Here is a 72,089-nt window from a genome sequence, read left to right as displayed (position 1 = left end):
GTTAAAAGGACAAGCGTAATAAATCCTCTCAATGGCACACCCGCACACTCACACACACACTCTCCTGATAACTTTTTAGTGACTGATATTTAGCGTTAGTGTCTGCCAGCGGGCGAACGCCGCCTAAGAAATCCTTTTTGCAAGTCGGAAAAATTAAAATTTATATCAAAAGTTGCAGCTGACTGATGGGCGATGTCAGTGGTAGCTTCCTGCTCGGAAATCTTCATTTTGAGTGATATGAACGGGAAGTTATTGCTAAGAATACTTGGTTGATGTTTTGGGTAGGAAACCGTTGAAATTTGTTATGGTTCGCAGGACTTTATGACATGTGTGTGTGTATTTTTGTGTGTACTTTCAAAACTGTTAAAGTTGCAAATCTGTTTGTTGCCGTATTCATATATATGTATAAATTTGATGTACAAAAAAGTATTTTTTTGCCGTAGAAAATTTAATACAACTTTCATGCCCTCTAAAAAATATTGTTTATTTACCCTAAGTTTCGTTTTACATTTTTTTGTGAGAGAGAGTAAAGTTTGCAGGTCCTCGGGCCATTTGTTTTTCATGCATCACATGTGGCCATAGTTATTGGCTTTTAAACAATGCCAGAGGTCCAAATGCCGGGTTTATTATTAGGTTTGCTCACTGCATTGATTTACTGAACTGCAAACTGAAAGGTTTCTTAATTATTTATGTACCTTTTTTAGCTGAACTCGTGTGTTTATCAAGAAACACCATGTTAGCTCAGGCCTTGTGCTTATTTTGGGGCATATGTCGCAATATGTTTATCTTAGGTTTGCATCTACTCTACCATAAATTCCCCAGTAAAATATTTACACAATTTCTGCCGAAGTAACTCACAACAACTAGTCCTCACACGTTCGATGCATTTTACAGGCTGTCAGATACTAATGCAACTATCTGGGAGCTGCCAATTCTGCTCAATGTTCAACCTGAGCTTGGGCGCTTTGCAGCTGCCTGTCTGTCATCGTCATCGGGATACCAAACCAGAGCACATCCCGGCCAGGTGAGTCCGAGGTTAGCCGCGTCCCTGGACAAGGCAGGTTTTTACCTCCATTCACTGAAAAGAAAATCTGGTATTTAGATCTTCAAAAGAAGAATAAAAAAAACAAATATTTCAGCTGTAGAATATTTATTTAAAAACCTTTTGTTATTTATAAAATATTTCATTTTTAAAATTATTATTTCAACCTACTGAGATCATTTTTTTAGTGTACTTATATCGGGGGGAAATATTACTATTTTCTATGAAAATTTCCAAAAATGTTGAACGTAGCGGACAGTGGCTTGCGGCAGAAGGGGCAACTTACTAACTAACTAACTAACGGTCTAATGCATAATTTGTCTGAACTTTCGGGGCCCGACACCACGGTAAGGCGTTAAAGCCTGAGCGAAAACTGTTAGATTTGCTGTGGCTTTGTCCTGGTGCGGTAAGCCCAAAAACTTTTCCATTGAATTCCATTCCACTCTGCGGCTTCACCCGTAGATGTGTTCATTTGATTTGAATGCGAATGAGCCTCTGTGGAGGGGAAGCGATGGCAAAAAGGCATAAAAGTTCGCACATGAACTTCTAACAGAGGCAGAGGAGACGGCATTAAAAACTCGGCTGGTCATAAAATCCAGGTGAACACGGCTCTAATAGTTCTCAGTTCTCCGTTCTCGGTTCTCGGTTCTCAAGTGTCTGTGCAGTATCTTCGCCTCACATCCTTCCATCCAATATGCCATATCTTCCACTCTCGCCCTTAATTTATGCGTATTTAATAGAGTTTTTATTGTTGTTTGCAGTTTGTGTGGAAAGTTGTGCTGCGTCTTTGATTGAATATTTATGCGTGCCTCTCGCTCTGATTGTATGCGTAAGTTTGGCTATGAAAATTTCTGGTTTACCCCAAAAACTTGTTTTACAATTTTCCTAATGGCTTAGCCATCTGCCTGCCGACTACTCACTCGGAGATTTCGATTCGTGACCGAATTTTGAGTATGAGAGCACTAATCCCGGATTAGGTTTATTCAAGTTTTTTTGTGATTCAGACCATGATGGGTCACGTCCCTATCTCCTGAATCTAAATGTTACCAAAATCTTTAGGGGTAATTGAAAACTTCCAAACGTCAGAACGAAGCAGAGCCACATTCTTCCACTCATTACCTTGGCTTACTTAGCCCACTTCCTGCCCACGCCCACATTTTAAGGGCCGGAATGTCAGGTTACATTTGCGCATAAAATTGAAATTACCAAAAGTGCGTTGGGAAAAATTAAATTTCCTCTGTGCAAATATTTGAAACTAATTATACCCAATAGACACGGGTGCGAGTGGGGTGCGAGTGCTGAAATAACACGAGATGCCGTCGTTTCTGAAGACGCTGTCACTGTACATCCGTTCGTGATTTAGGGACCAGCTAGGCGAATACACATTCTGCTGCTCAGGTGACAGCACTGAAAGAAATACTTATACTCTGAAATTTAATTTTACTATCTCAACACTTATGATCGAAGTGAATATAAATTTTTCAGTGATATAGAAATCCTAATACTTGGTAAATATATAAAGAAAAGTTTATGGAAGGGATAATATATTATTTAACATTTTATAGGTTTTTCCCATGTGCAGAGCAGCCAGGACAACGGCATTAGACATTAGACCAGGTTTTTGGGTTATAAACAAAATACGCGTGACTTCCTTTGGCAGCCATTAAAGCGACATATCCTTCGTGAGAGCGTGTCCTGCTCCTTCTGAATGATGAGCAGTCAGGAGAGGAGCTCAGAGCGAAAAAGGCCAAGTAAAATGGATTTAAATTGTTGATTAGTGCTGGAATCGCAGGAAAACAACTGACAGCACCTGTGACTCCCGTGCGCCTGTGTGATTTTGAAAAATAATCATAATAATGACGGCCATTGTTGTGAAAATTCCGAATGCAAAACAGAAACTAAGGCACAAACAGGCTGAAAAGCAATTTGTACCCAAGTTGAGTTTTCCTCTCCTACCCAAAAATATATATATGTATGTTCATATATATGAAACCCTGGCACGCACGCTTATGCCCTGCATTATACTTAAGCTTTATGTTCTTACTCGGCATTGTTTTCGTTTCGGTTTTTTAAAAATTTCATGAACTCATTGAGACGTGTGAAAAGGTATCTTGAGAACGGTGCCCAAAGATGGTAATCCTGTTTTTCGGCCAAGTCAGTGGCAGAGAAAGCAGATCAAAGAGTCTGCTAAGGGGTCTGCTAAGCAAATTGCGCCAAAAATGAATTATTAGCGCTCGAAAAGTACGGAAAAATGTTGGCAGTCGGCCGTTTGTCGAAATTGCAGGCAAACCCCGGAACCCCAGTCATTTTCCAAACCAACCTTTTACTGCTCTGTTACTTTGCCTCCACTTTTTGTTTTTTTTTTTTTTGTTCTCAATTTAGTTAAGAATTATGGCTCTAAGAAATGAAAATGTGTCTGCTCGTCGAGTTTTGGGGTTTTGCGAAAAGCCAGACCTCGGGCATTCCCAGCACATCGGAAACGGGGAAAACTTTTGTCGTAGATGCCCTAAATTAAATGAATATGTTAAGTTTCGAGAACTCCAATAAAATTGTATTTGTTTTGCGAAATTTGAAAATACATTTTAGCGATTTTAGTCCTAACACAAGTTTCTACTTTATTTTTCTACCCTAAGTATAAACTAAAGTGATACGTTTAATTCGATGAGCAAGTCCCTTAAGTTTCTGTTCAATTTTTTATAATTTAATAAATCATGAAATCAATTTTGACTTTTAGTTCTGGCATACCCTTGTTTATTGTTTTTCTCTGCTGTTTTAAAGAATGGTGAAACATTTTTGACAGAAACAAATGAAAATGCTGATGCTGTCATTTGCTAAATTGAATTTTTCTTTCTCGTAAAAAACTCACATGCGAAGACGAATTGCCCGTGTTAATGGAGACAAAAAGTCTTGACATTATTTCTAATTTCATTTGAATTGCAACTGCAATTTGAAATATGTACTTATGCTAACGTAATGGGGTTTACACATAGTCAACAAACGAAATTGTCAGTTTTCGCTGCGGGTGGGAGTGGTCGGGAAATGGGAAATGTGAAATGGATTCACACCCAAGGCAAAGTCAGTGCTATGGAGTCTTGAAATTGCATTTGCCGTTGTTGATGAAGTTTTCCCATACTAATTATGCCAAAAAATATTTCGAAAGCAGAGGGAGAAAATACGGGGAACTCTCCCAAAAAGAGACCAAGAGAGAGTTCTGTCTGGGAAATTCTCTCTTTTTGCTGGGAGTTTTCCGCTGGCGGTTTTCCGTTCGTGTGTCGGCTCCTTTTGCTTTTCTGTGTCAGTCGGTTAGCAGTCAATGTGCGCGGCTGTTGCCAATGCCGATGCCTGCAAATTAAAATGCCACATCTGCAGAGGATTGGGAAATGGAGAAAATGTGTGGGCTGGGGCTGTGGGTAGTGGGTAGAGGGGGAAAACTGTCGCATATTAATGACACGCTAGGCAAATGTGTCATTTTGACATTTTAACAGTCTGTCATGCAGTCACCGAACCACGCCATTTGTATAAACACAAACATGGGAGGCTGCAGCTGTACGAGTATTTCGCACAATATGTGAGCAAACCCGAAGGAAAAAGGGCCAAACTTAAATGTGTGCCATTTGCCTATCAAAACGAGACAAAAAGCCAAATGGACGGCAGTCTGACAGTTTTGCGGCGCACAGATTTGTCATGCATGGATTTATGTTTATGCATAGTTTTCGGCCATTTTCCACTGTTTTTCCCGCCGTTCAGTAGTGAAGTTCGTTCATTCTTTTTTCCATTCGCATTGCCTGCTTATATAACTGACAGCTACACGTAATTGTTGTGAAAATGGATTAAAAAGGCATTTGTCAAGCGGTTTGCTCCGTGCTGTGCGTCCTCCGATGTCTGTGGCTGCCATTGACCGCCGACCGACGATGAAGAGGATGTGGATTCGTATGTGGATGAGGGCGACGAGAGTGTGGATATGAATGTGGACGCAGCCCAGCGCTCTCATTGCGCTGCATATTTAATTAAAAACAATTTAAACATAGAGTTAAGCATTTCCGAAAACGAATTTCGGATGCACTTCTACTGAAGCGTGAATGAGTAGCTTGTCTTTTCAATCTTGCATCAGCTCTTTAATTCACTGCACATGCACTACATTCGGCAAGAAATTCAAGTTTTTCATAATTTAAAAATCAAAATTGATTATATATCAATATGTTAAATATACAACCCTTGACATATACATTTAGATGATAAATTTTAGTCTATCTGATAAAATAATAGCTAAGCAGATAAATTATTTGTAATATACTTAATCACAGCTACTCGATAATCATTCATCATTTATCTAAGGATATTTATTTAAACTGTAATCTCACTATCTGTTAATCTTCGATTTAATTTATTTGATTTAAATATCTTTCTATTTCTCTAAGATGTGGTAATATTTGTTAGGCAATCGAAATGTTAATTAGGTTGTTTTTATCTTGAAACACGAACACATGGCCTTCATGTGCCCAACTTTCACCTTTCACCCCCCAGCAGCCACCGCATTTAAGTGACTTCCAAATTATTTTCCCTAACCCATAACCCACATCTAGGGACGAGAGTTCCTTTTTTGCAGCTCTTATCTATTCGAGGCAAGCTTACACTCAATTTTCCTTGAGTGAGGGCGAACCTTATCGGGTAATCAGGACACCGTCTGCGACAGTGGAATTATCCATAATTTGAGCAGCTGTTTCCCTCAAGGGGCGGTATTTCTGTTCTGTTCTGGCCATGGCTTATCGCTAATTGTGGCCGAGGCGAAGGCAACGCCAAAGTCCAAGGACCTTTCATGTTAATTGCTCTCTCCATCTCACCATCTCTAGTTGGAACGCATTTCATGTTTATGCGAAGTGAAATTTGTAAAGTTATTTCGGAAAAATGTTACCAAAATGTGCCTTAAAATAACTGGTAATGAAAATATTAATATCATTTTATCAGGAAGTTTGCATATTATTCGATATTTTAACTTGATATTATAACCCGGAAAATTCATAAAATTGCTTGCATAAACGAGGTATCTGTTTAATTTTCGATGTTGGTGCTTTTCTTTCACAGTTTTTGGGTTTTTGGTTTTGGGTTTCGCCGTCTGCCTAATTTGAAATTAATTTCCGCCTTTGTCTGCACAGCATCAGCCAAATGCTTTCTTTATCGGGCTAATTAATTTATGTACGGGTCCCGCTGCTCTCAGCGATTCGCTCTGTTTTTCATGCCACTTAATCCATATTAGTTATAAATTCATAACTCTTTCATTAGCAATGTTTTTTTGCGTCATTTCCTTTGAAATTTCGCTGCTCATTCGGGGGCTTGTTTAATAACCACGTGTCACTTGGTCGGCGACCTTTATTTTTGTTGTTTTGCTAGGTGCAACGCAATAATAAAGGCGCCAAAAGGTAAATAACAACAAAGGCAGTCGTGAAAAACCAAAACAAAGTATACAAGGCAAAAGCAAACAGCACAAACAGAAACAGAAACAGAAAACGGCAACAACAGAAACTGAAACTGAAGGACACTGAAACTAACTAACTGTAGGGTTGGAAAACTGGTGGGGAAAATCATGGGGGAGGAAAACTAGGGGGAGGGTAAACTGGACGATAACTCAGCGTCCACTGGAGGACGTCCAGCATAAACTAGCACCTGAGTGGGGGTCACCGGGTGGCCTGGGGTCACTAGCAGCGAGTGGGTTGCTCGCTTTGTTTGCCGAAAGTGCCAAAACACTAATTTACTTTTTTGCCCCCTCTCGGACTTTCTCTTTTCAGCTTTCTACCGATCTCCCTCCTTTTAAAATGCACAGAGAAAAATATTGGAATTTCAATGCATCATGTATTTTGATTCTTTAATTTATATCGTTAAATTGAGAGATGTAAAAAATTAAAAGAAATTAACTATTTAAAGCTATTTTTATAGCACTCTTTCAGGCTGAAATTATTTTGAAGGGTAAATAAAATATTTTTTTTTATTTGTAATATAGTAGACCTAATAGACTTGTTAATTAAAATGAAAAATATCTGAATGGTTAAAATTTTCTCTTAAAATTTTGTAGTGCATTTTCAAGCTCAGCTCGGGGTCCGACCTTCTTCTGTTTTGGCCAAAATTCAACGATTTTTTCGTCCACTTTTGGCGTCTGCCTAGGCTTAGGCTCGATTATAAAACACAGATGTGCCATCGCAGGGTAAACACACTTGGGTCTTCGTCATCCGCCTCAAAAAGAGAGAAAGCAAAAAAAAAAGAGAAGACACCTAAAATGCCAAAAATTTTTAACAAACAGTTAACAGACTTCGTGGACAGGGAAACAAAGATACAGAGAGAGAAATGCGTCGTGGAATGGGTGTAGCCATTGACAAAAGGACAATTTCCCCACCCAGTCTTTGTTGTTATTTTGGATTTTCATCTTCACCCTATATTTATTCGCTTTTGTTGTTGTACTTTAAAGCTTTGGCTTGTAGTAGACGCTGGGAATGTGTTTACAGCATAAACAAAAATTCCATGTCCGCGTCCTTGGGGGCGGTGGCTGGTGGGATGGTGTTCGTTGGCCGGGGGAGTGGTTGTTGGCAACTACTTGAAATTGTTGAAATGCCATAAATGGTCGCCTACTTGGACCCAAGTTTGGTGCGAGTTGGGGCTTTGGGGCCCATGAGGCATGAGGTTATTTGAGGTTGTTAGCGCGTGACGCGAAAAGGGAATTGGGTATTAAAAGTGGGGGTAATGGGCAAATTAAGTGCATCAAATTGTTCAACTGCGCTTATTCAATTGGAAAGGCTACCAGAAAGCAATTTCTACGCGGAATCAAATAGAAATTTTGCAAATAACTGAGTCTCTTAACTTAATAATAAGTACATAGAATATTTTGCTGAAAGTCTTTCTAACCGAAAGTCTTAAAAATACCTTTTTAATTGGGAAATGTTGGAAAAAATTCTCCAAAGGCCAGAAAAATAATTTATGCATCGCCATCCTCAAAAAGGTCTTAAAATAATATTTTCAATTTCTTAAAATACCAAGCTTTGCTTTCATGTTTATTTATAAAATCTCATCTCGTTCCACCCTGGGGCAAAAATCTCATCCTGAGATTCATTTAATTGCTGGAATTATCAGTCCTCTCTGCCCCTGAAACGATTCCAAGAACCTCTTTGCCTGCTGAAAGCTGCATTTGTGATTATTTTGATATATTTATATACGTACGTAGCTTCCCCACCTTAATTAAATAATGGAGTGCGCTTGCCGTATATTTTTAAAGACAGCCCTTTTCTTTTTTCCTTCCTCAGCTTATCCCCAGGAAATGGCCATTTTCCTTGGAGTGGCGCATTAAATTCATTAAATTTTCATCAACATTGCCAGCCGAGAGAACATATTTAAAATTCTAACAAATGGCAAAGGAAAATGTTTTCGCTGCATGCTGGTAAAAATTGTTCCAAAAGATGAAAACCGGGACATTACATAGATAACAATTAGGGTCGGTTTTTCCGAGGGGAGGAGGGATAAAAATATAAACACAGACAGGCGAGCAAATGCCGCACAAAGTTGCCACACAGAGATGGCAAGCACTTTCGCTGAACGCACAATGGCATTAATTCTCGTTGGATGGAAAAATTTAAATTTTCGCTGGCCAAAATTTATGCAGGCCTCGCGGAAATATTTCACGAAATTATAAACCAATTTTTAGTATATTATAAAAGACACGAACCATAGCTGCTGCAGCCTGTTGAAGGACTCGCGGGCCTTTTGTCGGTTTAATTAGGTTAAAGAGCCGGCCTGTGAGAGTGTGTATAAACTAAATTCAAAGGGAATTTAGCCGCGCCCCCATGGCAATCGCAGTTTGTTGACCAAAAGCGACCCTTCAACCGCCGAGGCCCCAAGCAAACAAATTACGCGGCTTTAAACTCCCCTTCCTCCATCCCTTTCTAGAATCCTTTTTGAAATGTTTTGTATTTGGAACAATGACATATTTATTTTTGGCACATTCAAACAGCAAACCTTTCCTTATCCGCCATCTGAAACCCACAAAACCAAATTTGGAAATCTTTATCTACCACTGCTTTGAGGCACGTACTAAGAGGCACTTTTCAATTGTTGTCTATTATATAAAGTATATCCCTTTTGGAAACCGCACTTACCCGACCTTTGTCTGATAATACAACTCCAATTAAATTAATTTGTACTTATCGACACTAGAGCAGAGCAGAGATGATATCGATACCATCTATACCTTCATTTCACTGCAAATCTTAAATTTAAACAAAGTTTTTAAGACCCAGACGATGAAATCGATATTTTGTCATCTCAATGAGATACCCAGAATGTTGCCATGCAACCAAAAAGCAAAGAAAAGCTCATTGATGAAATGGCTCTTTGAAAAGAGAAATTAATTTACCCCACCAAGTGAAATTCAAGAGAAACCGAGTCTTTATAAAACGAATTTCACTTAACTGCTTTTGCAAGCCAAATGTCAAATGATGCACCTTATAACCCAGATACAGCTCATCATCGGATGGGAGAAGGCCACATCTGAAAGCCAATCAAAATGTTTTAAGAGCCCTTTCCATTCAGATGCAGCCCCACCTACACTTTAAGTAACACATATACGAGTGGTGTGCGACTACTGATTCAACATGCAGATGTTGGGAAAATGCTGTATTAGCCCGGACAACTGTCAAAGGCAACAGGCGGAACCGGCAGCAGGCAGCCAGCAGCCAACATCCAGCAGCTAACAGTCAGGATGTAGGATGCAGGATCCCTGGCCCACATAAAACAACATATAGTACATTTAAGGAGACGTCTGCGTTGGCCAACTGACCGCTCGACCAGCGGGCAAACGACAAACGGTACGGCAAACAAGTCAAGTGCTCCGAAAAAGGGTTGCCTGGCTGACCAAGTGGTGGCCAAGCGGAGAATTGCCATTAAGCTGCAAGTTTAAAGCAACTAAAAATGGCAACAAATAAACAGGCAACCGAGTATGGACTAGCTGGACGTCCTGCAAGGAGGAGCGGCAAAATAACGAGGAAATGAACATTTTCTGCATTACACATACGACCCGTAATCCAGATTCAGCACTGAAAGCTGTCGATGCTCTCTGCTCCACTGACAGTGCACAGAAATAAATTTTGATACGGTACATATTCTTCAATTAAAATAGTAGGAAAAGGCCTTAAGGGAATGGCTTTTAAAAATGAAGCAAAACTAAACCTTATAAATAAAAAACTATCAATTAAGAAATATTATTAATAAACGGATTTCTTGTTAGACAATTTCCTTGTCTATTTGTAATAAAAATATTAATTTTATTCTTGTTTTTATAAAATTAAATGAAACTAACTCAATTAGTTTGCGAAACCTAACAAAAAACGTTTTTTAAGAATTTAACGAACAATGCTACGATTTGTGATTGACTTTTAATCAGATTAATCCAACTCAGAAGGATAATTTTGCCAGTGTGTCAATATGGGTGGCTGTCTGTAAGGGTGTCTGTTTGTGTTTGCATGAGTCATAAGCAAATGTGTGCGATGGGATATATGAGGATTATGCTTGTTCCATGTGCTGGCTTATGAGCAATGCCAAGTTTACAACAAAACGTGTCAATAGTATCCCAAGTCCGACTCATGGTCCAGCTGAAATTTAAGTCATTTTATCCAAAGCCAACCAAACGCCCACTCTTTGGCCCCGCCCAATTCCACAGCACGTACAGAAAAGCGTCGACATGCCAGTTACGTGGCTGGTTGGCTGGTCAGATCAAGGGGTCATTGGGTCAGGAGTTTGGGGTCCAGGGTTCGGGGTTTGGGACTCCAAGGGGTGACACATATTAATGCCGGACGGCGGCGGAGAGCACATTAAACTGATGAGCTTAATTGGAGGTTACCTTCGCAGCGGTCTCCAACTGGTCAGCATCGGGAGATAGTAGATCCAGTCATTACAGCACGTACACCAAAGAATGCTGCCAATTCGACATGGCTTCTGGTTCCAGGCCAGCATTTTCTCGAGGCTTGTACTTGGGCAAAGAAAACGTTGTGATACTCTGCAATTTAATTTGGCTTATTAAGTGAGAAATATGGGTTAATTGGAAGATGGATGATACTGAAAAAAACTGAAATTGTATACTGAAGTTGAAAGTGAAAGCACGTGGCCTGCTGTCCAGGAAATGCAAAAAAATAATTAACTATAAAATATTCGGTTTCATCAGAAAATAATGCAAATGAAAAAACTGTATTCAATAAAAGCAGAACTTCTGAATAAGTTATAACTCTTAACACACTTCCTTGAATAAAACTTATTTAGTGTGTTGGTAATAAAAAAATATGAACCCATTCTGACTTCTTGTAGTTATAATTTATTCCCAGAAAAGGGTTTTCCATATTCTTAGGAATGACATAATATGCTAGGTAATTAATGAGGAAGCCAGGTGACAAAGTAACACGCATCTGTCAAGAAATCCTTTTGACGAATTTCGCCAACTGTTTTGGCCAGTCCAAAGGACTCTCGGCCAAAGGCGTTTTGTGCCCTTAAGCCACTGGGCTGCAGTTTTTATTTTCGTTTCGTGTGGGCTTTGTGCGGTTGTCATGCGTCTGCCACGTAGCTTCCTTTATCCTTTAGCCTTTGGTCCTTGGATCCACAGCCTTTCCCCCCTCTTCAGGACCCCACTCCCTTACTGTGTCCTTGCTTTGGCCATTTCGAGTGCTGTGCATTTGTTTGTATAGCCCCCGGGCACAGGAGTCACTTAATTAAGAACATAATTTGTAACAAATATTTAGTTGGCCGAAACACAAAGGTGCAAGGGGTTGTAACCCCAAACTCCGCTCTTTTCCGGTAAGAGTATTATATTTTTATACGACTTGCTGACTTCATTAAACGAAAGCGAGAATAAAATATGAAATCAGGAAAAAAATGCTAGCATAGCTAGTCACAAAAAAATATGCAAATTTGTTTGGGTGGGAGGTAGAACTATAAAAAAGTAGCGTCAAAATGCAAATGTAAAATATTTACTCCCTGCTCGTGTGATTTCAACATTTTTAATGGCATAACGCGCACACCCTCCAGAAAGTACAACCATCACACACTCTCACATACACTCGCTGCCCAGCAGGTGTTCAAGCATTTTTCAGTCCAATTACAAAACTGCCAAAAACGAGGGAACAAACAAACAAACACTAGCGAAAAACTGAAACGGACTGGTTCCGAAAAATACACGTAACTCAAACAAAATGCGAGGACCATTCGTGTTTTGTAGGCCAACTTCATTAAGTCTTACCTTGGCATCGGTGGCACCTTAATGAATTGTAGCATTTAGCTGCTAATTTCGGCACGGCAGCACACGGCAGTTGTACAAATTTGTTCGAAGGATATATTTCGTCCCAGCATGACTGACACTCGACAGTGAAGGATGTGGCCTCCTGCGAGAGTTGGATGGGTGCGAGTTCCGGGAACAAATATGCATAGGTCTTCCAACATCCTCGCACTTAATTGAGCATTCCTGGCGTTGAGTTTCCAAGTGTATTTAATATGAGTAGGTATACAATGTACTGACTGCAAAGTTAATTACTTTAAATAGGAGTATCGGATATTAGATTTCTTGACATTTTAATATTTTAAATTATTCACATTACAAACATTTTTGAAAAATCAGATAAAATCAGAATTTACTTACTTTTTGGCTGATAAGATATTGCGCCCATTTATACTGTTTAAAAAGTTTATCATTTGACAGGCAGCTAGTCTGGCGACCGCAAACAAAATGAAAGCCAAATAAATAAATATTAAACAGAATCACAATAAATGGAGTCACAGAGACCGCGAAACGATAACGTTAGTTCGTTTGTTTATTGTGGCCCAAACACAAAAAATAGCAATAAAAGCAATTGTTGGGCTTTGCGAATCGCGGCCAGTGCATAAATATGCAAATTATGCGTATTTGTTCAACCAATCTTGTCGCTATATGCCAGAGAGCTTTGCCTCACATTGTTTGCCATTTCATATGGCTCGACTAATTGCGCACATAAATAAATTGTTATTAATTTGTGCCAAATCAATGCCAAACAATCAGCAGCGACAACAATGCGAGTTTCACACTCAGCTTGAGTTTCGGATGGAAAGGCTGCTAGTAATGGCCATTAATGTTTATTGGTATGAATCCTTTATTAAAGTTGAGCTCTTTAAGAATTTGAAAAGTTCGGATCACATTGAATTTTGGGAAAATATAAACTGTTGCTGGAGTCCTAAAAAGGAATACATAGTTGGTTTCTCTAGAACTTTTATACGGTTTTTATTTCAGGAAAAGCTGTTTTATTTTAATTGATTTCTATGAATTTTCTTGTCAACGAAAGGAAAATGTATAAAAGTGCCATTGCAAAACATAAACTTCCTTTCTTTAGATACTTTTCTCATTTCTTCTTTCATTGCAATATTTTTTGACTTACTTTCAAGTCATTCAAGCCAAGTGATTCATTTCCCTTCTTTGTTAAGTATACGCCATGACTGTCGCCAAAGAGTTTGGAACAAGCCACGGACTTTAGTCTTTGCCTTTTATAAATAATTGAAAACCTTTCAAAATATTTTATGCCCCAGCTTGATGGCTCGCCACCCACATCTCGCCGGATCTGTCCAAAAAGTAGTTCGTTTCATTGAGTGGAAATATCGAATAATTAAAAATTCAGTTAGTTTTTACAGCCTCAGTTCGCAGAATGGAGCTCGTTGATATTGTTTATTGTTCGTTTGTTGATGCCGCAGTCGCCGACTGCCGCCAGCTTATGAAAACTTTACCAAGCTCATGAAAATTTTACAACGAAAAAATTTGGGGAAATTGTTGTATGGAAGCCCCAAACAAAAGGCATCGACTGACTGACTGACTGACTGACTAACTGAACTGAACTGTGGATCTGGCTGCGTTTAGTTGCTTGAAAGTTGAGCTTACTTTTATTGTTTGGCTTTTGTGGGAAAGTCCGCTTGTACCTACTGCTTAAAATATTTGCACGGGATTCAGACGCAGACAGAAGGCTCATACTTTTTAGGCGGGCTTAAGTCGGGGTTTCCACATCTGGGAATATTTATGAGGACATGATATAAAACTTATTAAATAAACTGTCTTTTATTTTCAAATCAGCCCCAAAAGCATATTTTAAGTTTAATTTTCGTAATAATTTACATTCCAATCTTTTGTAAAATGAAGTCCGGCCAACCACATAAATAGGTTTTAAATTAACTTAAATAACTTTGATATTGAAAGAAACTTTTTTCGGATAATCATGTTTACATATAATATGAAAAACTTTCTATTAAGTGGATATGTGAAAGGGTATACCATCTTCATGGCCATCTTCGTGCTTAAGGCCCCTACGGCTTCTTATGCTTTCATTATTTCTTTTGCTGCTCCTTTTCAGGCGAACGCGATATGCGCGCTAATCTGGCCAACTTCAAAGCTACTTAACTTTTATCCATTTAAGCCATCAACGCAGGCAGGCAGGCAGCTGAAAACAAATGGAAAGAAAAGAAGAGGATTGGTAAGACGCTTGCTGGTAAGCGAGTGGAAAGTGTAGGAAAGAGTAGGAGAGAGTAGGCAAGAGCAGAAAGAGAGGGCCAGATAAAAGGCGAAAGAGACAGTGAATGAAGTCTGTGTGGCCTGGCGACATTTTCGCCTGACTGCACTGAGAGCTTAAAATGTCGCTCGGTTTGCTTTTCTGCTGCTGTGATTGCGATGGCGGCAGCTGTTTATGACATTACTCATACGCCTCGTTGACCCTTGGCATTGTCGGTGGCCGGCCAAGTAGTTGTCATCCGTCTCGTCTCCCTTCTGCTGTTACTGTCTGTTCGGAATAGAGGACCAGCACTTAAAGTGCACCAACATATGCAGGCGGCCCATTCTCAAAGTTTTTGCCCAACTATAAAGCTTTACTGTACTTCCGTTTCTGTAGAACAAAAGCAAACGCAACGGGTGGCGGGACTAGGAGGGTGGTAGAATGGGTGTGGTAAAACTGCACTCTTTCGCCTTTTTCCCCATCAACAATGTTGCCTGCGCTCAGCCTGCTTAGAAATGCAAAGCAGCGCGCGAGGCAAACACAACACACAAAGTGATTTTTATATTAAGACCACAAGTGCCTGCAACCCGACCACGACCATGCCCACATCTACCAGTCCGCCCTTCAGACACGCCCCCATCCTCGCCTCCTCCGCCCACTTCACTGAACTGTGTGCTACCGCTTTGCTGCCATTATGATGACTACCAGGGCACGCTGATTGCTCAAGAGCGTTTTCCAAGTCGGAGGCTGCACAGAGAAAAGTAATAATAAGTTTTGACAAAGGGGAAAAATTTACAGATTTATATTTCTAAAATTTCTTAAATTATATTTGGGTCTTTAAAAAGTTAGAAAAGTTGCCCATTTCTGTCATCTGCTTATTAGATTATTTATCCCAAATAAATATTTTTTCTTTCAATTCAAAGTACATTTTTCTCAGTATGCTAACTGGGATGCGTTGGTGGTTGTGTGTGTTTGGAATGCGCGTTGCATGAGATAATCTGTGGCTATGTGCGTGCCACACGCCAGGCGTTCTTGCCTAGGATCCCGAGATCCTGGGGATGCCCACAGAAGACTTCTCCCGGCCACAGTGAGCGCGGATTTTTGATGGTTAATAAAAATTCCAACATTGTCTCGCGCAGTTCATCATGGCCACCACATAAGCACAATATGAAGCTGCAGTTGGAGCTCTGGGAACAGTTTCAGGGAGCGATGACAACATTAAGACGACGCTTGCCACAATTCCTTGCGACATTTATGTTCTTTTATGAGCCAGTTTCAAAAGTTCTCCTTGAGCACAACCCGCTTGCCATATCTTTTAAAATTATATTTAAATTGGTAATAAATCGTATCCGAGTAGTTTTATGAATGCTCGAAATTTCGTCGCTCTTCGCGGGCACCCACTGCCCCCGAGGCGACAGCTCTTGAGTGACGCGAATTTTGAATTATGTGTCAGGGAAATTTACATTCGAGCTGGCTGCCGAGGAACCATAACAAAAGCTTTCAAGTTGCATGCAGAAATCTAATGAGCTGTATTCTGATTCTGGATGAAAATGTACTGAAATTTATATACCAAATATATTATTAAAATGTAAATTTAACATTTAAGATTACGTACTTAAAGTAGGGTATTAATATCTGCAAGTCCTTTAAGAGAAATCTCTGATATCCTTAATCAACTGCTCTTCTTCGTTAAGCTTATTCCAATTAAAATAGATTAATCATAGAATTATTAGTAGAGCTTTTTCAAGCCACTCTGTGTCATCATACAAATAGGGGGAAAATACAAAACTGCTGCGTTATGCTTTCGATTCATTTTGCTTTGCTCATAAATGAAAATGGCAAGCAATCACCTGCAGCTATTTTCCAATCAGCCGGCGACGCTTTTCCATCCACCCGACAAATCCCCGCGCATTTAACGCTGAGCTCAGCTCAGCTTTATGACCAAAACAAACAAAAACTGCCAGCGTGGGTGGTCGAGGGAAACTGGGACTTACGTGGCACCCAGGATCATGAACAGCTGCATCGTCCTGGTTGTGTGCCCCATTCGTCCTCTTCGTGTACGTCATCATCATCGACATCGGCATCATCAGCGCGTGGAATTTAGATTTTCAATAATCAGGCATCATTGAAAAAACAAATACGCGCTGGATTTTTGGCTCCAATTGAATTGTTCTAGCTACTGAACTCGGTTCGTGGACTTTTGGATGTGTAACACACAGAACGTGATTGGCTTTGCTGAGTGCGTAACTGAAAACGTCAGGTGGGGCTTGCGGAATTTGTGTATGCCAGTTGCCAGTTGCAAGTTGCAAGTTGTAGTTGCAGCTGCAACAATGGCAGCCGCAGGGGAGAAAACAAGAGAATTATTGCGTGGATCCAGTGTTGACAGTGGGGGCAGCATTCAAAGCCAATCAAAGATTTATGCTCTCTGGAAAATCCAACTAGAAAATTCCGTTTGGACAATGGATGTCGAGGGTAAAAAAGTGGAAAACCATTCAGGTTCAAATTATTCTATTAATGACTTTAGGTTTTGAAAAACAACTTAAGTTACCTTAAACTAAAATCTCTTTAAATAAACATGACCAAGCTCAATACATTGCTGTAGGCTTAAGTCTGCGAAAGTTTGTTCACTGACCCAAAACTTACTCACGTAAGTCCTGAAAATTTTTGTGCTGAATACAAGCAATCAATTTACTTTCACTTTGGATAATTTGCTCACACTCGACTCGAAATGAACGATGCCTCGGCATCTGCATTGACAATTTGCTGTAAGGTCATGCAACATTTGCATAATTCAATGAGCATACAATCAATGGCAGCCCACATAATCATGCACGTGGTCAGGAAAAATAAATAAAAATAAAAGCAGCGGCAGAAATAAAAGCAAAAAAAGTGGAGAGTGCAGGGAATTCTATTCGAGCAATTTGGTGCGATTAACTGCTCAATTATTTAAGCATCCCGTGGCGCTTGGGAAAAAAGAAATCAGAAGGAAAATCAGCGTCCAACCGGCATGCTCCACTGGCTCTCAAATAGCCGGGTGGAAAATGGCAATGGGATCGGTCAGCATACAAAACACTTAGTGGTGCAGGACGCTCTTGTCCTGGAAAGGGTTGCAATCAATTGACATTGATGTTCGCCAGACCAAAAACTATTTCAGTGCCCCGTGCTGGGACCTGTCGCTTTAGATCTCACTGAGAAAAATATTGTGTTATTAATTTAACAATACAATTATAAAAGTTTTCTATTGTAAAATATTTAATCATTTTGCATCTTTCCAAGAATAATATTTATATCCAAGCTATTGAAAAATAAATGCATTCACTTTTCCTATTTGGGCAATTTTTTACTCTATCACATTTTTCCAAATTTTTGATATATTTTGACATAATTAAGCAATAACAACTATGGTTTTAATCCCACAAGAAAAATCAATTTTTTCGAATATTTCTTGTAGTGCCTACTCTGTGTGTCGGGATGCCTCCCGGTCACAAGTCTCAGTGGCTCGTAAAATCTAACATTTATAGCTGATGACTTTCTGGCTGTGACTGTGCCTAGTTCACGGCTAGTTTGGCATACTTTTAATGGCCCTGGCAGCGCCCCGTTCAGTTCTCCGGACTACAGACTCCGGCCAACCTTTGTATCATTATAATCCGTGGCCATTTAGTGGGGCTATTTGTCGCTGATATGACTCCCTTTACGGGCTTGGCCGGGCATCTCTCAGTGGCTGGGCTTGCATGCAAAGTGTGCCACTCGAATGGGAGGACTCGTAAAAATACGTTTTATTGCCCAGCAGGACGCGCCTCAAGACATGTCCTGGCCAAAGCCACTTTAATGTCATGCGTGTGTGTTTTCCAGTGGGCGGATGGGCAACTAATTTATATTGGGTATGGAAGGCTGGAAGGCAGGGCAACCTGCTCGTTAATTCGCAGCATGAAAACTAAAGTGCAAAGTATGTGGAAAGATGCCTGGCGGGAAGAAAAAACAACACAGCCATAGCTACAACCGCCAGCAACTATAAAAGGACAATAAAATTTAATGATTATGTCAACACTTACAGTACACGGCCATGACGCTTTACAAGAAGACCGTCGACTGTCACCCTTTAAAATTGTCGTCGGGCTGTCAGCTTGACATCCGATGCTGCTTCATTGATTTTTATATCAATTTTCACACTAATATCTTTTAATATGTAAATTTTATGCATGACACACGTTCACGAGTGCCTTTCTTCATTGTCATGCTCGTGGCACACGTTGCGTATGCATTATTTTTGATTTTTATTATCAGTTTGCCCTGCTTTTTGTTCATCCTGCTTTCCTGCACCCTCCCCACGTCGCTGCTGTTGTTCTTATTGTTGAGCGATTCAATAAAAAATGGTTGTTCGCATTTCTGCACCGTTAATTAAGTTAATTTTTGATTACATTTTAATAATCAAAAGTTTTGTAAGTGGCTGGCGCACGTCCCTTGCATTCATCGTACGATGAAGTTTTCATTTTATTTACGCTCCTTGTTGTTGGCCCTGTTTTTTATTAATAAAATTGTGTTGATAATTTAAAAGTGCTTTGCACGCGCATCATGTGCATCGATAAGCCCCATCACCATCATCATCCCTTCGACCGAGTCCTGGCAATTAAATTGCATTTAAAAATGGCATTAAAAACGTTATTAATGCATGTGAAGCGGCGGCAGTTTGATAAGCTGTTCGCATGGTAAGGGTATAAATCGAGTATGTGCAATTTTAGCAGATGGCTTAAGTGATTTTATAGAACGTTTTAGACCAGCCAATTTATAAGTAATTTAATCCTGATTTATAGCTCCAAGTATTATCTGCCTTTCGGTCTGCCAAATTTGAGTACCTAAGGCGCTGAATGTGATATCTCTGTTATCGCATAAATTATTACATGCCGCTGCATCGATCGAATGTGGAATGTCCAATGCACATTTGATTATACCAATATGTTGAATACGCACTTAAAAACGGCCACAATGCGTTTTTATTTAATTTTTATTCGCTTTTATCGTTGCGTGTCCGTAAATACGTCTGTGTTTGAGTGTCGGCTAATAAATGAGCAGATCCTGGGGCCAGGCATCATGTCGCAACGCAACGTGCCACATGGTGGATGCGTGATTCGGTCCAGGCACGTGTCATTTATTGATTTTTAGACGCCGCCACCAACGTTTCTATGGTTTTTGCATATTTTTTGTATGATTTTTTTTGGAAACGATGATTACAATAGACGGCAGATAGAGACTAAGATGCTTTAAGCAATATTAATGAAGGCATATTTTCGGTTAATGTGTCTCAAAACGCTGACGACAAGGAATGGCAGGGCAAATATCAATAATAATTGTGAAGGCACATAATTTGGATATGCAATATTTCATTTTAGAATTTTCAATGCTCTGAAGAGGTGAAAATTAATGAATGTTTTAAGGGTTGTTCGTTTTTTTCTTTTAACTTTAATAAATTTATTACCTTGGTTATGGATTATGAAAAACTACAAACAACACAAATTTGCATATCAGTAATCCATACATAATACATCCATATGTCTCTTTATTATATATTTCATTTTATTTTAATTTATGCAAATAAAAAATCCTGTCCTTAAACAGTTAACGATAAATTGTAGGTTGTTTACGAGAAATTAACTGAAATTTAATTTATTATGCATAAGGTGTGCTAAAAAGACAATTTGTATGTCGCTTACCACCAGAAAGTGCAATCCAATTTACATTGCATACTTTTAGGCTTTTTTATCTTTTTAATCTGTAATAAATCGTTTTCCATGCCGAAGTCCAGCAACTTTCATCTCATCGAGAGTGTATAAATACTCCGAGATCCTGAACGGCTCTCTGGCATTTCGAAAATCATAAATATTTAAAAGGAAATAACTGAAAATGAGCGACCAGTCGACGGATGGAACAACTGCCGCTGGCATTTCATTGAGCCAAGTTGTGGGAATGCTCACAAAAGAGCCATTAGCAGGGAATTGGCAGACACATACAGTGCCAGTCGGTACATATATGTTCTAGGATGCTGCTTAGCAAGGGAATCCCTTCTGTATGGTACCAACATAGGAGTATATGTATGTGTCAGAATGCTCAGCATTTTTCAATGGTCCCCGCCAGCATCTGGCGGCTGTTATTAGTAGTCCAAGAGAAAAGGGCGTGGCAGGACAAGAAATATACTCATATTTATAGGGAAGTGAGAAGGGAAAAGCGGGCCTGTCGATTCCTCATGACTGACTTTTGGCTCGGTGTCATTCGCTCCTTGGCCATTATCACGTACTATCCCAGAAGCCAAAAGAAATGTGTATTTATGTACACAACAGCCCGCGGCCTGTTGACGGAATTGGCTTCATTGTGGTAATGTTTTTGCCTCAAGCCGACGACGATGGCGACGCCAAAGAAAATGGAAAAAACTAAGTAGTTCATTTTAAGATGGATCCTCTTTTGTTATAAATTTTAAGTATGGCTAAGTAAAAAAGCAAGCTTCAAATTGTGGCGAAACAAAAGACTAAATATGCTGTTGCCAAAGGAAAATGCCTAAAATGAAAAGCAGGAGGGCGATGGAGGAAATGCAGGGAAATGAGGACGAAGACGGAGGTGGATAAGCAGAGCAGAACGCTGGCTGCGTCTTGACACAAATAGGTTTCCGCCCTAAATCCCAAATATCCCCGGAAGCCGATTAAGTGTTGCCCGTAAGCGCGCGCAACAGCATGAAAGCGGCAGAGACTGCAAATTGTCCTCATATTAGGATCAAGGGGGATGATAGGGGGAGGGAATGGGAAAGGATGTGGAACGGCGGGCACCAAGACAACGGAGGACTAGGAATAGCATCGGCGAAGACATCAGACCCTGCTTGGAAAATAATGGCAATACACGCTATTTTGGCAGTTGATATGGCTCAGCGAGGGTTTCTAGCCAAGTTTCTTTCCTTTCATCTAAAAGATTGCTTGTTCTTATATTATATAAGCCTGATTTAGTATTTATAAATATATATTATATTGTATTATTCATTAATTCATTAATAAATGAAATTCCAGAATGGTTTCTAATTCCAACAAAAATCTGGTCTTTAAGTTTTAGCCAACTGAACATAATAGGAATTTAATAAGTTATATTAAAAACAAAATAATATTTCAAATATTCATTTAAAACATTCTCAAAATATATGTTTAAGACAAGGTTCTTATAACTAATCTCTTCAAACTCCCCTCGCCTGCTGCCATAAGGCGCAGCCGGCATGTAAACACTGCAAGACACATTACAATAAAAAATTTATCGTTATTATCCTTTTCCAAAGTGCTTTTCAATTGAGGTATGGACAGAGGCGGCTGGCTGACTAACTGACTCAATGACAGACTGACGGTCATATCCTGCCATTCGAGTCCTTTCCGCTCCTTCTTGGTGCTGCACATACTCGAATATGTGTGGGAAAATCGAGGGATGATTGATGGAGGTTTCTGGCGCGCTGACAGCGAACGACTTCATCAAAAACGCCAAAAATATCCCGAAATATCGCCAAGGTTTAATACGCGGCATCTGTGTAATGTAATGCCCAAACAATTACCTAGGATGCCGAGCTCAAAGTGTTGATTTCCCCGATCATATTTACTTAGATTTCGCCATGCAATTTGCATATGAATGTGCTGCTCCCCAGGAGAACCAGAGCAAGACGCCTTACATGCTTAAGCTCGAAGCGACAACTCCATTTATATTATTTCGTTTCCCCTTTGGAAATTAATATGTCATTTTTGCCACCTACACAGACTATACACACTCAGCACACGAAGGAGATGAAGGACATGGCAGAAAGGAGAGCCAAGGAGTTTTCCCACTCACCCATCTCATATACGTACAACAAGTTGAGGCTGGGGTAAAATTGAAAAGAAGAAAAAAAACCCAGAAATGGGCCAGAGTGGTTTTGCCAGCGGGTGAAGAGTGAAATAAAAATGCAAATAAAATAAAATAAAAATGTGTCTGTCATGTCAATATTTGCCGCCAGCAGATGAACTCAATTTGCAATTGGCATTGAGTGTGCGAGTGTGCCAAGGTGTAGATGTGTCCGGAAAACTCCCACCCACTTTAATGGCAAATCATGGGAAAATTGATTGACATTTTCATTACACAATTTGCCAGACAAAGCAAACCGAACGATAATGTAGCGGGTCGCCTCGACGGCTTCTCAATACTGATGCTGTTTGCCGGTGGCAAACAAATTGCACATTATGCACCGCAAATAATTAATGCCAATCATTAAAATAATAAAGTGCATATGAGCGACATATGCAATGTGCCTTAAGTAAGCCCGTTTTAATTGCGATTGAATAATTGAAGATATCTTGGCTGACGACGGTTGGCCAATGGTTAATTATTGAGCATCAATAATGCAAAAATGAGCTGGCCAAACAGAGGGCAATAATTCAACTGGACGATTGGATGGTCCTTCAGTGGCTCAAGTGAGTGTGTGTGATGGAATCTCTTCGGTTTACCTGCCCAGAAGGGCTATTAATTTACATGATTATGTTGACCCTGGATAAACAGTAAAGCAGCCGACCAAAAAGGGATAAAGGTCTTTGTTCGTAAGTTGACATTTCTTGTAAAATTCCAAAACACTGTAGACAACGGACAATTGACTTCTGCAGAAGCTCAGAGAGCTCTGAACATTAAATTAATTGAGCAATTAATTAACACACCATTGAAGAGGCGAAGGGCATTCATTTGATGGTGGCGGGAAAAGACTGCGCCGATTGCTTCAGCCACAAACAAAGAAAGCCATCGAAGCCAGCTGCCGGCTGAAGATGGCGATGAAAATGGCAAAAGGCAAATGGAGAGCGTAGAATGGAAAATGGGCCGAGGGGTTATTAAAGCTTCGCGAAGCACGTGAAATTATGAAGTTGAAAAATTAATTCAGCGGCAAGTCGAAAACTTTGAACTTTCAATTAAGTGGAAAGCGGAGAGCGCCAAGCAGGAGGAGATGAGTAAATGAGAATGAAAATGAGATTTCTTCCCCGCCTTGGCTGCTGTATTTTCCAATTTGTGTGCTCGAGTGCCGCCGTCAGCTACACTCGAGTAATCAATGATGGGCGAAGAATCCCAGGCATCCCAAACACCATCCGCCGCCATTCGAAAGCGGAATGCCAGAAAAATAATGCCAAATGTGGCTCCTTCGGATGTCCTGGTGGGTGATGCCTTCAAATGTTATCGATTGCTGACGGTTATCTAATTGTAAGTACACACGTATCGGGCGACATTCTGGACGTTTCTAGGAGTTTCAGTTGTAATGGTAGCCCAATGTCTGACTGATTTGCGAGGATAGTGGACTCCGGGCCACTGGACATAGAACGGATAAATCGACTCTGAACTTTGGCATCGATGCAATTCGATGGAGAGCGACAGTCACGGAACCGGACGACATGTGGATCCAGTTAGTGTTGTTCCAACCACGCCCCATGCTGGCTGACCTACATATGCATATGTAACACCTAATAGCATAAGTCGCCCTGTGTGTGTGTGTGTGGCGTCTGTGCTTTTTTTATTGCCAATCGGTTACACTCAGAGAAGTAATATTTGCAATTTTTGAAAAAAGTGTACCCAAAATATTTGTTAAATAACGAAAGTCACCATAACCATAGGACTTTAACTGATATAAACAAGCATTTTTAAAAGGTGTTCTTAGCAATGATACAGTTTCCATATATATTTTCTTAGTGCACCTGGGGAGCAACACTTTCCGTTCGCTTCCTTGGCACTTTGTTCGCTTGTTAAGTTGAATTTTCGTGTTAAGCGGATGCTGGATACCGCCCACCCGCCGATGCACGTGTGGCAAGGAACCATCCAACCAACCACTCACCCAACCACCCACTCACTCAGTCATGGTCTACATGCATTTCCGGTTTAATTGATTTTGCCACAAAATGTGAAATGTGTCGAGGACGAGCCACCATGACACAACGCCCCTGACATTCCATCTCCCATCGGGAGGCCATCGAATAATGTCCAGGGTGAAAAGGGCTCTGAGCGTTGGCCCAGGCTGAGGTCCTTTCTTTTTGAGGTCTTTGATTGCAGATACTTGGTAAATAAATATTGGCAAAACCAATGACTGATTGAAAGGACCACAGGACCACTTGGCACCAACTTCGACAATGCAGCAACTTTGCCTGTCGTCGGTCCGGAAATTTCGCCCAGTTTGCTCACCAAGACTCACCAAGTGCAATCAGAGCAATCACAGACAGCCCTCCTATGTGAATAAATCACAATTACCGAAAGCAAAGCTTTCTGCAATAATTTCTGAGGTAAATCTCGGCAAAGTTTTTCTATCAATTTATTCAAACTTTTCGAATTTTCGTTCACAAGCTTACAACATAAATAGAATGTTTTGATGTTGTTTTGTGGGTGAATGTGGGGGGCATGAAGGGTATTATGAAATGGGGAAGGCTTATTCTACAAGGCACAACAATTTCCATACTTAGTGGTAATGGTGATCCGGAACCTATTGCCAGTGAAGGAAGGCTAAGACTAAGTACTAATTACTGGCTAAGAGAGCGTAAGTCTACCCTTAAGACCTAGTAAAATCATAAGAAATGGGCACAGGAAAAATTGTGATATCGGAGTGTATATCTACAATGTTTGTTGTTTTCACTAAACCTTTCATTGACTGGAATCTAACAAGTTTTTATTTTTAAGAAAATTTAAACAATGTGAATTGTTCTTAATATAAGGAAACTACAATTATTCAAATGTAAAACATAATAATTTTGGATCAATAATTTGTTTTAATGTTGATTTTTAGTTCAATATTTAACCTTCCAATATATCATCACAATTTTTCCTATGCCTGATAAACCCAGAAGAACTTGAACTTATCCCTTCTTGAACTTGAGGAGTAAGATGGTGAGTATGAGGAATACCAGGACCCAAGAGGAAATCGAGATAAAGCCATTGTAGACAACGGGATTGTCGATCCCCCAGCCACGTTGCAGGATGGATCTCATCGATTCCGTTGGTTTGGTGAGCGGCAGGAAGGCTGTGAAGAACTGCAGGAGCGGGAACATACCCTCTATTGGCCAGATGATGCCGCACAACATAACGATGGGAAGGAAGGAACCCATCGCCACATACGTGGCGGTTCTCTCCGTATCTACAGCACAGGAAATAACGAATCCAAAGCTCATGCCGCACAATCCATTCAGGATGCAAAGGGCCACCACTAGCCAAATGTTACCCACCAAGGTGAGTTCGAAGAAATAGAAGCTGACAATTAGGACGAAGATAGTCTGACTCAGCATCACCGTGAACTGGGTGACCACCTGGGAGAGAAGGATCTCCGGACCCGTAATTCCCGCCACCAAACAACGCTCCAACATTCCCTCATTACGGTCAATCAACATAGCTCCAGAGGTAACAGCCACGGCCAAGAAAAAAATAATGGTTAGGATAACTCCGGGGGCAGCAAAGTCCGTGAAGTTGGGATTGCGATACCCATAGACGGGCTGCTGGAAGTCCACAGGCACACGTCCCAGTTTTGGATTAACATCACAGTCGCTCAGCATGTCGCCCACAAAGTTGAAGAATGTGTACTGGAGATCGCGGTACAGCAATTGTGAGATTTGTTGATCTATGAAAAAGATTTGAATATTTTAATTTCACTAATTTGTATATAATTTGTATACTTACTAGACCAGTCCATTCGTACTGCCAGATCGGATGACTCAAGTGTACCGTCTTCAGCATAACGACCATCTTCTACTCGTTCCATTAGTGAGGCGGTGTAGTTAGGTTGGATCACTAAGGCGGCCCAGGCTCTACCTTTTCTCACCTCTTCATAGGCCATTTCATCATCAGTTACATATTTCTACAAAAAAATAAATAGAAATATATTGATAAAATGCCAAAATAAAAAGTAAAATAATTTTATTTTAGAATCGACCATCCAGAAATCTTAGCTTTTTGGGAGAAGGGACCAAGTCGGTAAATGCCAGCAGTCAATCAAATGCTCATTCAATTAGCTTAAAAAGTCATTGCACCTGCCAGACAGATGCCAAACGGCTGGGTATTGTTTTCGCCGTTGCTGTGCAATTAAAATCGGAGCCGTTGAATTATTGAGTAACGCATGTCGCGATTCCAGGGCTCCCCATCGCAGTCAGGATTTGGGGGTATTCGGGGGGTGCCTTTGCCTGCCCACGGCACTTCCTTTCTTGGCAGCTTTGTGAGCTGTCTCTTTGTGCGTCCCGCTTCATTTCCTGTCGCATTGTTTGCTGCATGTGGGGCGTTCTGTTCAGCTCAGTGTTCAGCTGTGTACTGTTGTGTTCTGTTCTGGAGCAACAATAAAAGTAACTCCCTGTAATTAATGTGCGTACTTTGCGCCAGGCGATAAATTCAGCGAGGCAAACAAATCAACAACAAAGGAGAGGCGTTTTCGTTACGTTGCGCTGCGTTTCGTTGCCTACTTTTTGGCGGACCCTTGTTGTCAACAATATGTTTGTGTTATCTGCAACAATTTCATTCCACTGTGAAATAAATAATGAACTGAAAGTAGAGCAGAACCCAGAATCTTGAGCTAGTTCCGGCAAGTGCTCACACATTTATTAGGTTTTGCCATTGAACTGGAGGGCGTAAAACTTTTGCCTAAACTTTTCGCCAGTCACTTATGTCCTACAACAACCACTGGAATCACAGCCAAGGGTCTGGCCACAAAAACCGAGCTGCGTGTATTGGCATTTGTGTTTGGGCTTAGTTCAGGCAATTTTGCGGCTTCGATCTGCAGTTATTTAAACGAAAATGGCATAAGGACAGACGCCTCGCAAACAGGCGTGAAATTTACGCAATTGCCGACTTAATGCCACACATCCACACACACACACACACGCTCTCCGATTTCGGGGCCAAAACAAGAGTGTGCGGTTTAATTGGCCTCATTAGATTTGATGGCCCCGAAAGGGATGTGTGTACATTTGAGTGTTTTGGCCAAAACTATGTTGCCCGAAATGGATTTGAATTCTCAGCAGAACACCTGAAGCAAAGATTTTGGGTCGAGCCTTGCACTAGAGACCTGGAATAAATTATAATGTGAAAAGCCATGGCTACAGACAATCAAATTGCTGCTTCTGAACAACTTTTATGCTACTATTTAACCCCCAACTTCAACATTGTTTATGACAAACTTGAGCCACAAACTATGCGCAAATGAAGTCAACTTGGTCAGAAGCTCGACGCAAATGAGCTCGAAAGGAGCTTGGAGAAAAACTTTCCCCAGCTACCTTGGCAATTTTTGTTTCGACTTTCCCTTAACTTGCCTCATAAAATCTTTCTGGCTGTTGGATAAAAAAGAGAACCAATGAAGCACTTTCGAGCACTTTCTTCAAGTAAAAGCTTGTCGCTAATCAAGTGCCATCAGAAGCGTAGTAAAAAAGGGATTGCAGTAAAATTACATAAAAACCTTTTTTATCTAGAATTAAAAAATTAACTTTAGCACCCATTCTACTGGTTTTTAATAAAATCATTATATATAATAGTCTATATACTCGTATGTATAACTTCCCCCATTAGAGGTTCTTAGATTTTCTGCTGCACCGAATAGCATGAAATTGGCCAGATTCTCCTTAGCACTAATGAGCAACATTGTCATGCTTAATGAACTTTTAATTAGAAGCAACGAAAACAGCCAACGACATCGGCTGACCACAATATGTTTTTCAATTTTCCCATAAATTAAGGGGTATTCAGCCCTGGGGTAAGTTTGTAAAATTATTTCTGCCACCATTCAGGGAGCTGCCTCCTGAAAATGTCGAGGTTGTCCCGTAAAACAAAGGACAATTCTTGTGCCTTTAAGACAAGGGTGAACAAAATGCCTTTGATCTGCTAAACACATAACCACAAGGCAAAAAGTCGAAAACAATGTTTGGGACATCGAGAATTTCGTTTTTTTTTCATTTTTACTCCGCTTTTTGCTTGGCAAAAAAAAACAAAAAACAAAGCACTGAAAGTCTCCAGCAGAAGTTTTAATAGACGAGTTGACTGATTGATACTTTAAAAAACATACAAATTTTAATGAATTTTCTATTTTAGTTCGCCACTCATCAGTTATTTATAAGATTATTTACAAAAGGTAATTTCTTTAAATTTTTAAAAGCGAAATTTCAAAAAAGTAATTCAGTTTTAATTAGGCTCAACAGCTGTGCAAGGAACCTGTCGCTCTACTAATTTCCAAGTCTTTTAGATAAAAATATCATACCCCAACTCAGCCCGGTCTAGGTGGTAGGGAAAAGTGGTATTGAAAAACAGAAAACGCTTTTGCCGTCGATATTCAAATTTTTTTGACCCTCCCTCGAGGTGTGCCTGAAGCTTTACCATCCTCGCCAGGACTGTGAGAAGGTGAGCTGGGGCAGGGTTTTTGGCCAAGTGCTGATGGCACGTTGATATGCTGTTCATTGACCAAAATTAACTTGGCCTCGTCTCCTTCTTTTCCTTTCGTTTCGGGTCTTTTGATGCGGCCTAGAGATACACGGTCGCGTATTATTTTCCCTTCAGTTTTCTCTTATTTTTGTCCGAAGTTATACAAATTTAGTCAGATAGCCGGCGGTTGGGGATGCTTTTCAATTTCCAAAGGTAAAAAGTTTTCCTCGCAAATTGCCAGTTGAGGCATGCGGTTGGTCGCTGGCCTTATTATTTCGGTCTTTATTATATTGTTATTTGAAAATTTTAAAAAGTTTAGGAGGTCACGGTCTGTTGGCGGGATAATTTGATAGGACATTGAGATCTCGATGCTGATTTTGTTTTATTGTCTTTCAGCGGAACGCAATTGATTGTCCGAATGGATTCGTGGAAATGGTTGAGCAGAAGAATAACCTTCTAACAAGAACTTTACAACCGACCTGCTAATAAGTTTCAATTTTGCATGAATGCTCTGCAAACTAATCGTAAAAATACCCACACTCTCGGCGCTACTTTACTGTTATTACGCTTATTATAGTGTCTAATGTAAAATGCATGAAATCGTAAGCCAGGACTTCGAGTCCTCGAACCGAAACGAAACTCAAATTAGGCAACAAAAGCGACTTTGTTTTTGAAGCGTAATTTGCAATAAATTGCCACAAGCGGCTTTCCTTGGCCTCAGTAATTCTGCTCTGGCCTGTTCTGTTCTGTTCGGGCCCACTATTTCTGGCCATCGCCGCCCATGGCAGGGCAGTAAATTTATTGATGATCTCGACCGACTGGCCGACAGTCGACTCGGCCTGTTGTTGCTGTGCCAAAGATAAGCAGCTGTAATTTGTGTTCGCCAACACCAAGGGCAACGGCCAAATCGGAGGCAGGGCCAATGGCAGCATCCTCTTCATTTTGCATCGAAGAAGGAGGAGGTCTTAGGGCAGTGCTGACGAATTATGCTAAGGAATAATCCAAGCCAAATCGTATTTTGATTAGAAATTTTTTATTAAAAAGAAAAAATATATAGTCCGGAATGGCGTTACTTGTTTCCACAAATTCTCTCTCATTTCTTGATCTTATATTCATTCTTCCAAACTAGCTAGTTAACTGTTTGTTAACTATAAAATAGCCAAGTAAACAGCACTGCTTAGGCGAAGACAAAGCCAAGTATATGGAGGAGGTGATTTAGGAGTGCGGCAGGGCGAAATGATGTGTGCAGTAGATTGAAGACCCGGCAGCATCAGCCTCTACTTGGACCCAACAGGGGGACCCACTTGGCTGTCCACACAAATTGAAATAAATTACAGGAGCGGCCAGCAGGGCGTACGTATTGGGAACTGGGGCCCTGAATATAAGCCACATGAGTGGTTATTGTAAAGTTCGCACTGCACAATTTAACCAAAAAGCCAATGACAGCTGATATTGTACCCCCGGGCTGGGAGTTGCATCTGCATCTGCACATGCCACTGCCTCACCTCCGAAACAGCCTGATTTTCAACCCCATCTGCCAATGTCCTTCTACTCTCGAGGGGATTGTGAAAAGGGAGGGCGAAATGGTGAAGTCGAGTAGGTAATTTGCATTGCACTCACCACAACCATGCTCTTGTTCTTGACCAGCATATCGAGATAACGGCAGCTCAGCATCGTCTGATTGCATCCGGTGTGCACTGGACAGAATTGTTCCATAATCATTTCCCCCGACATCTCGTGATTCGCTACGGCCAATTTGAGGCCAGTTGGATCATGGCCGATGGCATAGCAGAAGAGCAGTATCTGGACCACGGGCAGGCCCACGATGAACAGCATCACCCTGCGGAAAAGTCAGCCAAAGTCGGTTAACAATTGATGTGCACTAGTAATCATAGCTTATGACTGTGTAACGTGAGTGGTACGAGCTTCGTTTAGATGAAAACCAACCACCACTCAAAAGATAATTGCCCTTGATGTCTAGCAATAAGTATCCAAAATTTCCTAAATCTATGAATAAGTATTAACTTACCCCACGTTACGCATCATCCACAAGAAGTTTTTCCATATAAGGGCGTGTAGGTGATGAGACTGCATCACATGGAGATTGTACCAAAAGGATGTGGGAGTTTCCTGGGGTGGTGGCAATGGCGGAGCTGCTGGGGCGGTAGTACTGATCGGATCCCTGGCCGCCGAGGACATAGAAATATTATCGCCGAACTCGCCGGAAATTTCAGCGGCATGCTGTTCGTCAGACATGTCCAAAGCCGGATTGGAAATAGCCGGCACCGTGACTTGTTCCACAATTTCCTGAGCTATCGACGATCGTCGGCGTTTACCCATGTTTTGCAAAACAGAGAGCTTTAGGAAAACATCCTCTAGAGAATCGGCATTATATTGCTGTCGCAGATAATCAGGGGATTCCTCGGCAAGCATTTTTCCACCACGCAGTAGACCAATCTGCAAGGAAAATGGTATATTGAATGAGTTTACCTAATATCTTTGCTTTAAATTATATATACATATATAAAGATAAAGAATATTTAATTAAATATCTTGCCAAAATCGACTTGAATATCTATATGTCCTCGAAATTAAGTTGAAATTGATTTGTGTGACATCCCTGTTTTGTCAGTCAATTGATTTGGAGCGTGCTCTAGCAAAGTGTCGTCAAGCCAATTAAACTTTTCGACTTTGATGCGACTTGCCAGTCGTCCTTGTCCTTATCCTTGTCCATGTCCGCGTCCAAGAATCTTTGTCAAAGTTTGCGCCCTCTATGCACATCATGTTCTTGTTGTTGTTGTTGTGGATTGGAAGTCGATGTCGTTGTAGATGTGTCGACGAAGGTTTATCGACTCCCATGTTCGGCGTAATCCCTTGTTCACGCAACGTGCGGAAATTAACTTAATTGATTTCTGTGTCCGTACATGACCAGCCGTCATCCCTTTAGTCCTTCAGCAGACAGAAAAGTTGGTTGCCTGTTCCAGAATTTTGCCATAGAGAAGACGTTGCTGCTTGTTCATCAATTCCACACGAAATGGATGGCTTCATTAGGCATGCACATGAGTGGGCTCCTGCAGGTCCTTGAGCCCATTTTCTCCCCCGTATTTTTCCGACTGCACAGGCAAATTCTATGCTAAATAAACCACAGAAACACACCAACACACACACACACACACCCACACATTCAGCTAGTTAGCAAAGTTTTGCCACTTGATTTGGCTTCGTTCGGCTCCTGATTTTGGCCAGAAAGGAAATCGCCCATTTCCCCCGGAGCTTGTTGTGTTTGGGCCAATTCGACTGGCGACTGTCTTTTCGGCTTCTCAGGGCCAATTAACGTCTTAATTGAATTGCAATGGCAAACTAAATTACGGTCTTCCTGGCGAAGCAGCCAATTGTAATTTTATTGGCCAACTGTGTGATATGCATTATTATGGCCGGCAATTTTGCATGCCATAAATAATTTTCCGTTTGCCTCGTGCCCAACACGCAGAGGAAATTGAAAAATGCACATGATATTTATGGCTGGGTTCGTAGGTTGCCTTAACTGCGAAGTGGGCGAAGTTGAAATTTATTCTAGAAAACCTATGTATGCTAGCGGTGCTAGCCGAATAAATCTTCGATGTTCATCTAAAATTCCGAAAATTTACATTGGCTATGTGTTTTTACATAAGAATTCTTGAGGCATTTCATTAGCGTTCAGTTTTTATAAGATAATATATGCAGCTATAAGATAATAGTCTTCACCTATATCATTCTGAGTTTTCACATTTTAAGACATATTGACTTTGTGGAATACCAAAATTAATCAGAGTTTAAGTTAAAGGATTAAAAATTCATTTTTAAAACATTGTTTATCAATAGATACCTGAACTCTCCTCCACTTCTTTCTGCTTATTAAGCACCTTAAAATCCTTTTAAATTGTCGATTTAATCCGTGAGTACAAACTATATGTGAATTTAAAATAACTTCTCTTTTTTATGATACAATTCTGGCAGCTTAATGCTTAATAACAGGCCGCGTGCAACGTAGCATTAAAGTGGCAATCAAAGTGGTTGAAACATATCAGCACTTCATCAGCCAGTGGAAAACCAGTTGGTAATGTTATTTTTTCTTGGTTATTGTGTATCTCCTGTCACTCATCAGCTTTAGCAATTATTCAACTGTCCATTTGCATTTCGGCAGAGTCGTTTTTTTCTTTGTATATTTTTCCTTTTTCTGTTGGCTGCTCGAAGGCAACATGCGGAAAATTACGCGACAAACAATAAGGATAAAAAAATGGGAAAAACGGCAGCAATACAAGAGGAAATGCAACAATATCAACTATTAAAGGCGCGCCCAGGAGGGAATTCGGGGGTTCCCCCAGCCAGTAAATGCTGGAGTAGAGTACTCGTAACAATATATCCATCACATAATGTTACGCTCCCTGATTTCATTTATTAGAGCAGAAAGTGCTGCATGTACAACTGGGGACAGTTGGAGGCGAAGACACGCCCCTCTGTCTTCGCTGTGCGGCCATGTGGCGTATACGCGATTCCCTCTATTTTTTGTCCTGGTTTTCCTCTTTTTTTGTTTTACGGCTACTTTTCCTTTTTTCCCAACGCTTTTATTTTGCTTTTTCCTTTTTTTTTTGGCAAACCAACAATTTCCCCTGAGCCAAAGGCAAAGGCAGCCCTGCTGACATTAAATTTAGGGAGCAATGTCTGTCAAAAAAAGTGAAGCGCTGCACTTTGTTAGGAGCGAGAGACTGGAAACCATTTGAGATTCTGTTGTGTGGGCCGAGTTGGTTGACCTCGTGGTCTGGAGGTGGGTGGAAAGGTTGAAAGGATGAGTAGGCGGTGGACTGGTATAAGGCTTATAACCACACCGCGAACTTTGATGTGGGTCGTACTGTCATCGTAGGTGTAACATTTTTTGTTTAAACAAATCAGAAAGTCAAATTTTTTTTAATTTTTAAGAAATACAAATATATTAAGAATTTAAAATCTTTAAATTTACTTCGAAACTTTTTGACATATAACTTGTATAAACTGTTTTGATATAAAGTTAAAAGCGATTTAAAAGATTATTTAAACTAAAGAAAAAAGTACTTCACAATGCTAAGCTGTTATTGTTATACATTTTTATTTTTCCACAACAGATAGTTCAAAAGCATCAAAGAGCAAAGTTGCATTTACCAGAATAACAAAATCCCTCTGTGGCCTACTTTCCCAGCTCCATGTAAGCTCACTGCTCTTCAATTTACCAAACGAAATGAAAACATCTCAACGTTGCAGTACTGTATATTATTGTAATAAATAAGCCTATATTTAATATCTTTATTTTCGCACATTAAACTTTGATAATCGCATCAAAATTTCTGGTCCATTGTGAAGACGATGGCCGTAGAAAATGGCATATGTTGCTAACGAGTGTGTGTGCCGAATACTCTCAATCACATACCGGCAGACACGTACAAATTTTTAATGTCCATAAATATTTTTCAATTAAAATAAAACTTTTAATCGCTGCACCATACAAATAGCAATAACCGAATTTAAGCACGGCAAAGTTTTAACAACACTCTGGGATGCAGTCGTAAATGCATTTTACGATTATGTTTAATGCTCCTGCTTTTGTTTGAGTGCATCCTCTGCACCAGCAGTAGAATCAGAAAAAACTAATAGCTGTTTTTGCCGCCATGCTGCGTATATTTCTTTTTATTGCCACATGAATTTTCAGCTTATAAATTGCCAGCATGCAATAATCACTTTAATGCCCCAGCTTTTTGAGGTGGTGCGGGAAATAGATCAAGTGCCATGTAGGTGCCAATTGGAGTGGCTTACTCAATCAGGCTCCAAGGGTAGTTAAATTTATGTCCGTCTGTCTGTGTTGGCCTGTGTATCTGTCTGTCTGTGCTGCATTGAGCTCGAATTTAGCAGATATGGGCCGAGGGAATCCCATTTTGGACACGCAATTCTGTTGACTCAACAGAAAAAAGTGCCCAAAACAAAAGGCAGGAAGAAAAACGCACAGAATACACAAGGAAATCCAGCAGAAAAACTCTACGGTGAACTCCTCGTGACGTGCAGAATTGGCGAAAAATATGTGCAGATAACTACCTTTTGCCAAGTCGAACTGAAGATTCCTTCTCTGCTGTCCTGGGGACTCGACTTGAGCTGGCCGAAACCAAAGCGTGCCACGAAAAAGTGACAAAGCTGAAAAAGCAATTTGCTGCCGGCCATAATACTCATACACTGAAAACAAATTCTAATGAAATGACAAATATTTCTGTCTTTTGGTGTATACTATTCATGACAATAAGAAATTTCATATGTCAAATAACCACTTTTAATTGATAGTTTTTAAATTAATTACTTTTTAAGTTGGTATTCTTTCATCATTTTAAGATTATTCATCATTTTCTCACTGTGTACTATCAGCCAGCTGAGGCGTGCACAATCTAAGCTGAGACCCTGCTTGCTGTTCCATTTGAGCTCAGCTGCGAGGCCAACACGTGTTCAATATGAGCAATTAAACACTGTCACCAGAAGTTACACAGACACAACAACTTCTCATTCCGCTTGATGTGGTCGTGGTCCTAGTCCTAGTCCTGGTCCCATGGGCTTTGCATATAAGGACATAGGATGGGAACTTCTTCCGCAAGTTGGTTTTTTATAGAACCCATAAACCATAAATTTGGTCTAACAATTCGCATTAAATTCACATTTCAACGCCTGACGCTTGGATTAACTTGGCCAGGATGGCTCGTTTTCGATCCTGGTGCCATGTTTTATAGACTAGCACTGTGACTGCGACTCAGTCGATTGTTGTTCTGCTTGACACCCAATCCCAGGGCGATTCCCGAAGTGCCAAATGCTGAATGTCGATTGCCCGCAAACAAAGGCGACTTTTCTATTCCTGCCAGTGATTTTGTTTATTGGCCATAACTCTTTACCGCAATGACTTTTGGCGGCATGGCGGCATGACAACGGATTCCCATCCGGCAGATCACGTGGGGTGGTATAAATTTCCAAAGGGTTTTGTCGGTTTGATGGGGTTTCGGAGGTGGCGAAAACGTGTTTGTCAATTGTTGGCAGCGGCACAGCATGTGAGCCGTTTAACACCGTGAATATCCTTGGGGGTCAAGTAGGGTTAGAGGGATCAAGCCGGAGTCCTGGTTGATAGTTTCTGTATTACGGGAATGCGACCCAAAAGACTTTAATATGAATTATGCTTGAATAAAGAGGGTTTTTGGGGCTTATAAATTGATTTAGTAAAATATATTTCTTTAAATGCAGTTGATTAATATTTCCTGCTGCTCAATCAATCATACGAATATGAGGAATCAATATATTGAAAAGTTTCGTTCCCGAACTCGATTTTTGTAATTTTGACCATCGATTTGGAGAAAATATCATTTGTAAGGATATCTTAGATTGGGGAACCTTTTAAGCCCTAACAAATTGCACTATAATAAGAAAGAGATACATGAAATGAAATATTTTGTAATAATAAATACTCCTTAAAGTCAACCGTTTTGATGAATACTTTCTTGCACCCAATCAATCACATTAAACGGGCTTCCTTGTAGAGTGTCTCGAGTGTCGATCTCCGGCCCAATTCACACTTTCTTCGCCGCTCTCGACATCAATCTTTTCCAGAGTGTTGTCATTGATATATTCAACCATCTCACACTCCACTTGAGATTGCGTGTGTGTTCCTGGGTAAGGATTCTGCTGTTTGTTTTATGTGTGCATATCCTGTGCGTGTTGCCAAGTATCCGTATCTCAGCCTGTCGCTTTGGCCGTGTATCTATCTGTCTATCCAACTGTCCATTGTGATGGGCGTTTGTTTGCGAGCTTTGTCACGATTTATTCTTTGGTTCTTCCTTTTTTTTTTCTAGCCTGGAAACGGCAGAGTTCATTGTTTGCTGCACGCATTAAATGACTAGCCCAGTTATATTTCCCTATACAGATCTCATCTGTTTCGCTGGTGGCATAAATAAATCTGAAGTAAATTTTTGCAATGTGTCTCGCTCGGAAATGCCTCGTAAATCGTGGCCATGGCCGTGGGTCAACAGAGGCGAAAGCTGCCAGTAATATTCTACTCCTCGCCTTTCCTCTTTTTTGTTCGTTTTTGGACAGGACACGGATTTGTTGCAGCTCGCAGGATACAAATTTGCCAAGGGGCAGGCGGAAGCACTTAGCGCCGCATGTTGACAGCACTCGGCGGAGCTGATAGCTGAACTTTCACCTTGGCAGTGGCAGCATAATATTGCTCATACGCCGCATATTACACATGGATGTGCCGTCTGGCCATAAATCACCCGGGATGAACAATGCGTGGGCGCCCAGAGCCATTGACACTTGCCTGCTATACGGCCCCTCCCTTAACACTGAAAGCCCCTTGTGCAACCCTCTTATCACTTTCCCGGTAATCTTCCGGCTACTTACCATATGCGCCTGGGCACACTCGTCGATGTAATGCGTGGTGATTATCACAGTCGTGTGACCATTTTTCGTAATGTCCACCAAATGATCCCAGATGCTGTAATCAACAAGATGAAGAGTTAATAAGTTGTCATATACAAGTGCACAGACGGAAAAGTATCAGGAAAATCAGTCTTTTATCTTTGTATCAGAAAAATGGTCCATTGCTTATAAACATTTTCACATTTTTTTACTGTTTTAAAATATTATTTTCTTTTTGAATAATTCAATGACCGTGGAATAAACTTTTCCTGTTTAGTAAAGATTTGTTTCTCGGATTTACCTTTGTCGCAAAACGGGATCCACACCCACTGTGGGCTCGTCCAGGATGAGGAGCTCCGGTTCATGGAGAAGGGCCACCGCCAGACTTACTCGCCGCTGCTGGCCACCACTCAAATTCTTGACAAATTTGGAAGCATTTGGCAAATTGAGCAATTTGAGCAGGAATTCTGTGCGATCCGCGATGTCGCTTTTGGGCATGGCCGAAATGATGCCGAAGTAGATTAAGGTCTCACGCATCGTGAACTCGCCGTAAAGGGCTATCTCCTGCAATAAACCGAAAGTGGAAAACGGGTGTTATTTTTTCTCTCCGGCAAAAAAACATCTCCACTAAAAAATCGAGCTCATTCTACGGCTACGATGTTTTACGACTCCCCTTTCCTCAGCAAACTTCAATGAAAGATGGCAATTTGGCTTTTTCTGAGCAAAATATATGACAAAATCATAAGAACAGCTAAACAGAAAACCCCTAAAAAAACCGATCTGTTTTTTATATTTTCTATGCAATTTAATTATCTAAGCTTCCAAGGTGTCATAACTAAATAAAACTGTACAAGTTTATGATTGAAGTTTTTGTACATCTAAAAAAAGCAAATAATTTGAATTTAAAATTGCCACCTCTGTTGTTAAGACATAACGAACTGCAGTGGAGTTGAGTTATTCTTCTGGATTGTGAAAATTAAAAGTTTTCTCGCCCCTTTGTGTGAGTGGGGCATTTAAGAGTTTGGGTATATGTTTTCTTTTGGGCTTTCACCATTTTATTGCGTTTATTTAATTTAGTCGCCTCTGGCAAGGGGTAATAAAAAGCACATGAAAAATTCACAAGTTGGCCGGTGAAAAGTGGAAAGTGGAAGGCAGAAAAGGCTCTGTTTTTCGTTTGGGTCAACTCACCTGTGGCATATAGCCAATCCGGGGACCAGGAACACCGGAACCACGCGATCCAGGTCGTCCGCCGAGCACCCAAATCTCGCCAGAATTTAGGCGACGTCGTCCAACGATGCAGCTGAGCAGCGTTGTTTTCCCGCATCCAGAGGCACCCAGAAGACCGTATCTGCAATTGCACACGGTTTGTTGAGCTTAAAGTCGTTTTTATAATGAGATGTACGTATAAGCGCGCGAAGGCGTACATGCATGCAGATGGCTTTAAGCAGGAGCGGTTCAGTTGCATGGAGCGCCAAAAAAGATTCGTATTTTTATATTATATATGGAAATGCTAAATGGTAAATCGTTTCAAGAACTCAATAATAACAAACATTATTTTTCATGTTAAAACAAACTACAAGGACTTGGTTTTTAATTAACCAAATTTTCATAAAAATTAAATTTTGAAAAATTCTTTAAAGAAACTAAAATTTTAAATTACATGCGACACAAAGAGGTCCTATGAAAATCCTAAATTTTCCATTCTAACTCAACAAATTCCTTCTATTCTCTTTTTAAACTAAATTATCTTGGGTATTTTCCTGGTTAAATTCTTTTGGATTTCGAAGAAGATTAATTACAAGTAAATCTGAAAATTCCGACTGAGGGAAAACCTCTTGAAAAATGGCAAAACCTATCGGAAAAATTCAACTGCCCTGGCAGTACATTTAAGTTGGGCCCAAAAGGAGGCCAGAATACTGCTGGCCAGATAGTTGGATATTTTTGGGGCGACTCCACCATGCCCGTGTGCATGCCGCTCAAATATTTTAAGCACTCACACAAAGACTCGGCGGCAGGTGCACTTACCCATACAGATGCAGGCATATATACACACACACACACACAGACACACTTGCAGGGGCACAAGGATGAAAAGCATCAGGTGAAAAATCAACTGTGAATAGTTTTGCAAAAATATTCAGGCGCAAAAAGTTTCATTGCTCGGTGCTCGGTGTTCTCTGAGCGCTCTCTTAGTGCCCGAAAGTCCCCTGCCCTCTCTCCATTTTCCATCCGCTTTTCCCTCGCCCATTTTCCACCCCATTTTCCAGCATCTCCTCTATGTATACCCCTCACATTATCCACCTGCACTATCTTCATGTTCAGGTTCAGGTCGGTGTGGTATGTGCGCCGCTTATCTCGTGTGTGGAGGAGCTGTTGCAAAATATATTTAGGGAATGTTTAGCACAGCTTAGCGCGCCAGTCAGCCTCCGCCCACAGCCCACCACCGACCATTTGCCACCCCCTGAACAACCTTCCCCAAGTTGGCGTATTTTTTATTACGTGCGCAGCGCGCGAGTTTAGAAAATTGTTGGTCTGGCAGTTGGCAGTTAGATGGCGCAGGGGTCAGGGGCCGAACGGTACGGGGGTCGCGGTTTGAGGTCGACTGAGGTGTGCAGGTGGGTGGGCAGGTGTGTGTTTAGCCATGAATAACATGCAGGTCGATTGCAGGTGGGGGAAAAAGAGCCACACTTGTATAAGCCAAAGCAAAAGCCAAAGGGGTAAATAAAAGCACAGCTCTGCTCCGTCCAGCTTAAGGACACCCGAGTTGGGGAAAAAAAGAGTGGGAATGGTACTGGGTGGGAGGATGCTTAAAACTCAATGAGAGGGGGAGGAGGAAAAACAAGCATCGGGTTGGACAATAGAGCCAGATATGATTTAACTCTCCACTAAACTGAAGCGCTCAGATAAAACTAACTAAAAGTGGATAATTTGTTGGCTTTAATTGAGTGTTTCAACTCAGATGAACTTTGGCCAGATCAGCTTTGTAAATTAATGTGAAAATAACCTGTAGTTCATTGTATCCAATTTAGTGCAGTTGTAGTGCAAATGGAAATAGATTAAAGTTCTATAGAAGGGTTAATCAGAAGAGAATTTAAATATAATTGTATTTAACGTAAAGTTGGGATAAAATAAACTTATAAGTGGTTCCAAATAAAAGACCTTAAGATGATTTTAAAGTCTGGATCATTATAAAATTCATATTAAATTCATGAAAACGCTGATGATAAATAGGTTGTGAGGTTTAAATATCTGCAGATCCATTAAGCTCATTGGCGAACACTTTTAAGACCATAATTCGATTCTCTTAGCATTTTCCCAACATTGTTCGGTACTAACGAGAAAAAGGCGACTTGATTTCATTGTCCGCAAGCCAATTCAATATTGCCGCCCAGTTTTATTTCAGTTTCCTGTGGCAAATTCCGCTGCTTTGCATGCAATTGCCTTTTTGCATATCGCATAGCATAAATCCGATGCCATAAAGCGTTAAATGGGCGAGTGTCGTGTTAGAAGAGGTCGCTGCCATAAAACTTTGCAGTAACCTCAAAGGTAGACGATGAAAAAACATTCCAAGTCACAAATTACCAACATTTACCTGCGGTGTGCGCATATTTTAGCCCCTTAGTGAGCCCTGTTTTTGTCCACCTTCGTTTGGGGGTTTTTGCCCGCAGGAAAACAATGCAAACAATAAGCAGCGATGCAGACGTCGACGTTGACGACCCAAGTTGATGTTGATGTTGATATTTCAACCCATTAACCTTTTTTGTTTTTTCCTCTGTGCATTTAGTCTGAGCTTGATGCATTCCGCAACTCATTTCTGGATGGCCATGATTGATGATTTCTACGTTCGTTTGTTCATTTGTGTGTGTGTCCAAATAGGTCACTCGGCATGCATTTCGGTGGGAATGAATTATGCGCTAATTAATTGACGGCTGTCGTTCCCAAGTCGCGTGATTTGCAAGGATCATTAAGTCCATATTTGGTTTTAAAATTACTTTTCCGCTCTCCTTAAGCTGGTAATATGTCTTTGCGACATTTGCTAATTAAAGATATAGTAGTCTAGCTATAACTATGATCTTGTAGAGTTTAATTTAGATTTATAGAGACTTAGAAACTCTGACTTTATAGTCAAACTTTAAAATAGAGTATAAATTTCATAATAACAAACAAATTTTTAATCACTTTTAGCGGGATGTTTGCTTTAAGTAGATTCGTAGCACCCATATCATTTTATGCCTGCCTTGCCACGACACATTGACGAGTGCAAGGGGAAAATCTGGGACAGAAACTGAGATGGTTAGGGCGCTGAAACTTTGCACTTGACTTTAACAATTAGTTTGTGTCCTCCCCCATCCAATTCGGAACGAGTTTCAGCCCATTCCTCACCTTTTGCCACCCGATTTCATTAGTAGAGCTAGGTGTAGTTGTTGCTAAGCAGCGCGTCACAGGCAATTACAGGGGCGGTAATGCGTATTTAATTAACAAGCTTACTTAGTAGTTTTCCATGGAAAATTTAGCTCATTGTTCGCCAGAATGCGACCGACTCGACTTGGAGCGGTGTAGTGGCAGTGTCGGGGGAACGAACTAACTGACATTTAGACTCTCAACGAGTCGGTAACGCTCCCTGCTGCCTATTTGCCTGTCCAATTAAACGGTAAACTTTTCTTATGGCCATTCAATTCCCACACCAAGCTCTTCACTTATTCGGTAGTTCAGCTTCGAAGGATGCCTGTAATCGAAAGTTTTTGGGGTACTCCAAATGGAAGTCATCCTCGAGTCTGAGCCATGAGTGAATAAGGGGATCCATTGTGTGTTTATGGACTTGATGCTAATTGAATTGTCATCGATTAATTGAGCCTCGCCAAAGACTCCTGAAATGTGCAAAAGCAATAACTTCCAGTCGCCTGGACTAAAGTTAGATGCTCTAGAAAACAAAAATTTTGCCTACACTGAACAAATATTGTACGTTTCTTTTGCTTAAAGGAGCTTCTGTCTAAAACTTCAACTGGTAAACATAAATGATAAAAATAAAGCTCGGAAATATTAATACAAATTTAGAGTGCTTTTAAAAGATCGCCTTTAAGGCAATAAAATGGGTGGCTTTTTGGAAAAACCGGAAACTGAAAAGCATGTTGAAGAGGGTTCCGGAAACGATCTGCGATATTGCATATGTTCTATGCAAGGCTGGCGCCTGGAAATGGAAGATGCCCACACAGCTGTTTGCAGTATAAAAGAACCCTTCAATCTGTGGTCGTATTTTGGAGTATTCGATGGTCATGCTGGTAATCATATATCACAATATTGTGCAGGGAACTTGCTTAACACCATACTAGAAAGCGAAGATTTTGCAATGCAAAAATATGAAGCTGGGATACGAGAAGGTTTTTTGCAGTTGGATGAGGACATGAGGAAGGACTATCAGGACCAGCCAGGTGGTTCGACGGCCGTATGTGCCTTCATCTCGCCGGAAAAAATATTATTGGTCAATTGTGGAGACTCGCGTGGTGTTATAGCGCGAAATGGAGGAGGTCTTACCAGCACTACGGATCACAAGCCATTTTCTCCCAAAGAAAGAGAACGCATTCAAAATGCCGGTGGGAGTGTTATGATTAATAGAGTTAATGGCACTTTAGCAGTTTCCCGGGCATTAGGAGATTATGAGTTCAAAAATAACATGACCAGGATGCCTGCATCTCAGATGGTCTCCCCAGAACCAGATATTATAGTTCGCAAACGTACCGAAAAGGACGAATTCATAGTACTGGCCTGCGATGGAGTTTGGGATGTGATGAGTACCACAGATGTCTGTCAATTTATTCGTTCGCGTCTCTTGGTAACCAATGATCTACCTTTGATTGTCAACAGTGTTCTAGACATTTGCCTGCACAAGAGCAGCAAGGATAATATGACCCTGCTCCTCGTACTTTTGCCTAATGCACCCGCAATCGATATGGATGCCATAAAAGCCGAGCGAGTTCTCGATCAAAATATTGCCCAAATAGCGAAAGAAGTCCTTGAAAAGCATGAAATCCATGATTTTGAATCCCTTATTCGTCTGATGAACAGAATGGCCAATAATATTCCAAATCTTCCACCAGGCGGTGGTATTTATGCCAAATATTATATTATCGAGAAGGTGTTTCATGAGAAATTTCCTGATGCTCCTAAGGAAATTTATGATTATTTTACTATATAAAGTTTTTGTTGTGAATTAAGAAATCAAGATAGGGAAATTAATTACACATTTGTTCACAGTTAGAAACTGACTGATTTGCTCCGCAGTGTACTATTCGTTTCATTCGTTTCTTCATAGGCTCTCAACACTCTTTGTTGGTCAAAAGAAGTGTAGCAACTGTAGTAGCAACAGCTGTGTGTTATGGCCATCCGATTGCCAACTTGTTTCGTCAAAAACAATGGGACAACATGGCGTATGCTTGATTTTTTCAATTAGATACAGACGCACGCATTACGCATACGCAATGCCTGCTGTCGGACAGGAGAACAATCAAACTCATAAAACTCAGACAAAGACTTAGTAACAGATTCAGAAGCGGACCTTTTCCCGGATGCCTGGTAATAATTAAAATTTGCCTGCCACAAAGGATAAGTCTCGAAAGACAGAGAGTGAAGTAATGCCACAGAGGGGCCAAAAATGAAAAGTTATGAACTACAGCTCGGGCAGTTACTGGTCCAGTCCAGTTCAGTTCAGTCCACTCTACAAAATCCACACCCATGTACAGTACGTGCCACAATACACAACACTTGACCCAAGCAGTTGCAACAGTCATAACAATGACTGCTACTCCACTGTTTTCTGTTTTCAGCTTTCTGTTTTCTGCCCCCGAACAGCAGCTGTCCATTTTAATTTTCCAGCTTGTGTAAATAATTTAAACAATTCCATGTCCAGTCCGACAGGAATAAGGCAAAAAGAAGTGCCGGGCGGAAGAGGAAAGTGCTCGGTTATTATTTGTTACCTCGACTCCAGTACAGACTTGGCCTATTACTTGCGGTTGCCGAGTCAGCATTTGTTTAGCTTTCTTTGTTTCCTTTTATTTCTTCTTTTTTCTGCTGCCTCGTCTTCTAACCAAATATTTTCGCTAGCCAAGTGAGCCAGTTTTGTGGGAGTACATATAGAAAATGAGTTACTAAATAAGCTTTGGAAATATGTCAAATTATTCTTTAATAGCTAGCCAATGGCTTTCTTCTTGTTGTAACTGTTTCTTAAATAAGAAAATACATTTTTTAAATTTTAATTGAATTTATGAAATAATTTATTTTTAAGTGTAAAGTTTGCGCTGGCATGAGAAAACAAATGAAAACAATAACATGTGGCCCTGGATCCTCCGGTCGTCCTGCATCCCGGCCCTTCGGTTTGCTATCTGCTTTTGAGAAGACCTTTCACCCTGGCTGGATGCACTCATGTCCAGTTTTGTTTGTTTACTTTGTCTGGCAGCGTGTCTGTTGCATATCAGTGACCAGCATATCGTTATTTTCCTATAATTTGGACAATTTTCAGAAGGGTTCGCATATTCAAATAGTTTCTCTTTCATTTTTGGACTGGCTTTTGGCATTTTAATCAACTTGTCTTGGATGTAGAACAATTGCTTATTAAATGGTGAAATCTGAAAGAGGGAAAGAGAGTTTATCCTAACTTCTGACTGTCTGGCCATTTGGTTTATGGAACTTTGGCCAAATATTTGACTTTGGTTCGGGCCGCTCGACAACATTTGCAACATTTTTCTATTTGCTTCGTTAACCGCACACGAACAAAAAATAAACGTGGTCTCCCTGCGACTGAATGTTTGCGAAAACTTTGTTTGCCGCCCGTCGCTGGCCATAATGCTAAACTTTCTTGCGCTCAAATCCAGTTTTTTTCTGTTTTTGGTTTGCTGTTATTCGGACTCTTTTATTTCATTCCTTTTGTCAAATGCAGACCAAACCAATTACAAAATCCACACAGCCAGGGAACCAAACAGAACTGGGCCAACACAGGGAAGAGCAAAGTTTGGCTTGCAAACAATTGCAATTTATTAAGCCAAGAGCCAAGCAAAGCGCAAACAATGTCCGTGTCCATGTGGCCAGCATAATTAAAAGTAAGTTCAATGCGCTGCTCCAGACAACGAAGGAGAATCTCGGCTAGAGATGAGCAAAGAAATTTCAAATATTTGCAATTTAATTTGCATTCAAACACAATTATTGCGGGAGATAATACAGTTTAGGAAATAATTAGACTTAATTCGGTTAGCTGCAGAGACTAAGAGAAAATTATAATTGAATTGTGGTCAAAGGGGGAGAAGTGGAAAACTCAAAGAAAATCTCGAAAATCTTAAAGAGTTTACGAAGATAAAATGAACAGATTAGCCAAAATGGAATAAATATTAATGACGTTTTGAGTGGTAGAAAGTTGTGGCTTTTGACTCTAAGAAACTTAATGGTTATAATATATGTATGTATGTATATATATATGTATATATATGTGTATATATATACTTATAATGAAAGCCCTTAACCCTTTATAAGAAAACTATTTAAGATTGTTTTTTAAACTGTACCTTCCTACCACAAAATGTAGTAATTTATTCCCTGCCTGCAACTGTAAAGTTTCTGCAATACTAAACCATATAAAATGGTTATGTTATTTTTTTATGATTTTTACCCTCTGGTAAAACCCTTTTTATTTCTTACTTTCACCTTCCTGCATCAGTCAATCGCCACGGAGTACGAACTTATTATGCACCACCGCTCTTGCAAGTTGTAATTATGTTGCAATAAGTTGGCCCGGGCTCGAATATGTGAGCAGACACTTCCATTGAGAGTCAGTTAGAAGGTCCAAACAATAGGGTCACTGATTAGTTCTGAATTTACTGCTGATTAAGATGCTTCCTAAAAAAATTCACCGCTCACTCTCGCCGAATGAACTTTTCCACCAACTTTTCGCGCTTTCCCCTGTCTGTTTCAGTGTGCTCTATGCTCGTGTGTCCACTAACTTTCTGTTGAATTGGCAGTTTATGAAAAATTCAAGGACAGACATTAATTTCAAGACAACTTCTAGGGGCAAGTCTATATAAATTACACAAAATATACGTAAGTCAACCGGAAGGAACAAACACTCTTGAAAGTCAGCAGTAAAGATGAGCAAACAAATCAAAAAATGCTGAATTGGCTATTTTCTATTCAGCTTTGACTTTATTAACCTCTTCATTATTGGTTAATTCGGTTTCACAATTTGTTTAAGCATTTAAAATATATTTTCTCTTTAATAGATTCCACAGATGGGTATTAAATGAAAAGCCAGAAAACTCTTTTTATTTCGCTTTAAATATGTTAGATAATGAAAAACCTTTATGACAGTTTATTTATATAAATTTTTTCAAAAATGAATTAAAGTTAATTTATTATCTAATTAAATTCACATTGTGCTGCCTACCTCTAAACGAATTTAAAGTGAACTTTATTGTTGGATCTGAATGGCCATTTTGAAAATGTAATCAGTTGAACCCACTTAATTACAGTATGGGTTCATTCCCTTCGCATTCCCTTCCTTTGAACACACAAATATTTAGCCACTTTTGTTGTACCAATCTGAAATCACAGTGTAGGACTTTTGTTTGGCCATTTGTTTACAGGCTAAATGAAATCATGACAATGTAGCGTGAATCAACAAAATCAGCTGAGAGACAAATTGCCCCGAACACGCAGCACCATCGAGTGCAGCTTCAAACATCGGATGTATCTATATACATATGCCAATTACTGTTTTTTTCCTGTTTTTCTTTTTTTTGATGTCGTAAGCCTCGATTCGTTGCTGTTCTATTGACAAGCTAAACGGATCGGAGTTAGGTCCGTGTGGGTATTTATTTAAATTTATCGCATTGAGCTGTGCGTGCGGATGCGAAACCAATTGGAAAATTCCTATGCAATTTGGCCGCGTAGATTCCATGTAATTAACAATTTAGCGATTGCAATGGCAGCCATTTTGTCAGGGGTGCATAACAATGAGCGAATAAAATGCATTCGCTAAATAATGCAAATTCAGTTTTGACGCACATAATTCCATTTTAATGGAAATTTTCTACTTAGCACTGGCGTTGTTATTTTTGCGGCTGGCCTGAGGCGATGCAGCATATAAATAAAGGTGCTGGCCAACGTAATTTAATTGCTTATTTTTCCATTATGGCCATGCAGGCTTCTGTAGTTTAGCATTTATGCAATATTTCTGCCGGAAGTTGCGCATACGCCGTGTTGAAGGAAGGTCAGCCAAAAAAAAAAATAAAAAAAAAAAAAAGCGCTGCCAGTTATGCGCTGTTTTGAGGGGAAGTATTCTAATGGTAAAAATAAAAATGGGCACATTACCACGGCATCGCAAGAAGGCAGCTAGTTAAAGTTTCAGCCTGCCCGACTGGCTGGCTGCAACTTTATTCTTTTATTTTCCCAGCTATTACACTTTAAATATTTATTGCGACCCAATTCGTTGTAAATTTTCGGGTCCCATAATCCTTTAGGTGTAAAGTCCCCCTTATCGGACGACATAAAGTTTGGCACCACCTGATTTATACACGAAACCGATTTTACAGACAAATGGGCATACAAAATCGGAGACCAACTATGTGTTTCTGACAGCCCAGTAATGTTTGAGCGGAACTTTACACTATGAAAAACGTGATTTCAATTCAAGTTAATAATTATTAGTTTAATATTAATATTTTTATTAAAAGTTTATCTACGGTTATATATCAGGCTATTAAAAAAGGACACCTAAAAGTATGCAATATGGTTCTACATTCTTTATTGAATAGGAAGCACAGCTGTACAGCTTATATCTATTGTTAAACCGATTAAAAAATATGTCAAATATTTAAAACAAATACAGATTTCAAAATCTTATTCAGCCGTCCAGTGCATGATTCAGTTTTGGTGAGCTAACGCTTAACTTATTAAATGCGCACACTCCGTTTTAATTACTCACACACATAACTGTGTGTGCACGTGTGAGTTGCTAATTGCGGGTCCATACACACACTCATGCACACACATAAACGGAGAGGCACACACATGCCAGCCGAGCACAATTTTAATGCGCACTTCCGTTTCCGCTGTAATGCCTGCGGCATAGTTTATTTTTATAACCCGCAACACGGGACTTCCACTACCGCCGCCTCCTTTTGCGGTGCGTAATTGTTAATTTTCAACAGCGCACACTATGCCGCAATGAGCGTCTGAACGACTGAATGACTGAATGACTGACTGCCTGAAGGATGGAAGGAATGAGAGAGTGAGTGACGGAAGGACCGACTGACTGACTGACGGATGCATCGGCTTCGCAAGAAAGGAAGCCTGACATTTTGATATTGCTGTGCACAGCAAATTACCAGCATTTTAAGTGCGTGGCCGCAAAGAGGAAAAGCGTTAACACGGATAAACATTGACAGTGACCATCCATTTCGAATAAAACCGCATCCAACACAGGGGAAAATGAGATTAATTTAATAATTTACTTTAAAATATAATAAGTATATCTATTAAAAAGTATAATGATAATGACCTTACTCTTTAATTAAGCGAAAAAGTATAAGTAAAGGTTTTTATTTATTGGGAAATCTTAAAACGCCAAAAGCATTCCTCTCAGTGTACTCTGAATGATCTGGGAAAAAGGTCGGGGGAGTGCGGAAAGCCAAGAATGAAGCGCAGCTTAAGCAAATTAAGCGCAAAATCACAGCACTGACAGCAAATGGATGGGCAAACAGAAGCCAAGGAGGGCGCATCAGATCTCGAGATTGAGACTGGAGAGCATTATGCAATTATTTAAACATTTCCCAGGAACAGTAGCTGTAACAACAACAGCAAGAGCAAAAGCAGCAGTGGCCACTGGGCTTAAGCAAATTGAATTCGTCGCATTCTCCTAATTGCGGCCAACACTCAAATGCCGCGTTCTTCCCACCCGTGTAAAGTCCTTGGCCAGGATACGCCGAGTCCTGTGCCCCTCCATCGCCCGAAATTCGTTTCATTTCTGGATAATTGCTGCTTGAATTTCAATTCGAACGGCTGGTTGGCAAGGGGGACGCCTTAAAACGCTGCTGAATGTTCTCGGTTATCCTGCACTTGTCACAGCCCCAATGCAAATTGAATTTCCAGTGAACCAAATTGGGGCGAAAACCGGCAGCAAGATATTCTAGCGTTGGATTTCGACTCGACTTTCGAAACCGTAAAGGGATAATTATAATTTTGGTCTAGCGATATTGTAATTTCCCCATTAAACATGATATTTTGTAATTATTTTTTCATAGATAATCGAATTTCCCAGAACTGCAAAATGTATTGAATAATTTTTAAATAAATAATTTCACCTTTGAAATGCAAGGCAAAAACATCGCTTTAGCGGAAAAGGCTGGTGCCAGGGATATGTATGCGGAAAATTAACATTTTACCTCTTGGGCAGAACTAATTTTCTATGCCACTTAACCAATAGTATGGTGAGGGGAATTCGATGACTACGGCTCTGAAGTTCGACGGCGTTTTGCCTTCTGGCGCGACCAGCACTTCAGTCCTCTTTCAATCAATTAATTATTGTTTTATGCCGCTTTCAATCCTTCAAAAGGACCAAAAGCAGGGGAAATGGGAGGATAGAAGCACAAAGCAGGAAGAGAGCTCCTTGTGTCCTTAGGCGAAGGCAAAAACCAAAGCAAAATGGACGCATACTTTACAATTAATTTGCCATTACGCCGAAGTCTTGAGGCGAGGGAACTGCCGACTGCCCTCTGCCATTTTTAATCGATTTTCATTACGGACTCGTTGGCCCGGTCCTGTCTGCGTTTTTCGTCTTGCCCGCTCGCTCGTCACTCACTTGACGCTTCAATTGGCCTCTTCTAAATGGGCAAACAAACTCTCGACGTGGCGGCATGTCCTTCCCTTCAGTCCTTCATCTCCAACCGTGGGATGCCTAATTTGACTAATAAGCTGGCCATTGCAACGGCTGTTGAACTTCCGGCGCGACGGGGATGTGGCTGGGATGGCTAAGCCTTCGGCCACTTTCGGTAATTATATGCCAAAACAGTTCAGCGGCGTTGAAGCGCCAGTTGGGCTCAACACCCAGAAAAAAATATTGGTAGGCTGTGATTGGCTTTAAGGGATGAGAAAAATCTACAAACAGTTATGTTTCGATTCTGAGTTATATTTATAGGTAATGTATTTCATAAACAAAGCACTCAAAATAAAAATATACAAATATTAAGTTCAAATCTTCAATAAAATTCTTATTAATTTTTTAAAGTGCTGCCACCAACCATCTCTAAAATTTCACTCTCTCCGCTCTGATTTCCTTTTGACTCGCCCTTTTGTGTTGGTTCTTCCTTATTGGTTAATCATTTGCCATAAAGATTTTAATTTCCGCTTTTTAATAGGACAAAGTCTATCGTTGTGGTCTGGGCTGATGGGGCTAATCCTTGCAACACTCTTTGGGCTTTTCGTTTGCCTTTTGAATATTTTGTTTTTCAAGAATTCAGCGAGGAGGTAATTGGTTTGCCAGCAGCCAGGAGCTGTCAGTCAAGATTAGGTTTCCACTCGAAAAGGGCTTAATAATTTTAATTGTGAAGTTATACCCAAGCACCACTCCCCCACTGCCAGTGAATTCCATTCATTAGGCTCATTTAACCTGACAATATCCCAAGGACCACATGTCAACGATACTGGTGACAAAGCACAAATTACCAAAAGTGATATGATTGCTGGGAAAGCAAAGGTAAGGCTAAATGATTCGAGGTACCCTCAGCTACTTGAACTTCAAATTAGGCACAACAAATAAGGTAAACTGAAAGAAAATCTTAGTTATTTATAGAAAATGTAACTCGTTATTAAATGAAATTTATTTGGTAGTGTATAGTTGCCTTAACTTCACTCAATTAATGATTTTTTAAGTTAAAAAACTGATATTTTGAAAACCTTTATGAAATATTCCATTTTTCTCAGTGCACTGTTGGGTGCTGGTTTATTTGTGCTGGATAAATCGTAGCCGCACACGCAAATCGGAGAGCAACTAGGAGTACTGTAACTGGTCAAAGTCAATCGGGGGTCATCGATTGACAAGCCAACAGGGCGTATGAGTTGCCGTTGAAAGCCATTCAATAATTTACTAATGTCTTGTACTCTGTATAGTGATTGCAGGTGTGTGTCGAAAGGGGAGAGGGAGTACAAAGGGAAAATCAAATCACATCAATAGTCGACACTGAAATAATAATTCGATTGACGCACTAACTCAGATATCGGTTCGATTATTTCCCGGGCAAGCAATTTCTTACGCAAATACGAGGGAAATTTACAAGGCGTTCCGGTTAAACAAACTATTGATTGGCAGGTTTTGTGCGGCCTAATGACCACATGCCATGATGGCCAATACTATAGAGTCCGGTGCATTAAATGTGGATTTGTTTATGCATAAATCGGAGTGTAATTAGTAGATAATGATTTTGCTATTGACCTCATATAACTGCCGACTCGAGTCGAGATAAATTACGCTCGGCCAACACACGTGAAGCCAATTGCTGTGCTAGGTTTATGATTCCAGCTATATATAGTCTGCAATAAATAAACATAAAATCGTAATAGCTAGAGGGACTCAGACCCACTTAATTTGTGTTCAAGTCTAATTTAAAAAGATTTATGTTTTGTTCAATTAAGCGAATGTTTGAACTTACTTTAATGTTGGTTTTCAGTTACATTTTGAACTGTGTTTAGTTCTGTCATTTGAAACAATTGCTTAATTAAGCAAATACTGCAACTTTGCTGCAGGCCGTCTGCTTGTCTGTTTGATTTTGAACTATTATCAGCTATCATGTTTTATATTTGTGGTTAACAACGCAAAATTTGTTGAGGCCAACGAATGGTTTTATTACTTGGAGATGCTGTAATTGATATCAAAAAATCAGCAAAAGAAAACGACAATTAATGGCAGACCTCTACGTGCATGTTATTTATCACAAAATAATTAAAGCCTTAGCAAACCGCTCTGCAATATGGCCAACACTTAACCTCAGCCTTGTCCCTGACTTTGTATATTGAATAATTCAATAACAATTTACAATCAATTAAAAGCGGCTGGCAAAGATTAAAAATCTCAGACGTTGGCCAAGTTTATTATGTGTGCCTGAACTCAATTTAGCGTTACTCATGGTCCATTAATTCACCATTTTCATGGTTAGGTGCAATAAAGTGCAAAAAAGAGCGAGAATCGAGCGAAACACCAAAACCAAAAGTCGACGCCGTCAAGGACCCAGAAAAAGGGTCACTTCCAGTCGAGAGGAGGGACCAAATAGCAGTCCGCCAACTGTCTGGACCCCTCTCAACGACCAATTACAACTAAACAGCTTTAATTTAATTTGAGCCACCCAGCCTACCCGGCCAACTCCCTCTGCCTAACCTCTACCTCCTCCTTTCCGTCATCCCCCCGCTGACCCGATCCCTCCTCCTTTTGACCAAGAACAATGGCGCGGATGTAATGTTCGCATTATGCTCGTTCACAAATTGTAAGCAGCCATTATGTTTCTTCGTGTTGCCCATGTTTCCTCTACCTCCACGGAGAGCCCTCTTTCCCCTAGAGCCGTTAGCATTGTAATGCCTTTTGGTCCTGGGAACAGGAGCATGGGGCAGGGGCACAGGACAGGGGCAGGGCCATGGACCCCGCCCCAAAACATCGCCGTGTTCTCCATTGTTCCAAACCGGTCTGGTCCCTGGTTTTCACCCGCCTAGTGGGCTCAGGTTCTCGTATGTCAAAATAATGGCGGCAACGGGCAGTCATTGTTATTGTCCTGGTTGTTTTACCTGGCAAAGGATGGCGGCCACATCGTCATCATTATCATCTGAAAACCCCAATGGCGATTGCACGCCCAAAAATGCTGCAACTCTGGCTTTGAGTGTGTCCAAATGAATTCACTGGAGCGTTTTTGAAACAGTTCTCACTTTTTGTTTTGAACTTTAAAGTTGAATGTTAAAGCAGTGAGAAAAGTATATAGTGAAAGAGAAACCGAAAGTAGAAGATAAAAAAAAGATTTCAAACATTTTCAACGTTTGAGTTGAGTTGCCTCTTCAATTTTCTTCACATACGATAGATTTTGTAATAAAGCATTCAGAAATGATGATGGCCACAAGACAAGACACACAAGATGCCCGTCAGTTAGGGCCAAGAAAACCTTCAACCTGTGGTCAAGAGCAACAAGTTTGTAGTGGAATGGGTTGATGGCTTTGGAAATGGGAAGTTTAAGGAAAATTTTCGAGTCTTGCGGTTTTATTTACTGTCATTGCGGGACATTTCGTTTTTGAGGTCGGAGAAATAAAACATTTAATTACTGGCACGATATGGTTGGTCAGCAATTAGTTGATCAATTTGTTGCCTGCTACGCCTTAAAGCCAGGCACTTTGTCTTTAAGTAATTGACTGCGGAAACGGATGGGCGAGGATGTGGATTATGAAATCATCAGCAAATTAAGCAGCCCAATGAACTGTTCTGTTCGATTGAAATCACAGGCCAACCACAAGGAACACATTCAATGTATGATTATCGTTATTGTTCTAACTTAGTTAACTCTAAAACAGTTTAAACATCAGTTTCCGTATTTTTCTTTAAATATTTAGAAGAAACCTGCTGTTTTGCTTAAATGGAAATTTGAACTTTATAAACTGACGATATGACTTCAAAATAAACTTTAAGAGCTTCCGTGTCCATTCGATGGACAATATTAATTTGTCAGATTCAAGAGTGGGCCAGTTGAGTTTTTGCCTGTCCTGCTTTTATTTGCCTGCCATTTGCAAATGCCATTTTTCGCAATTCAATTTATCCAACCGATGCGCGACTTTTCAATCCGCCAAATCAAACACACTCCGATGGCCATAAATTCAGCCGCTGCAGAGACCGCGTAATTTCTGCGCTTTATTTATGCATCAATGGCGTGATTTATTTGCAAACACTCTGGCCCAGACCACAAACATCACTTCAAGTGTTCATTGTTGTCTACACTTGTCTTGTTTGCCTATCCATACGTCTCTCTATCTATATATATATATATATTCATATATGTGATTTCTGCTCTCTGTGGTTGGGTAAAAAATAACTATAATTCATTGCAAATAAAGCAAGAAAAACACAATTATTTATCACGGAGCAGTCAGACATCCGAATGATGGCCACAGGCTCACAGCCACCCACCGCCCTTCACCTTCTATTTCCTCATACCCCCCCTTCACACTCCCACAGACAAAGAAATCCAACCAAACAAATGTCAGTCAGCCCACAGACAAAAAAATGAGGAGAAGACTGTGCCGCGCCTACAAAAGCGGCTCAAAGTTTGGGGCGACAACAAAAACACAAATCTTCTCGGCATTTTTTCCCCAATTTTTGGGTGCACTGAAAAGTATTTCTAATGGTAAAATATTTTTAAAACGTGGAACACAAAAAGGTTTAAATTAAGTGTTTTTGAGTGGCAACTGAGATGGGCCGAACAACAAATTTGTTTTAGGAGGAAATCAATTAGCAAAGAAGCTATTACTTTAAGATTTATTATTACAACCAATTTTCCCAAGTGTAAAAGGCTCAGTCTTTTTGGGCGCGGTGACTGACAGCGTGGGCCCAAAAACTCAGGGTGCGGGTCCGGAGTTCCGAGTCCGAAGCCCGGAGTCCTCAGACCGTAGTCCTCTGTCCGGAGTGTGAGTCCGGGCGACATATTTTGTGCTAAATCTTCTTGTTCACACTAACGCGCTGCTGACAGTTTTTCTTTCTTCATTTTGGTGTTTCAGTATTGTGTTTTTTTTTCAGCTGCGCCTCTTTTGTTTGTGGTTGTTGTTGGTTTTTCACAGATTTTCAAGTGTGACAGTCAGTCTGTCAGTCAGTCAGTGAGTCGGTCTGCAGTGTGAAATATCTCGCTAAATGGCCAAAACAAACACCCACATCAAGGCGATGGTTATATCATGGCCAGCACTTCCCCTCGTTTTGCTCAGCTTTGTGACTGGAAATGATGGTTTTTTACCTGGCTTGGTTAAAAGAACTTGATAAGAAATATGAGTCAAACTATTTTTCTTAGATTTAGGAGTAAGTGTAAATGGTGTCAATTACTCATATTTTCTATTAAGTTCCAGTAAAAACAAAATTAGTCATTAATTTGACATGAGTTGCGTATTTTTACAAACAATCGTTTTAAAAAATTATCATGATTACAAATTTTGCCATAGATATATTTCTGTTGTTGATTAGCAATCATTAAAACAGAATTAGCAACATTAAACCCCGTTTAAACAATTTGTTGACACGACTTAATAAAGATCCAATTTAATAGGGCTTATTAACTTGATTACCTAAGTAATATATTAACTAAGTTTATGGGAAAACGAATTATATTCATATATACTCGTATGGTACTCAAAATACTAGGTACAATAGCTGTTTGATGTGGCAACTCTGAAGATCGCTTAGACGGGTTTTGGTCTTGGCTTAAAAACTGGTTTTCCATCTGAATGGAAGCTGGGACTTCACATCGTTGGCTTTTGTTGTTGGTGGTGTTAATTTGGCAGTTTTTCAAGCGCCGAGCTGACATTGACCCACTTTCTGTCTGTCGACTGGGGCTCATCGTCTTGACCACTTTACCGCCTCATTTGAGTGTACGGCTGTGTGCGTTCATCAGATGTTGAGTGCTAATTGCGGTCAGTAACATTTCGCGGCCATTCACACAGCACTCAAACTCAAACAATGGCGAACGCAACTGCTTAATACATCTCGCGGAAACTGCATTTGCATTTCGTTAGTGGGTACATATGTATGTACGTTCCCCCTCCTGAAATCCCAATCCTAATTCCAATATCCCATTGCCCACACAGTCCAACATTTGCATATTCGATTTTGGATTTCGGTCATCGCGGGTTCGCGTGTGGGGAGCTGCATTTGATTTTTTCTTCAATGTGTACCCACACACGCTGCTTTCCATCATTGGCCGCTGGAGTCTAATGAGCTTAGCTCGGAAAAGCCAAACACGAAATTTACATATGCTGGCATTACACAAATCATATTCTCAGCGCTTAATTAGAAAATGAAAACCTTTGGTTGAGAAAAATAAAAATTTTACTCTTTTACGATAAGCTGTCAGGGGTCACGTAGACCAGCTGTTGGTTTTGCAAGATTAGTTTGAATTTTTAAAAATCTACCAGTATGTTTATGTTTTCCTTAAAAAATGATGTGAATTATATTTCGGTATATTAAGGAAGATGGTAATTTCGACTTCTTTAAGGTCTGACTTCATTGTGGAGCAACCTTAACTAAGATTTTATTAGTTTTTAAATACTTTCTTTACCATAATCTGAAACTTTAATACCATTTCTCTTGTTGCATATATGGAATAATACAAACAAGAGAGAGTTCCTAACATGTGTATAACCATTTAGGCCACCCAAACTGAATGCAACTGAGACCCAGCCCATATATCTTAATCCATCCGGATAGGCACTCACATGGATCCCTTGGGTACTGTCATGTTCAGGCCGTCGAGGACAACGTTGGGATTCTTGCTGCTGCCATACATTTTGTGGGCCCGCCGCACACAAACCGCCTGCTGGCGGCGCGTCGCCAATGTCGAGGGCTGTGAGATGAAGAGACGCCGACGTGCCGCCAAATCCAGATCGCTGTTGGCCGTCGTCGCCGTCGCAGCTGGCGCCGTTGGCGGTATTCCGTCGGCAGCGGCGTCCATTTCGCGGCAGTCCTGCAAATAGACCATAAATCGATATTAGTCTTGGTCCTAACAGTGACAGGACTTGGAATAAGTAAAACTAAAATTGGCACAGCTCTTGGTCGCTGGAGTTGCTGTAGCTCCCTTTTGGAGTTGCTGCCACAGATGTTGCTGCTACTGCTGCTGATGCTGCTGTTAGTGTTGCTGTTGTGCATTGACAAGGAAAGTGAATATCGATAGTGATATCGTGATAGTGAGCACGACATGACCCACGCAACACCATAAGCACACGCTGAAAATAACGTTGGATGTGATATTTGAAAGGCAACTTGGTTTTCTCAACCACTTCCGTTAAATTTTGAAAATAAAATTTTTTACTTTTTAATAGTTTATTTACAATTTTTCCTCTATCAAATACATTTTGTGAATGTAAGATTGGTTTCATCTTAAATAGAGTATATATCTATTCCTTATCCAAACTCTTGTTTATGAATGCAGCCATAGCTTTTGCCCATGCCTGTCACTTTATCCCAGCCAAGTTGCAACATTTGTCGCTATTGGTGCCTCTGTTGTTGCTGGCTATTTTAGCTAGTGTCGTTGCTGCAGTTGTTTCACAGTTGATTAAACCAATTTTTGTATATCGTCAAGCCAGAATGGAGCACAGTAGAAGGTTTAGCCTCGTGATGGATATTGCTGTCATGTAGATTCGACCCCTGAACCCTTGCACTATTTTTCGTGCGGATAGTGGATTCTGCTGGTGGCTGGTTGCTGGCCATTGCCCATTTTTGGCTCGAACGAAATCAAATTTTGAAAATGGCTCCGCTTGTCGCCAGGGACCCCGATATTCCCCGATAACCAGTGCCCAGTGTCCAGGATCCACCATTTGCCATCCTTTTCGTACTGGCTGAGTGTAGTGGCATTTGCCAGTTAACGACAATTTGGCCAAGTGCTTTGGTAGTTGCTTTTTATTTTCATTTTCATTCGAAATTGACATTTTGCTAATCGAAAATGCAGCAAACAATTTGCCAGCTTGGGTAAAACTTTTGCAATTATTTTGCACAGCTCAACGGAAAAAACAATGGGGTGGTGAATGGGCCAAAAAAAGAGAATGAAAATAACAAAAATACTAAAGAAACCGAAACGAAATCCAAAGCCCGATGCCATTTATTGATTTACTTCTCACTAACAATAGGTAGGGCCAGGGCAAATAAATAAAAATAAAAACAAAAATAAAAATAAGCATAACAACAACAACAGCAAAAAGAACGGCCAAGTAACGGAAACAACAACTGACGGGATGTGGTTGAGTTGGCCTGGCTTTCGGTTCTACTCAGTTGTATTTCTGTTCGTTTCGTTTCGGTTTGGTTTGGTTTCGTTTGGCTTAGTTTTGGCTTTTTTGGCCAGCTCCGACTGCAAGAAATAAACTTTCTTGATAAATGACTTCAATGTAATTAATTTCTGCTCAGCTCTCGCTTGCAGCCAAAAAATGGTAGGACGAGCCAGACAATTCCCCTATACGATGGTATACTTTGTGGGCTCTGGTGAGTTTTGTGTTCCCAGTACTCTGTAGTCTGTTCTGTGGCAACCGACTCATGAGCTATATGCTGTCACTGCTAATGTTAGTGGGTTTGCCCTCCGGCATTTCAATTAAGAAATATTGTTTAAACATGTAAGTAGCCAGTTGGGTAGGAGCAATCATCCTTTGATGCTCGTACTGCTCTACTGATGATGATGATGATGCAACTTTAGTGCTAAGCTGATTATAACTGCAAGTGGATACAGTACGGGAGCCACAGCTGTGGAACTTATTGCTCATCCGCCCTGTGGTTCGGTCAAACCGCTCACCGACTTCAATGTTAATTAACTTGTTTTTAATCCAATTAATATGCAGAGCACAAGACCAATGACCAAAGGGACTTTGAATGAATCTTGGCCTCTAATTAAAACTTTTCCTCCATCCCAACAGAATTTAATCAAAGAAATGTAAAACCAAGAACACACACACTTAACTACCGCTCACTCCTCATACATTGTAATACAGTCTTGCGGCAAAAATAATAGTTAATAATAAGGAAGGCAAAATCAAGATTTTGTAGGTAGATTTGAGCAAAATGTACTAGACTGTGTAATTAACTAAGCAATGCCAAGCAATGCATTAAATGCCATATAATGAAGTTGAATTTAATGACTTCATAAAATACAAATTTATCTGAAAACTGAAAACTCCTAGCTGCACGTGTGTCCTTTTTAGATCTCTCATTTTAACCTCTGCTGTAAAAGCGGAGATTGCCTGGAAGTTACAAACAAACAATAAAACTTTGCTGCAGTCATTTTTCAAGGCACGAAAAGAAAGGTGTTAGTGGCAAAGTCCCAAACCAGTTACGACTATCCTTTAATGTAATAAAGGATGCAGGACCAAGCGAATGTGAATGGCGGGCAGAAAAGGGAAACTGTTTTGCGGCCGGGCGAATCTTTAAACTTGGCCTTGTTCTTGGGCGTATGTATCTCCCAGATACGTGTGCCTGCACAGATTTGTATCCGCATTCTGGAAATCTTTATGGGCTTTTTTCTTCGAAGAGTTGGCAGGCAGACGGAAATAAATAAAATCACACATAGCACCGGGGATAAGCCGGGGATACGAGGGCATGGGGAACAGGTGCGCACATGCATGAAAGGTAAAATATGTTTATATAAATAAAGGACCGATCCGGTAACCCCTCCAACCTCCAACCTCGGCGGAAAAGAACCCAAACAAAGTTTGAAGTTCGGCAACATAAAGAAGTGCAAATTGTTGCGTGTTGCGATTGTATCTATCGAATGTGAGCACACGAAAGCTATTTCCTGCCAACAAATATAAACGCCGCAATAAAAAGGAACAACGGCCACGATTCCACGACGACGACTTCAATGGCAATAGCTACGCCCATAAAGCAGGCGCGACAATGAGTCGAGGGGATGCCAAAAAAAAAAACTTTTTGGCCAAAACAAACAACAACAACAATACAGAACATAACAGGGGAAAAAGTTGTAAACTGAAATGATTATCTGGTGCCTGACACTTGTCTAGCCATAGATACACGTATCTCTCTATACAGGGATTTGTTTTTAGGCAGGTAAATAACCGAAATGCTTAACCCCCACGGAATGCGAGTCACATCTTTACCGGGCATTTGCTTTACTGCGTTTTTATTTAAGCTCACAATGTGCCATGCGAATTTACGGTCTCGATCTTTGTTGCTTTTATGGGCTGTGTTTAGAGTTAACTAAGCACTTAGTTACGGATTCGTTCTGGATTTAGTACTAAGTAGCGGATATGATAGGGTACCAGAAAATATTAAAAGCCATACATTTTATGAAAAAAGGAAACCAAATCAATCTACGTCTTAAAAATTATGCAACACTCCCATCTACTTGAGTGATTCAGTTGATTGCTGGGCCTGAGCTTCCGGCACATTAAGTGTGTGCTTTGCCACGAGGTTGAGGCCATCGAGAAATGGGTCAATGACAGACCCCAGATCTTCACGTAGTCATTTGCATATATATATATATATATATATATATATATATATATATACGTAAATATATATGCAAAGCGATGGGACAACTCTTTGTAGACTAATAAATATTTATGTTTATTTTTAGTTTTGCACATGCACAGGGTGAAAAAAAAGGAATTTCCACAAAATTTTACGCTCAATAAATTTGCAGAACAAAAATTTCGCCGGTCAGCGTCGAAAAATGCGCTCATGTGTTAGTAATGGCCACACACACATACACACTTTTGCGGAGGAGTTAAACAATTTCCCAAATAGTTGGCAAATAATTCGTTTACAGCCCGTTCCACCATTTTCTGGTGAGCTGCAAATGTGCAAATAATTTGGCGCAAGTCAAAGGCGGATTCTTCTCCTTCTTTAGGCCAACTGGACTGTAGGCCATAAACCGTTTAGCATAATTTCTCTTGGCCAAATTGTGTATACGCCTCGTGTACTCAGCCGCAGAGGAGGAAAATTGCATTGGCAAACAGGCTTAAATGGCTAATAACAAATTGTTAGCATTTAAATTTCATTTTCACATAATTTCCAAGCTCCTAAAAATTGAAAGGCTGCCGCACAACTTAATCAGTGGCACAGACACACCACACACTCACTTCACTTCAACTCACTCGAGACAGACTGGTGCACACATGCTGTATGGAATATTTGTTTGCAGGTTTAAATTTCGGATCCTGCCAGCCAGGCGGCAACAAAATATAATTCAGAAATCCAACAAACAATTTCCTGGGTGTAACCGCAAAATGTTCGAGCTTGTTGAAATGGCCAGAAATGTTCATAGATCGTTTGTTATGCCCGTTGGTTTGGTTTTGCCGATGTTGTTACTACATACGAGTATACAACGCCAGCGATTTGGCTGTGGGCCTTCTGCTAAGCGCTTTTGTATTTAATGAAGCCTATTTTTCTTACCGAACATGAACCGCAATTATTACGAGTCATTAGTTGCCTGTTTTTCCTGACGGAAGAGTGTGTTCTAACCAAAGGTTTAAGCTGGCTCTTCCTCTACAGGCAGTAATATGTGACAGGAGGAAGAAGAAAAACTAATAAATTAAACAAATATTAAGTAAAATCGATAAATTGACGAATATATTATTTGATTGTAAGTTTTACAATGTAAAATTAATAAAGATTAAAATGTCTCTCCACATGTTTTTCGAAAATAACCTTAATATAATTTAACTTTTTTTGGTAAGTTAGAACAATAAATCATTTTATCGATTGAATGACTTCTTAGTTTTAAGACCAATTAAAAAGCACCCTACCCTATTTCGAATAGCATACATTTGTGAGTTTTCAGCTGTTGCATAAGACATGAGGCGAACTCCTGCCCACTCAACCCATTTTTTGGCCCAATTAAGCTGTCACAATGCCCGGTAAAACGCCGTAACCGGCCCAGTCATGAACGATTTGCCAGTCTCGTATTTTTGCAGCCACCGTATTGCCATATAGCATAACAAGAGCCATGCGATGGGTATTCGCAATTTCCTTCTAACCCTGAGTCAGCGCATTTTGCCAGCGTTGTTAATTGAAATTTGTGAATTCAAAATTCTAGTTTACAGCTGCCTGGGCAAAATCGCCATGTTCGATGCGATGCAATAACAGCGAAATGCGAGGCAGGCGGCCACGAAATCAGCTTTGACAAATAACTGATCAGGCAAGCGAATCGATGCAGTGGCAGAATGGTTCGCTGATTGCAATTAAAACATGTTGCCAATGCATAGGGGGCACAGTATAGAGAAGCTAAGATATACAACCCGATACCGAAAACAACACTCTTTTGTTTCAAATCAAACAGTTAATAATTACAGGCCAAACTGGTGATCCGATTTCAATGCAATCAGGCTGGCAGCCTCAACAGCTAGATATTTCCATTAACAGCTCTACAAATAGTTCTCTTGAAAACTGAAATGATTGCTCTCTAATTACTGTGTAAATTGAGAAGCAAATTAATTGCTACTATGGAGTAGTTTGTTGCCAATCAAGCTAATATTAAATAATTGTTTATCTTTCCTAATTGCCGGTCACCTTTGACGTGAACTTTCACTGAATATGCACTGCCTGAGTTTCGGACTTTGAACTTAAGAAATTAGCAATTGCCGGGCAATTACCTTGCCGTGTTCAATGATTAAGCCGGCAATCACCGGCTTATACAATGTTAAAACTTCCGGACTTTATACACCTAGCTTTTGACTTAGGTGTGACCTCCGACTTATCGAGAACCTCGTTGCATCTCAAGGAATGTGCATCCCCAAGTGGCAAACAGTGAAGTCATAGGCGGGAATTTATAATAAAAAGGGGGTGCGACTCTGCCAAATGAGATTCAAGAGATCAACACCCAGTCGCTTCTCACTGTTTACAGTTTGGTGCGAAAAAACCGGATTCCGAGTTGTTAATCAACTCGCCTATGACAGATCTGTCATAAAATGAGGGTCAGCTAGGGTTGCACTTGGGATACCCATTGCCATTTGGCAAGTACCATAACCGGGTGCTCGTGTGGCAAAGTTTCCGTATCTTTGACTTACGACTGGCCACTTGAGACCTGCACTTGGCAATGAATGTGTACCGTTGTTTGCCCAAATGGAAAATTCAAGTGGCCAGTAGTACACTCAAAATAATGCATACAAAAATGTCTGAAAATTATAGTTTAACTTAAGCTTAATTCACGTTACTTACTTTTTAAGTCAAAGCAAACAAGTTACCTATTATTATCAGCTACATATTTATAAATACTTTCCTATAAATTACATTCTAAGTGCACAGACGTCAGCATCTGTCGCATGCGGTGTTTGTCGGCTAATGTGAAATGCAAATGATTGCAAAATGTATGCAATTTGGAAACGCCCATTAAATTAAATATAAACACTGTGATATATCCATGGAAATCTAGAAGCTTCAAGCATGCGAAAGCGATTTCTATTTATGAGCACACATGAGCTGCTCTGTGACTGGGTTCATAAATTTTCCAACTTCCAATTGAATCGCATGTGCGCAATGTCCGGGAAATTGGCTAAGGTCAGTTACGGCCATTGCATAAGACGATTGTCCAATGTCAGGGCAAAGGATTGCATTGTGATTTCACTTCTCAGTCGGTGATTTTCACACATTCCCAGTAGTTTTTACCACACCCGCACTCGCACACCATCCAATCCTCCAAACACATTGAAATATTTATGTCTTTGCATATTTCACCGACACGTTTGCACTTGACAATAACAACAGGGAGGAACAAGCGAAGCAGTCGCTAGGTCGTCGGAGCATGACAAGGATTAGCGTGGAGGGGATGACGGCCGGGACAACAAGGACTACCAGGACGGGGATGTCGACGATGACGACGACGACGACGACGATGATGATGATGATATTGTAGTGCTGGTGCTGGTGACAATCAGTGCAAAAGTGGGGAAGATTGAGGGCAGCCTAGTTGCACAGAGAACAACTGGCCCTACAAATATCTGACTAATTAATAGGGAAAATATTAAAGCTGAACGTACGTCAATATCCTTAAAGATAAAGATTAAGAACCGAATGGCACATACTTCTAGAAACTTTAAAGAAATGGTTGAATCTCTTCAAGAGAATAGAGACTTATTTCGTAACAAGATTCCTTTATTCCTATCCCAATATCCCTTATATAAATCACACAATTTAAAAATAAACAAAATAACCTTAAGGATTCAGTTTTATCTCAGTGTTTAGTGGCAGTTTGAGGAGCAAGCCCTGGAGACGTTGGCGCCGCCGTCAGCAGCATCAAGACATAAAGTGCATTGCGTCTGGATTGTTTTGTGGGCGGATATCAGGGGGGTTTTGGGTTTAAAGGGGCTGGGTTTTAGGTATCATCAGACGGCAAATAACATGGCAGATGCAACTGCAGATGCAGCTGCACACAAAGTGTTGCTGTTATTTGTGAGACAAACACAGCCGAAGGGAAAATACAGAGGAGGGGGACTAGTACAAATCTGTGTGACACCGACAATCACTTTTCAGCCCTGCAGTTCACATAGGCAAACAAACAAACAAAGCGGGAAACGCGGCTCACATTCAACTTTTGGTAAATCGATCAAGTATACGCCGTGTGGTGGTAAGCTGGCAAAACTTGAAGTCAAAATCCTGGCAAGCACCAAGCATTCGCCTCAAAAAAGAGAAGCAAAAAATGAAGGGATTCAAGGCCCTCTCAGCTGTTTAGCATTTATTTGCATACGAGAAGGAGATTGCGCGCCCGCTTGTTTGCTCTTTTCTGGCTGAGTGTGTAAATATTTAAAGGCTTTTATTGCTTTTCTCCTGACGGGGCCAGGAAATTTTCATTCATATTCGTGAATGGCAAATGGCACCAGACACTGCCCAAATTATGGCCTTTTCAACGTTTTAAAGACCTTTTCAAGGCTTTACTCTCGCCCCAGGGGAGCGCAAGCAAGAAGAAGTTGTTCAATCGAAACGACAATTAATTGGCTAAAATAAATATATTCACGACAAAGGGTCTCCGAGGTCTCCTCAAACAGTAAAATAAAGAAATAAATAAAAGGACAGCCAAACGAGCGTCAAATGCACATGAAATGCACAAGTCAAAAGCCATTTTGTTGTACCATAAAAATGAAAATACAAATTTATTTGATTGCATTTTTATACACATCGCTTCGTCTCCATATCCAAATGTACATACAGTTGTGGTTCCCATAATAGAAGTAATTTAAAGGGCTTGTATAATTTTGGAATTTGAATAAATTTTGTAAGAACATCTTTAAAGTTCATACTTTACGTAGGTGTTTAATAGTAAAGGTTTTTAATTCTTAGTTTATATTTTACATTGCTTGTTAATTATCGTTTTTTACGGACTGAACTCAGCTGTATCTTTCCCAATAAAGGCATAAATAAATATCGGTGATAAACGCTTTGTATTTCTCGCTTTTTTGCCAGTGTTTGTTTGCACTGTCTGTCGCCAGCGATTGTTTGGCTATGATTTAACTAACGGAAAAAACACGAGGGTCACACAAACGGGATTTTAATATTTTTGCAGGCCTCAGTAATTCATTTGCCTGGCTAGCGTCTAGCAGCATTTAATTTGTATTCTTTTATAGAGTCGCTATTGTGATATTATTGTAATAATTAACAGACGACCTCATGCGAGCTGCAGTCTTTTGGTTTCGGTTTACAGTTTGATGTGTGAATTGTGCAAACATTTTCCAAACAATTATGCACAGATTTCCACGCTCATTTTCAAGGTTCGCACTCGTTTTCAACTGTATTTTCAACTAAATTTAGTCAACACCAACGGCCAGGCAGACCAACAACAACAATAAAAGCAATGGCAATAACAATTAAAAATGCGCTGGCATTGCATTTTATTCAGTTTAACAGTTGAGCGCTTTCGGCCAAAAACAAACACTGCCAAAAAAATGAAAAATAGATGGCAGGGTAAAACTGTGATCCAATTTCAAGCCATGGCTTTCAGCTCCCAGCTTAGTTGCTTAGTCAACTTTGCTGGGTGAGTAATCGCAAACTGAATTCTGCTTTACTTGCTTCACTTCTATATCTTTTTTGCTTTTATTTTTTTTTTTTGTTAGCAAGACCACTAACCAAAAAGGCCAGACTGTAAGCGGCTTTTAGCTGGGGCGAAGCGTTCAAGTGTCACTTGAAAGAGTCATTAACCCGGAATAATCTGTCCAGAGTGACTTAAGGAGTCGCCTGTTGGCATGATGATGAACAGTACGATGGACGGATGGTTGGTACACTTTTCAATTAAGCCAGAGACAAAAGGAAATTAATTAAAGTGTTGCGAATTGCAATCCCCATCCATAAAGTGTTCTCTCAATGTCAGCGATCTGTAAACCCTTGAAAATCATGTCATCACAATTTCCTTCTCCATTTAAAAAAAATAATAAAGAGGAGGCCGAATTCCGCTTGGCAAATGAAATCAGAGCCCATCGTTTGGCACTTCATATTCCGTATGCCCCTAGGAGACCGATTCCCTCCGCCAAAAAAAAACCCAAAAACAAGTAAAAAAGAACAGGAATATCTGAAAAACAAGCTTTGAAATGAAATGCAAATGGGGGAGCCCTAAAAAAGCGTTGCAATGTCGGAATGAAAAGCGGCTACATATGCCTGTTTATATGCAAATATTACTCGTACATATGTGCGTAAACATTTGGCAATTACTCGGCACCGGAGCGGTGTCTTTGTTTCTTTTATTTTTTACTGCCTGGAGGCCGCTGTTTGTTCTATTTGCTGATATACAAATAAGTATGCAAAATATATCTACATATGTATATATTCGAATGCTGGCGACCTTTCGTCTCGTTTTGCTTCTGGGAAATTTCAATTTAAATTCTGATTAAATTTCAATGCGCTTCAATGCAGAAATTCGTCAGACCTGATAGGTGCGTATTTTATTTTATTTTTGTTTTTATTTTTTGCATCTGTATAGATTTTATTGAGTGTTGTGGCAAGGAGCCGCTCAGATTATGTCTCATTTTTCCCACTGACACTGGCTCTCCTAAGCTGGCATTTGTTATGCAAATTTATTTTCGATTACTTGTTACCAAAGATTTGCCTGAGATTATGCAAATGTGTCAAAAGGAGGGCCCTGTATATCTATCTGGCCCATAGATCTACATTATTGCTGCCTTACAAGTGGCTTATTACTGTTAGTGTTTGTCGGCTGTCGGAGGAAGTCGGATAAACGTTGCAAATATGAAGAGAAAAGAAACTTTGCATATTCTCATGAACATTTTTGGCGGCATAAAAAAGCGATGAGTTGGAAAATCTACGTTCGTTGCCGTTGCCTTTGCCGTTGACTGTTTATGTTTATCGGCGAATCCATTGATTTCCCATCAACATCGAAGTCTATTTTATTCCGGCCATTTTTCCAACATGTTTCATAACTTTGTTAGGGGCATTTGCATAATTGATTTTACTTCCTTGCTCAAATGCTATTTACAATAATTAAACTCGACTGATTTGTGCGTTTGGAAATGTGCAAATTGATTTTATTGATATTTATTAACGGGCCAAGACAGCGAAAAGTAGGGCAACAAGACTTGTTACGGCCTAGACGGCTTGATGGCAAAAGTTTATGATATATTCTTAGACAATAAGTTTAGAGTCGCAAGATGTAAATTATGCATTTCCCATTTAAATGTAAATTTAAACATTTAAATATTTATAAGGGCAAACATATTCTAACATTCATGTATGTACCTTTTTAATAAAGAGCATTCTTTGGCTTCTCACGCGCTGCTCATTTATTATGATGTTTTTCAGTTATCTGACACTTTTTGCAAATAAAATCAAACAAATAAATTAAATTTTGCCCAGACTTTTGGCTGTCGTTTTTTAATTTTTTGCCGTTTCCATAAAGTACGACTTTGATTGCATTCGTGGCTCCATGTCTCATGCCGGAAAATCCTACAAAAAACGCCATATAAATGAAAAGGAAAATACATTTTTTTGTATTTCGATGAATATTTTTATTGGCGGTTACCTTTGGCTCGCAGTGCGGTCGTTTAATTGAATAATTATATACACATATATATATTTATATACATTGGGTATAATTTTTTGCACTCGGCTTATATCGATTCACATGGCTTGTAAATCAATTGCCATTACATGTGCATCCGGTGGATGGCATGCAAATGTAACAAATGGCCAAAACGACGATGCACCTTGACAAACTCAATAAAAGCGCTTCCCCGCTTCCCCCTGGAAAAGTGTTGTCAAAGCTTGACAAAAAAAAATTCGAGTATAAACAAAAAACATTCCATATATAAATAAATAATTGTGCATCAGCTTGGCGTTAATTGCACTTTAAAAAGCCCCAAACAAGTGCCGAAATGGTAAATGCAATTTATTGCCATCGGCAATTGGCAGCTAACGAGTGCTTCAAATTGAACACGGATGCACTAATTAGAATTTTTGGCCAAAAACAATTAGCAATTTAAGCAGAATTATTTTAATTTAGCGAAAAAAATGCCCCGAAAGCCCTGGAAAAGTTTTATTTAATTTCCGCTCAATGGAATTGGCAGTTGATGAATGGGAATTTTATTACTCATGGCCTGACAAAGCCGTTGGCCAGTCAGTCATTTTTTATTGAGTTGTTATGGACAAAGTTGATTTTTAATAAAATCCGAAAAGCGTGTTTTGTGTCGTTCTCATTCTGACTTGCAAGATCTCTAAGAACTTTGCCTTGGATCTACATATTTCTCATCGATTTTATGGTCCCCCCTGCAGAAATGAGAAAAAATCGCAATAAAGTATAATGCCTTATTAAGTGAGTCACTTGGCTTCCAGTTTTGTGCAACTCATGTGAAATAATTAATTTAAGCAGACCCAAGAGTGTGCGCCTTGACCAACATTAATTACATAATTTTTCATTAGTTAAACCATCGCATATGAATTAGTCAGGATTTAATGCCATCTTTTTTAAGGCCTCCTCTTTAAGTTTAATCACTAAACTTTGTGGGTGCAGTTGGGTTTCAGTGTTTTTTATTATTCGTATTATATTTCTTTTTTGCTTAGCAGGTCAAAGTTAACTAACGAGTTGAGTTTTGCGGTTTTAATTGTGCCAAGTAACGCGGCCACCCCGGTTATTGTTGTTGTGGCAACCCTCATTGTTGCGGTTTGTGGGTAAATTTTGAAAAGGTTAAGTACCCGGTTAGAGGCAGCATATTAAATAATTACAAACAACTGTGAAAGAGCCGGAGTTATGGGCCTTTCATTGAAGGACAGCAGATGTATGCACAAGTTATAAGAAGAAGAAATTAGTCTAGTATTTTATAGAGAGACTGTAAGAAACTAACTTAAAAAGCCTAGGAAAATATTCATAAAATGTCAGGTTTTAGATAATAATTTGTATTCATCTCTTCTCAATATTTCGCGTTTCATTTGGTAAGCAAGAAGTAGTAAAAGTTAAATATTAGCTCTATATATCAATATTCCTTTTCCATAAACCAATTAAAATATATTTTTTATACATTATTTTAATATAAGTTTGTAAATATCTAAGTTTTTTTCTGCCTTTCTTTAAATACACCTGTTTTTGCTTCGACGCTTTTAACAAAGTATAACAAAAGTCGGGTCGAGCTGAAAAATTGAAAAAAACTTCAGACAAAAGAGACAGCAGGCAACAGAAGCAGAAGCAGCAGCAGCAACATCGCATTCATTTGGAGATTCAACTTCGGCTGAGTTTGCATTTTAAAGCCGTTGCTGTTGACCTTGGACTGCATAAATCGAATTGGAGCAGGTCGTTGACGAAGCTGCTTCTTTTTTCTTTTTGGTTTTTTTCTTTTGGGAATGCGAAGCCCTGCATTATCTGGGCATCCTTGAGCTGGTTAAGTGGGGAATTCCCCGCAGCATCCACTCGAGCCCTTGGCATTTTAATGGGAAAGAGGCCATTGGCCTGCGGTTACCTGTACTCCTTGAAGTTCTTCGACTCGCTGCAGCTGCTCTTTATGTATTCCGACGGAAAACCACGGATTGCAGGAACTGTGGCAACAATTTGCTGTTATTGATTTTCCTTGTAATTTTTGTTTCTTGATTTTTTTTATTTATATTTTTTGCTGACTAAGTTTTGGCTTTGCGGCTGGCAAAGTCAACAGAAAAGTAAAGAACACGTTTGCTTTTAGTTAACCTGTTTTGGCAATGCCCAAAGATTGCGATTGAGCAAAGATTGAGCGGACACAGATACAGTGGAACCACCAGAAACTCACACACACAGCACACACAGAGACAGACGACTAGACGAAGCGTGGTTGTTGTTTTGAATTTTTGTTTTACTTGCACAATTAGCCAACTGAAAAATTACCACACTCTGAGATGGATTTGAAAGCTGTACACTGCACAATAATCGCCGCTTAGGTTGGCTCATTCACAACGCCTCGCAAAAAACGATCTGCAAATTGCTCTGATTTATGTCAAAACAAATAAGAGAACCGCACTTAAAGTACTCGTATCTTAACACTCAGCTCAGGTTCTCGGCTTCGGGTTCGCTCAACCGTTTCCGCGTTTTGCTTCTTGACTCGGCGACGACGTGAATTCAACTGATCAACTTAACAAAACCGACTTCGTAGCGCTGACAGATCGCCCAATTCGAAAATAGCATCGGCCATATCGACTGCGACGTCGGCAGAGGCGTCTCTTGTTTAAGCCGCATTTATAAAGCGGTCTAAACGACCCGTCTAAAAGATCAAAAATAGTAAGTGGAGTGGTCTGACTTCTGTGGCGATGGCTGTTCCTACATTACTAGGTGACAGGTGGGAAGAGATCGTTGGGGGTGGGAGTCTTTGCTAAGCTTACAGTTGGTTGGTCGCAAAGCTTTGATCGTGTGATAGAGAGACAGCGCTCAGTGGTTCATGTATCCGCTTCTGAGTAACTTCTAAACGTTTACCTTTAATTAATCATTTTTCATGTATATTAACTTACTTTCCTATATAATATTTAAGGAATTTGTTAAGCCAAAAAGGTAACTAACTAAAATGAATACCTGTTTGTTAAAAGATCGTCTTTTTCCTGAATTTATTTACTCTCATAACTTACATCACACATCCACTAATGCAACTAGTTTGCTGAAAGGACTTCCCTAACCGAAAACTTAATAAATGTTTATCATATATTGCATTGTTCCCCTGGCAAACACAATGCCTGAGCGATAAAGGCAGCAATGCCGACGGCTAAATACGACCTCCGGCTTTGTTAATGTGCGTTTTGCACGCAAATCGGTTATTAGCTATACTGCATACGTATTTTATGCATACGAGTATATATATATATCCCATTTTCGATGGTGCATTACTGTGGCTGTCTGATTATAAAACCCGATCCCCCACAAGCGGCCCTTTTGTTCGGGTCTGGTCTCAAAGATAAGCAACCCTCGGGCCCATTTGTACTAAATAACTGGTACAACACAACAAAAAACAAAAATAACCGACTGGGAACAAACAGTCTATTAGTTATTGTTGTTTGATTTGCAAAGCGTTTGTCATTTGTTAAATAAATTGATGGTCGTTTCGGACCTCTTGGCAAATAGCAAGTAAATACGAAAAACGAAAAGGGACACAAGTGGCTGAAATGTCCGGAAAAGCTAATATTGGGTTTATGATTTAAGGCAGGCCCGTAAATGGCAATGGAATACAGGCCAGCGACCAGGCCATTGTTCACAACTCTCGATGAAACTTTAAACTGGAAGGCTGTCAGAAGGCCTCAAAAGCAGCATCAGCAGCAGAAGCAGCAGCAGTTAAGCATGACAAACACCAGGGCATCTAGGGAGGAAACCCCTCCATTATCCTTCCAAAATCATCAGCTGTCAGTGCAGTGAGTTGAGACTTCAGCCACCAAAAACCGAGTCTGCAGTGTCACCGAACGAGCGAGGAGCCTGCTAGAGAGCACAAGAAAATGAAATGACATTGACATTTTGAATAATGACGCAACACAATTTCATTGGGAGCTG

At 40.2% G+C, this 72,089-nt stretch overlaps 2 protein-coding genes across 2 annotated transcripts; one reads left to right on the top strand and one right to left on the bottom strand.

Annotated features, from left to right (window-relative positions):
- Positions 1–24,867: 24,867 nt before the first annotated feature.
- On the bottom strand, positions 24,868–70,678 carry LOC108113586 (ABC transporter G family member 20). Its single transcript, XM_017224231.2, has 9 exons — positions 70,054–70,678; positions 56,887–57,134; positions 38,599–38,758; positions 37,712–37,974; positions 37,393–37,486; positions 30,989–31,416; positions 30,580–30,799; positions 26,242–26,419; positions 24,868–26,182 (listed from the first exon to the last, which is right to left on the bottom strand). Exons 2-9 carry the CDS (start codon positions 57,120–57,122, stop codon positions 25,428–25,430), a joined length of 2,334 nt encoding a protein of 777 aa, XP_017079720.2. The 5' UTR covers positions 57,123–57,134; positions 70,054–70,678; the 3' UTR covers positions 24,868–25,427.
- Positions 42,354–43,688, top strand: LOC108113587 (protein phosphatase 1B). Its single transcript, XM_017224233.2, has one exon. It carries the CDS (start codon positions 42,500–42,502, stop codon positions 43,601–43,603), a length of 1,104 nt encoding a protein of 367 aa, XP_017079722.1. The 5' UTR covers positions 42,354–42,499; the 3' UTR covers positions 43,604–43,688.
- Positions 70,679–72,089: the final 1,411 nt, after the last annotated feature.

Source organism: Drosophila eugracilis, unplaced genomic scaffold (genome assembly GCF_018153835.1).
Source record: "Drosophila eugracilis isolate 14026-0451.02 unplaced genomic scaffold, ASM1815383v1 contig_367, whole genome shotgun sequence".
NCBI lineage: Eukaryota > Metazoa > Arthropoda > Insecta > Diptera > Drosophilidae > Drosophila > Drosophila eugracilis.
This window is presented reverse-complemented; position numbering and strand designations above follow the sequence as displayed.

Excerpts from the sequence above, each read along its gene's own strand:
- LOC108113587 (XM_017224233.2), top strand. The coding sequence starts at position 42,500 with ATGGGTGGCTTTTTGGAAAAACCGGAAACTGAAAAGCATGTTGAAGAG.
- LOC108113586 (XM_017224231.2), bottom strand. The coding sequence starts at position 57,122 with ATGGACGCCGCTGCCGACGGAATACCGCCAACGGCGCCAGCTGCGACG. Across the intron at positions 38,759-56,886 it reads ACAGTACCCAAGGGATCCAT|ATACGGTCTTCTGGGTGCCT; the intron begins GTGAGTGCCTAT and ends GTGCAATTGCAG. Across the intron at positions 37,975-38,598 it reads GGATTGGCTATATGCCACAG|GAGATAGCCCTTTACGGCGA; the intron begins GTGAGTTGACCC and ends GGTTTATTGCAG.